Source organism: Podarcis filfolensis (genome assembly GCF_964270895.1).
Source record: "Podarcis filfolensis genome assembly, chromosome: 18".
Classification (NCBI taxonomy): domain Eukaryota; kingdom Metazoa; phylum Chordata; class Lepidosauria; order Squamata; family Lacertidae; genus Podarcis; species Podarcis filfolensis.
Window position 1 is genome coordinate 12504480 of NC_139622.1, and position 68945 is coordinate 12573424.

At 49.4% G+C, this 68945-nt stretch overlaps 4 protein-coding genes across 9 annotated transcripts in view; 3 read left to right on the forward strand and 1 right to left on the reverse strand.

The window, feature by feature from the left end:
* The window catches only part of MAST3 (microtubule associated serine/threonine kinase 3), a 51576-nt gene extending 51524 nt beyond the window's left edge, over positions 1-52 (reverse strand). For 3 of the 4 annotated variants that reach the window (XM_083594362.1, XM_083594360.1, XM_083594357.1), the window contains exon 1: positions 1-51. This exon is cut by the window's left edge and continues 50 nt beyond it. The gene's annotated coding sequence lies outside the window, so the exon portion shown is untranslated. The other variant, XM_083594356.1, reaches the window with a different exon arrangement.
* A 2781-nt stretch (positions 53-2833) lies between these two features.
* IL12RB1 (interleukin 12 receptor subunit beta 1) lies at positions 2834-26990 on the forward strand. The gene is made up of 16 exons (XM_083594485.1): positions 2834-3291; positions 5023-5157; positions 8779-8905; positions 9448-9632; positions 10723-10868; positions 14196-14244; positions 14871-14981; positions 15800-15882; positions 17301-17520; positions 19707-19856; positions 21353-21457; positions 22838-22993; positions 23904-24047; positions 24265-24361; positions 25462-25546; positions 25902-26990. The coding sequence occupies exons 1-16, from the start codon at positions 3066-3068 to the stop codon at positions 26172-26174; spliced, it is 2292 nt and encodes a 763-aa protein (XP_083450611.1). The 5' UTR covers positions 2834-3065; the 3' UTR covers positions 26175-26990.
* Positions 26991-32872: 5882 nt separating this feature from the next.
* Positions 32873-41188, forward strand: SAXO5 (stabilizer of axonemal microtubules 5). Its single transcript, XM_083594682.1, has 8 exons — positions 32873-33673; positions 34864-34970; positions 36501-36595; positions 37428-37540; positions 38208-38326; positions 38434-38620; positions 39809-39897; positions 40968-41188. The coding sequence occupies exons 1-8, from the start codon at positions 33073-33075 to the stop codon at positions 41169-41171; spliced, it is 1515 nt and encodes a 504-aa protein (XP_083450808.1). The 5' UTR covers positions 32873-33072; the 3' UTR covers positions 41172-41188.
* Positions 41189-43798: 2610 nt separating this feature from the next.
* ARRDC2 (arrestin domain containing 2) lies at positions 43799-58609 on the forward strand. Of its 3 annotated transcripts, XM_083594760.1 has the most exons (9): positions 43799-44084; positions 44592-44730; positions 51824-51890; positions 53004-53151; positions 53998-54100; positions 54759-55015; positions 55781-55943; positions 56822-56976; positions 57606-58609. In XM_083594760.1, the coding sequence occupies exons 1-9, from the start codon at positions 43956-43958 to the stop codon at positions 57660-57662; spliced, it is 1218 nt and encodes a 405-aa protein (XP_083450886.1). In that variant the 5' UTR covers positions 43799-43955; the 3' UTR covers positions 57663-58609. The 3 variants fall into 3 exon arrangements, 2 of the variants coding, with proteins under 2 accessions (XP_083450886.1, XP_083450885.1); XM_083594759.1 differs by lacking the exons at positions 43799-44084; positions 44592-44730 and adding an exon at positions 50013-50341; XR_014543353.1 differs by lacking the exons at positions 43799-44084; positions 44592-44730 and adding an exon at positions 50023-50341 and having other exon boundaries at positions 56822-57115; positions 57216-58609.
* The last annotated feature ends 10336 nt before the right edge of the window (positions 58610-68945 follow it).

Below are 68945 nucleotides of genomic sequence, written 5' to 3' on the forward strand. Positions count from 1 at the left end.
CTGTTGCGCGTCAAGGAGGGTGCAAAGAGGTTCCCGGCACTTGGAGGGGAGGGGAGAGGTTGGGGGGGGGAGAAGGAGGCGGAGGGTCCTCTTGGCTGGCATTGGTTGCCCGGGAATCAGCTGATCCCTCCTTGCAGAAAGTGGGGGGGGCAGAGAGAGAGAGAGAGAGAGAGATTTCCCCAGATTTTGCAATAGCTCCAAGGGAGGGAAATGGCAAGCGCTCTATTTTCACGCAGACGCGGGATTTTCTGCATGCACGCAAATGCCCCGGACACGCCTTCCGCGCGCATTCACACGGGCACCTTGCAGAAAGGGCGGAGGGCAGAGAGAGAGATATTCCCAGAGTCTGCAAAAGCTGCAAGGGGGTGGAAATGACATGCGCTCTTTTTCCACACAGACGCGGGATATTTTTTTTTTTTTTTGCATGCACGCAAATGCCCGGACACCCATTCACACGCATTCACAACCAGAACCGAAACAGGCACGTGCAAAAAGGAGAGGCTGAGGACTCGAAGCTTCTCCCGCGATTTGGCCGGCCTCTTAGGACGTGCCGTGGGAACCAAACTCCTGGGGCAGAGGTCCCTTCGCCACCCCATAATAATAATAATAAAAAAGAGGGAGCCCCCCCCAAGTTGATGGACACTGACATTCAAATAGTGCTCTGTGTCATGTGATTATGTGAGGCGGGGCTTCTCTGCCCATCCACGCACCCCACCCACCCAATATTTTACAGAATTGGAAGGGGAAACCCTGAGGGCATCCAGTCGGAGCCCCTGCAAATGGAGGGATCTTTTGCCCAACTGGAACTCGAACCCAGCACCCTGTGAGTCCAGTTAAAGAAGAATGACGTGGCTACAGGAGGAGGAAGGAACGGGAGTATGTTTGTAACAAGAGTGGGGAAAATCTGATTTTTAAAAAAGAAAATAAATTGCATTACATTTGGGCTGATCAAGTCTTTTGACTGACATTTGGGCTGAATTGTAATACCAATAAAAAAAACCCAAAGAGAGTCTTGAGTCCCTGCAAAAGGCTCCTATTAAATTTGTTTTTAATTATTATTATTTTAAAAATAAAAAGCTTAAAGGAAGCAGCTTGCTGGATCCGCAGGTGAGGGCTGAGGGCAAGGGGGGGTGACTGAAGGGGGATAGGCTGCCCCCCTCCCAGAAGGAGCAGAATGTGGCCCCCATCCCATAAATAGTAAATAAAGGTCCCAAGCGAGCCTCAAAGCAGGGATCCTGGTCAGGGAAGGGGTCTTTCATTCAGGGAGGCAAAGGGGACCCCCCCCCAGGCTTGAGGGGTGACATCAGGCCTGGTGAGAGGAGAAAAAGGCCTCTTTGATCCTGCTGGATGGGGGCCGGGGACAGGACAAACAGGCCCCCTTCTTGCCCTGCGGAGAGGAACAAAGAGCCCCAGTGATGCTTGAGGCCCCCCCTTCGCCGGGTGGGTGGGTGAGTCACCCGGGAGAGACATTGCCAGGCAGCACCCGGGGAAGAGGCCGGTGGCCGGGGGGGGGACAGCCCCCGGAAAGAAGGAAGGAAGGAAGGAAGGGGACAGGGTGTCCCAGCAGAGAGTCGCCACCCCCCCCCCACGCCTACCAGCACTGGACTCCAACAAGGGGGGAGGGAGGAGGCAGGGGTCCCGGGAAGGGATGGGTGCTGCCAAGCGGACGAGGGCACCTACCGGACTGGATTTTGCTTGCTTCTTCTTCTTCCTCTTCTTCCTCTTCCTCTTCTTCCTCTTCCTCTTCTTCTTCCTCCTCTTCTTCTTTTTCCTCTTCTTCTTCCTCCTCTTCTTCTTCTTGTGATCCCTCATATCTGAGTAAGATTGTCTTCCATAAACACAGTTTTAACAGTGAGTCCATGAATGTGGAGGCCAATTCTGGAGCCCCACGTCCTTCCACAGTGGGGACATTGGTCTCCAGGCGGTTTATACTCCATTTTTAAAGATTTGCCTTGAGAGAGTCTTTAAACCTCTCCTGTTGACCACCAGCATTACGCTTTCCATTTTTAAGTTGGGAATAGAGTAGTTGCTTTGGAAGACGATCATCAGGCATCCGCACAACATGACCGGTCTAACGAAGTTGATGTTGAAGAATCATCGCTTCGACACTGGTGATCTTTGCTTCTTCCAGTACACTGGTATTAGTTCGCCTGTCTTCCCAGGTGATGTATAAAAATTTTCAGAGACACCGTTTGTGGAATCTTTCGAGGAGTCGGAGGTGGCATTTATAAGTGGTCCATGTTTCACAAACGTACAGTAAGGTTGGTTTAAAACAGGGGTGCCCAAACCTTTTTCCAAGAGGACCAGATTTGATGAAGTGAACATGCGTGATGGCCGACCAAAGTTGTTGAACTTTCTTTAGAAATTTACCCCAGGACATATACGTACATAGACTGCCACGGGGGGCTGATTAAATCGGCCAGTGGGCCGGATTAGGCCCCCAAAATGGACTTTGGACATGCCTGCTTTAAAGCGTGAGTTGGCAAACTAAGGCCCAGGGGCTGGATCCGGCCCAAATGCCTTCTCAATCCGGCCCGTGCACAGTCCAGGAATCAGCATGTTTTTACATGAGTAGAATGTGTGCTTTTATTTAAAATGCATCTCTGGGTTATTTGTGGGGCATAGAAATTCGTTCTTTTTTTTTTTCAGTATACAGTCTGGCCCCCCACAAGGTCTGAGGGACGGTGGACCGGCCCCCTGCTGAAAAAGTTTGCTGACCACTGGTTTAATGACTCTCTCAAGGCAAATCTTTAAAAATGTAGTATCAACACCGACAACTGGGAAACACTGCAGTTGGAGAACAGCCTTGACCAAAGGTGTCGCGGGCTTTGAAAACACTCGAACTCAGGACACAAGGGAGAAACGGGCTAAGAGGAAGGCACGCTTGGCAAACCCTCACCAGGATCAACTCCTGCCTGGAAACCAATGTCTCCACTGTGGAAGGACGTGGGGATCCAGAATTGGCCTCCACAGTCCCTTACAGACTCACTGTTAAGACCATGTTTATGGAAGACAATCTTACTCGGCTACGAGGGATCGCCAAAGAAGAAGAAATTCAATAAATAATGATGATGATGACAGTGGGCGATTTGAACCCTGCTCTCCCAGATCCTTGTCTAACCGCTCTAACCACTGCACGGCACTGTCTCAGGGAGACAGGAGGAGCCGCCCGGAAGAAGCTGAGGCCTGGATGCGACGCAGATAACATTTCGAAGAGGGATGTGGTTTTCGCTCGGCGAGAGTTAGGGCGTCCGGCTCAGAGGAAGTCTCTCTCTTGCTTCGTACGAGAAGGTAGGAGTTGAGTCGATTCCTTTCCTGCGTTCTGTTCGTCGGCTTTCTCGAGAGGAGAGGCGCGCCAGGGGAGAACAGCCACCAGGTACCCTTCTTTCCCCCCTCCAAAGAGACACAATCTCTTTGCTTTTGTGGAAATACGCTGCCTTTTTTCCTTTTAAAAATAAATGCTTGGTGTAAGTGGCTGTAAGCCCTAGTGGCTCATTCAAGCCTCAAGCTTCAAGCAGAGTCTATCCAGTCTATCCACACCTGGGCTGGAGGAATCAGCCAGAGCCGATCTTCTGTTATTAGTATAATTTTATTTTTAAAATCAGGGCCAGGGGGAATACGGGAAGGTATATGACACACAAACTTGTATCTCTCCACCCACTATAAAAAGGCTTCCATTTTTTTCACAAAAGTATTTTTAAACATTTTCTTTAGCTCATTATCTATACCATTTCCCAGAAAGCCTTTACATCTTTGCAAGTCCACCACATGTGGTAGAATAAACCTTCCCTTTCTTTACATTCCCAATACTCCCTGCTTCTTGTCTTGTTCAATTTTGGCCAATTTAGCTGGTGCTAAATACTGTAAAATTTCAATCTGGAAAACCAAACGAATAAATTGATATATACCGTATTTTCCTGTGTATAACACGCACCTGGTGTATAAGACGGCCCCTATTTTTGGGGGGACTCAAAATTAAGAAAACGGGAAGGAAATCTGCCAAAGTTGTTGTGCATTTCTTGGGGATGATTGCCCCCCGAAATTGCTCACCTGCCACACCGACAATGCCACTCGCAAATGTCGCAAAAGCCTGCTCTCCTAACCCCCAATTTTTGACATGATGTTGTTGTTGTTGAGTCGTTTAGTCGTGTCCGCCTCTTCGTGACCCCCTGGACCAGAGCACGCCAGGCCCTCCTGTCTTCCACTGCCTCCCTCATGCTGGTAGCTTCGAGAACACTGTCCCACCATCTCGTCCTCTGTCGTCCCCTTCTCCTTGTGCCCTCCATCTTTCCCAGCATCAGGGTCTTCTCCAGGGAGTCTTCTCTTCTCATGAGGTGGCCAAAGTCTTGGAGCCTCAGCTTCAGGATCTGTCCTTCCAGTGAGCACTCAGGGCTGATTTCCTTCAGAATGGAGAGGTTTGATCTTCTTGCAGTCCATGGGACTCTCAAGAGTCTCCTCCAGCACCAGAATTCAAAAGCATCCATTCTTCGGCGATCAGCCTTCTTTATGGTCCAGCTCTCACTTCCATACATCACTACTGGGAAAACCATGGCTTTAACTATATGGACCTTTGTTGGCAAGGTGATGTCTCTACTTTGTGATGTACTCTACTTTGACATGATAGTTGAATACAAACACCTAGTCTTATAAACAGAAAAGTACGGTATATATATATATATATTTAAAGCCAGGTTCCCCCTCTCCCCTTGAGCTCTAAAATTATCTGTGCCGCCTCCTCAAACGAAAACCACAACGCAGAGCTTTCTTTCATTTTTCATTTTTCTTTTATTTCCCTTGCCCCGCTTGCGGGTTTCCCAGAAGCACCTGGGCCGGCCCTTGCGGGAAGCGCTCATTTCTCCACAAGCCTCAGGCGCCACTTTTGCAGCGTCAGCGCAATCTGGGTGCTGGGGGGGAAAGAGAGAGGGGTGAGATCTGGAAAGGAAAGCGAAACAGAGGAGGGGGACTCAAAAAAGCATGGCAAGGCCTCTCCATCCCTAAAGTGACTTTGGGTTCCTCTTGCAGGAGCGGCTGCCGATCAGAGTCCTGCATCCGGAGAGATGTCACACCCAAGGGCCCTTTGGAGAGGAAGGGGGCCCCCCAGGCACCTGTGGCTGGTGGCCGTGGCCCTGTGGTTTGCCGTGGCGTGGGGGTCAGGCGGTAAGTTATCATCCCTGCCCAGGAAGACATGATAAGGTGCTTCCTGCCGCAGTTTCTAAATCAGCAATGGCAAGAGAGGAGATTGGGATCGACCGGTAAATCTGTGGCTGATTTACTGGAGAGATGGAAATCAGGCTTGCGTCGAATGCGACTGCGAGGTTTCATCTTTCTGGACCTCTGGAAACGTTGGAGGGGATGGAATGGGACGTCCCTCTTTTCAGGGGAGAAATGTTGGAGGGGATGGAATAGGACGTCCCTAGTTTCAGGGGAGAAACGTTGGAAGGGATGGAAAAGGACGTCCCTGTTTTCAGGGGAGAAACATTGGAGGGGATACTAAGGGAAGCTAGACCAGGTTGGAAGACTGGGTCAGGTCCAGGGTGTTAGCCAAATTCCTGGGAATGCCCTCTGTCCGTTTCAGCACACTGTTAAACTGTGGAACTCCCTGCCACAGTAAGCAGCGATGGCCACCAGGTTGGATGGCCTTGAAAGAAGATTAGGCAAATTTGCTGAGGGCTATTGATCGCTCCTAGCCAGGACAGCTCTGCCTCTGCCACCACAGCCGGAGGCAGCGATGCTTCTGAATTCTGCTTGCTGGAAACCACATGGGTTCGAATCCTGCTTGCCGGTTTCCCATTGAGGCATCTGGCTGGCCTGATTCAGCTACGGGCCTCTTCCTGTGTTCTTACGGTTTTTGAGAAATTTGTGGGGGTTTTAGTGGGGTTTTTTTAAAAAAACAACCACTCAGTAAAATGACTTCCTCCGTGCTGGTATTTCACAAGCAATGGTGAAACTTGAAAGCCTCGTTATCGCCTCGTCTGCTTGCCTGGCATATGGAGGCTCTACCAATTGGTGCTCTGGAAGAGGCGATTCCTTACTAGGGTTATAACTTTTTTTCACTCCTGTTCCTGGAGCTTAATTAGATGAACTTTTACCTAAAAAACAAACAAATGATCTGTCACTTTCAAATTTTCAGAGAAAAGGTCAGCCCAAAATCAACAAATCGATTTTCCTCTAGGGAACTGTATAATGTATTATTGTCATATTCATAGCATGTACGGGAGAAATGGCGCCTGCGAATTTTATAATACTTGCGCCACGATTTGTACATTGTCCATCACTTCTTATCGCTTAGAATAAAATCAGAGTTGCAGTTTGACTTGCGCCATAAAGTTCCCACATCCTCTGAACTGCGTGTTTTTTCTGTAGACCGATATTTGGGTTCTTCTAATCTAGAATGTTCTCGGCCATTTTAGGAAGCTTTGGACAGCTTAAAAAGTTCCAAACTGTTCTATAAAGTTTTTAAAAGTGTGAATACTTATGAGTAGTAAAGTGAACCCAATTTTTCCTTTTGGGGTGACCTTTTCTTGTTGTTGCTACAGATAAGAAATAGTTCATCCCTTAAGGATACGGGAAAATGTGTTTCTTTTTTGGAAAAAAAAAGTCAAGAAGTTATAATCCTAATCCTCACACCTGGATTTGGGATAATTTGGTTATTCATTAGGAAGCTGGAAACTTGGGGGAAATGACATTATTGAAATAAATATGTGTATGTATATATGTGTGTATATATATATATGGGTCACGCAAACTCATCAACCTACGAAAGCAGGTTGCACGGTCGAGAATCAAAGGGAAATATGGCCTTTGAAGGAAAAGGCTACCCTTAGTCATTAATTTCGTCACCATAATTATATTTATGAATCACTTCCCATAAAAACATCTCAAATTACTCATTTCGCCCATAGACACGCCCACGATTCCACTTGTAAAAATCTGCCAAGACCAATCCCATTCTTGCAACCCATTCTGCTTATTATTATTTACCGAGCAAGAATTTAAATCCCGGCCGGTTGTTTAAGAAAAGGCGATGCAACCGCTAAGCCGTTTGCAAAAATCTTGAACTGGGCAGATAAACCATAAAAAACCCCAAATATAAATTGCCTTCCATCTGCTTCAGCCAGTGGCCGTTATTAGGACAGGGAGAGCCTAAGTTCTGTAATTGATGCTCTGGAAACCTCCAAGTTAGACTACTGCAACACATTATAGGTGGGGCTGCCCTGGGAGACGGTTCGGAAATTTCCTCTTTCTTTACCCCAGCATTTAATGCTTTATTGATTAGAATATGGTCAATCAACAGTATAACAAAACAATAATGCATGTTTCAAACAGAAAAAAAAATCCTACGCAATAAATTCCATTTTGCACCTCGTCTGCGTGCATTTTTGCAAGTAAATAGGTCAGGAGAACAACAGAGAGTCGAGGAAGTGGTGTTTCCCCCCCTGAAGTCAGAGCAAAGGAAATTGCGCACAGAAACAGGGAGGCGGCAGGTTCTGCGCTGCACAAACTCTCTCGTGAACCACACAGGATTATCTCAGAGGGCGAAGAGATTTATATCCCCAGCCTTTTTAAAATGTGGTTTTGTGGGGCGGGGGAAATTGGGTTGTTGTCTTTATTTTCATTAGGTACCGTATTTTTCACTCTATAAGATGCACCAGATCACAAGACGCACCTAGTTTTTGGAGGAGGAAAACAAGGAAAAAATATTCTGAATCTCAGAAGCCAGAACAGCAAGAGGGAGCGCTGTGCAGTGAAAGCAGCAATCCCTCTTGCTGTTCTGGCTTCTAGGATAGCTGCGCAGCCTGCATTCGCTCCATAAGACGCACACACATTTCCCCTTACTTTTCAGGAGGGGAAAATTGAGTCTTATACAGAAAAAAATACGGTATTTTGTGGTTTGTATATCTTGGTTTTATTCTGTGAAACGCCCTGGGACCCCCAGGTATGGGGGCAGTATATAAATTCAATGCAGAAGAGGAAGAAGAGGAAGAAGATTCGCCTTGTTGAATCGCAAACCTTCCGAATATCCTGATTTTCCAGTTCTGGATTTACAGAAGCCGTCCCAGTTTCTGATGTGATCCTGGAACATCCCACTTTTCCTTAGGACGTCCCTGTTTTGATGGGAGAAACGTTGGAGGGGATGGAATAGGACGTCCCTATTTTCAGGGGAGAAACGTTGGAGGGGATGGAATAGGACGTCCCTATTTTCATGGGAAAAACGTTGGAGGGGATGGAATAGGACGTCCCTCTTTTCATGGGAGAAACGTTGGAGGGGATAGAATAGGACGTCCCGATTTTCAGGGGAGAAACGTTGGAGGGGATGGAATAGGACGTCCCTCTTTTCAGGGGAGAAACGTTGGAGGGGATGGAATAGGACGTCCCTCTTTTCAGGGGAGAAACGTTGGAGGGGATGGAATAGGACGTCCCTATTTTCAGGGGAGAAACGTTGGAGGGGATGGAATAGGATGTCCCTCTTTTCAAGGGAAAAACGTTGGAGGGGATGGAATAGGACGTCCCTCTTTTCATGGGAGAAACGTTGGAGGGGATGGAATAGGACGTCCCGATTTTCAGGGGAGAAACGTTGGAGGGGATGGAATAGGACGTCCCTATTTTCAGGGGAGAAACGTTGGAGGGGATGGAATAGGACGTCCCTCTTTTCATGGGAGAAACGTTGGAGGGGATGGAATAGGACGTCCCTCTTTTCATGGGAGAAACGTTGGAGGGGATGGAAGAGGACATCCCTATTTTCACAGGAGAAACGTGGATCTCTTTTGCGCTGCCCAGGTGACGAGGGAGCCCTCCGAAATCTGAACTGCTTCAAGGCCTGCTGCTGTGGGACCCAAGACTGTCGCCCCAAGTGCAGCTGGGAGGCCGGGGGCCGGATGGGGGCCAGCTACACCCTCCATCTTTGGTGAGCAAAGGGGGCACAAGGGGCAAGAAATCCAGGGGGAATTTGGAAAGCGGAGCGTTGGAGCACTTTATTGGGAGGGGGGAAATAATCATTTCCTTAGTAACAATTGCAACAATTTATTTAACTAAAACAATAAGGTTATAACATATGTTTCCATGTTTGTTAACTGATGTGGTTAAACATTTTTTTTTAAAAAAACCTGAGTTTTAGCACACATGAGAAACTTAAAACAAATCCTTATTTTCTGATGAATAGCATTTGGACTACAATGTAACTTAAATAGAAAACCTTTAGAAAGATTTTCCCTCCGAAAGCATTTTATTTTAAAAATCAATTTAAATTTTAAAAATCAGATTTAAAATGTAAAAATTCAAGTTAAATTTAACAAAAATTATTTTTAAAAAATTCGTTGATTTTTATCCACCCTGAATTGGAATTATAGCTTCACCAGTTGGATTTCTGCCTTTCTCAGGCTGCCAACGCACACCCTTTTCCATTTCCTGTTTGCTGGCTGGTCAAAGATCCGCCCTCTTTCCCCGCAGGTACCCTGACCACCCACCTGGCGAAAGGCACGCCACTTTTGAGACCGGGAACGCCACCTCCCTGTTTTTGGAGCGGGACCGCGTCTACATGGAGGTGAAGGTCACCGTCTGGGTGGAGAGCCGGGTTGGCGAAGGTGTTCCTCCTCTGCGGTCGAACAACCTCACCCTGGTGATCAACCAAGCCGGTAGGCTGGAAACAGCAAGCGGGGTGGGATAGATGACTTTGGGGGTCCCTTCCCAATCGACATCCCTATGTTTCTATGAGCTGGGGATATACAGCATGCAAAAGAGGAGATATGAGCATAGCTGACAACCGTCCCTTATTTGGCGGGAAAGTCCCTTATTCCAGCGCCGTGTCCCGCTGCTGTCCCTTATTGATGATGTCCCTTAAATGATGTCCCTCAAATTTCAAAGGAAGCAGCTCCACTCCCTCCCTCCCTGCCGGCCAGGGAGGCTCCTCAACTGTGTTGCTTGGCTGCGTTGCTCACCCAATAAGGAGTCTAGAACGACTGGGGGGTGGAGCTTGCATGCCTTGTGCCGATCAAATCGGCTGCGTTGCCTGGGGACTCGCCTTTGCTCAGCGCTTCCCAGCAGAGAGGTGACAGTGGTTTTCCTTGCTGCGCCCCCTTTGCCGGGTTGCTGCGCTGTGGGAACCACCACTTGAGGCTTTGTTTGGCTGCTGGCTGGGCTTTCGGCCTTTGGCTCAGAGGGGCTCAGAAGTTGAACATATCTGTGCCCGAAAAATCCCTTATTTTGGCTGCTGTAAATCTGTAAGTTGACAGCTATGGATATGAGAGCCAAATACCGTATTTTTCGCTCTATAAGACGCACCAGACCACAAGACACACCTAGTTTTTGGAGGAGGAAAACAAGAAAAAAAATACTCTGAATCCCAGAAGCCACAACAGGAAGAGGGATCCCTGCGCAGTGAAAGCAGCAATCCCTCTTGCTGTTCTGGCTTCTGGGATAGCTGCACAGCCTGCATTCGCTCTATAAGATGCACACACATTTCCCCTTACTTTTTAGGAGGGAAAAAGTGAGTCTTATAGAGCAAAAAATACGGTATCTCACGGGAGAGGGAGCGAACTTGTTTCCTGCAGCTCCTCCGGAGGGCAGAACTGGAACCCGCGACTTCGACCACCGGAATTTGGATGGGCGACCACGGGTTGAGATTTGGGCATGGCAGAGGGTTGGACTAGATGACTTTAGGGGTCCCTTCCAACAATTCTGCGATTCTAGGTGCTTTTCCTCTCAGCCTCCACCCTCTCTTTGCAGTCAGGCTCGAAGCACCCACAGAAATCAGATTTTCAAGGTCAAGAGGCCACATGACCCTAAAGTGGAACGAAACCCACAACTGCTGCGCTTCCTCCCGGGAGAGTCAGGTCAGGTTGCGGACAGCAGCGCACGCCAACTGGACCGCGGTGAGTTGGCTGTCGAGACCAGAAGCCAAGGAGAGGGTGTCTTTAAATTTGGGTTCCGGGATAGAATAATAATAATAATATGATAATTATTTAAACCCTGCCCATCTGGATGGGTTTCCCCAGCCACTCTGGGCGGCTCCCAACAGAACTTTAAAAACACCAGTCATTTAAAACTTCCCTAAACAGAACTGCCTTCAGATGTCTTTTGAAGATAGGATAGCTACTTATTTCCTTCACATCTGAAGGGAGGGTGTTCCACAGGGCGGGCGCCACCACCGAAAAGGCCCTCTGCCTGCTTCCCTGTAACCTCACTTCTCACAATGAGGGAACCGCCAGAAGGCCCTCGGGAGAGGGACCCCGGTGTCCGGGGTGGAGACGCTCCTTCAGGTCTACTGGGCCATTTAGGGCTTTCAAGGTCAGCACCAACCCTTTGAATTGTGCTCGGAAACGTCCCGGGAGCCAATGTAGGTCTTTCAGGACCGGTGTTAAGTGGTCTCCACTCCTAGTCCCCAGTCTAGAAGCCGCATTCTGGATTAGTTGCAGTTTCCAGGTCACCTTCCAAGGCAGCCCCACGTAGAGCGCATGGCAGTAGTCCAAGCGGGAGATAACCAGAGCATGCACCACTCTGGAGAGACAGTCTGTGGGCAGGGAGGGTCTCATCCTGCGTCCCAGATGGAGCTGGGAGACAGCCACCCTGGACACAGAACTGACCTGCGCCTCCATGGACAGCGGTGAGTCCAAAATGACCCCCAGGCTGCGCACCTGGTCCTTCAGGGGCACAGTTGCCCCATTCAGGACCAGGGAATCCCCCACACCTGCCTGCCCCCTTGTCCCCCCAAAACAATACTGCCCAAGGGCCTCTCTCAGTCAGCAGAGCAGGAGGCTCTCAGACCCCGGGCCGGATTTATGTTTAAGCTAAACAAGCTCTAGCTTTGGGCCCCATTCTCTTGGGGGCCCCCAAAAATTCATGGGGAAAAAACCTGGATGTCCATTTCCAAAATGTAAGATAAAAAACAAACGAAATACAACCTACATTCAGCAACAGTGTTTTGTGTTGTGTCGGCTCCTCAGATGTAAGTCATGGGCCCCGCCTGCTCGCCTGCTCCGTCAAATATCCCTGCTTTGCTCCTTTCTATATATAGGGTGCCGACATTCTGCATGGACTGGTTGCAGGGCAACATGTGCAAATGGCTTGAGATACCTATGAGGTCCATAACTGACCATATAGCAGGCATGGCCAAATTTGGCCCTCCAGATGTTTTGGGACTACAACTCCCATCATCCCTAGCTAACAGGACCAGTGGTCAGGGATGATGGGAACTGTAGTCCCAAAACATCTGGAGGACCGAGTTTGCCTATGCCTGATATTGCATCTATTCAACACAAAAAACAGCGACCATTTGTTGTGGACAAAGGACAGCTGGAGATAGAAAGGGCCCCGTTACCTTCAGGAGCCGAGGGCCACATCAAACTTAAATCTAGGCCTGCTCTCTGGTCGTGGGTTTGTGCCCCTCATTGGGTGAAAGATTCCTGCCCCACAGCGGGTTGGGATGGATGACCTGGGGGTGGCCCTGCCCACCCAACAATTCTGCGATTCCACGACTGGCGGTGGAGCACTGAGGAATCCGGAATTGGCAGCTGCTTGAAATCTCCCTGTTATGTAAAGGGCACAGGGCACAAAGGGTGACGCAACCCTCCCCCGGCCAGCTGTTCTGCAGCTGTTGCAAAATAAACAGGGTGTGTGTGTGTGAGAGAGAAATAAATAACCCGGACTTGCAAGCGTCCGATGGCAGCCGGGGCTTCCGCAGAGCTGGGATTACGGCGTCAAATCTAACGGGATCAAGGGGTTCCTAGCGGGAATTTAAACGCAGACGCCCACATAAGTCTTACGTAAGCTTCCTGCATATGATGCGGATAATAGAATCGTAGAGATGGGGACACCGGGGGGTCATCCAGCCCAACCCGCTGCCGTGCAGGAAACTCAGATCTGGGTTGCCCCGGTCTTGGTGCGTATTTAGGGTGGCACTCATCCTGTCCTGTGACTCGGGGGCCACAGCTCAGGGGTAGAATCTACAGAGCCCTGAAAATAAGGAATTGGTGATGCTGGCATCATCATCATCATCATCATCATCATCATATTTTATTTATACCCCGCCCTTCCCAGTTTAAAAACCGGGCTCAGGGCGGCTAACAGCAAATATAAAACATTGATTAAAATGCGACTTAAAAACAGCATATAAACAGCATAAAGTACAACATAAATGCAGCACCAATGTCAATAAAATCCTAAAATTCAGGGGTCATCAAATGATCACCAGGGCTAACTGGCCAAGTTGGTCTTACTAGGGCCAGCAAGGAGACCAGGGAAGAGTTAAATGTGGGGTCGCAGAAGAGTTTCTTCATAGAAAAGGAAAGGGGAAAAGGAATAAAGGATCAGGCTGATTCAAACTGGAGGCCAGGCGGAATAGCTCTGTCTTACAGGCCCACCAGGTTGGAGCCATCACTGAAAAAGCCCTGGCCCTGGGGGAGGATAATCTGGCTTCTTTAGGGTCTGGGACCTTTAAACTATTATTATTAGTCATGGGCCTTAGCCCTTCCTATAATTTCGAAGGAAAAGGTCACCAATCTGGTTTAAATTCTTTCCTTGCCAGCCATTTCTTAGGAAACTGCAAGGGATGTCGGTTCCTTGGTTGTGAAAGGAGCCTGACACTGTCATTGTTTGAATGGGGGTTTTTTTATCCATTTCCGCAGTCGCACAATCCATCAATTCGTAGCTGAACTGGGTTCCACACAGTCCCAGAAACAAGTTACTGGTAACCGAAAAAGCCTCCAAAATGCAAAATAAAAAGCAATAGCAAAAGCGCCAAACTTATCCGATCTGGAAGTCCGTTTGACTTCTGAAATGTTCGGAAACCGAGGAACAGCTTCTGATTGGTGCAGACGCCCCCAAAATAATAGCCAACAACCGCCTTTCAGAAACTGTTCGGCTTCTGAAAAACGTTTGAAAACCAGAACACTCACTTCCAGGTTTTGGGCACTGGGGAACCAAACTGTACTCAATTTATTCTACTCCTGCGAATGTTTTAATTCGCAGCCATGATCGTATATCGAAGCAAACTTCCACCGTCCTTTTCGAACTATCCGTAAGTCCCAAAGCAGGAAAAGCGTTCTGGTTTCGGTGGAAAATGCGTCAACTTGAAATTCAGGAGAAACTTCCTGATGGGGAGAATAGGACGTCCGTATTTTCTTCGGAGAAATATTGGAGGGGGTGGACTGGGGGGCAGCGGGGACCTCACCTTTCCTGAACCTCGTCTGTCTCGCTTTTAGGGGAACTGCAAAACTCAGAAGCAGCACAAAGCCAGGGACACCATCGCAGGTAAGATTTCTCCGGTGGGCAATTTGGACTCGAGGATGTTTCTTCGTTTTATGTGTCTTTGTTTTTTTACGAAACCGTTTTTATTGGTTTTGCAAATGCAAAGTTACAAATCAACACCAACGCAAACAAATTTTACCAAATCAGCCCCAGATTCACTCAGATTTAACGTCATTTTTACAAAAACTGGTTCCCCGCACTCTGCTCTCAACGCGTCTAAGGTTTTTTTTAATTGGTTTTACAATTACAAAGTACCGTACAAATAAACACAAACTAGTGAAAACATATCTGTCTAAAGAGATTCTGCGAATCTTGAGATTTCCCCCCTTCCCCTCTGTGGGGTCCCATTTTAAATATCTACAATAGCACGTTCATCCGTATCAAACCATATTGTCCATAATAATTTTTACACTACCAGTGAGTCAAAATCCTGCCAATGTTTCCATCTGCTTACATTGGTCTCCTAGATAACTTATAATTTTTTCCCATTCTTTTGTAAAGTTGTTATCCTCTCGGTTTCTGATTTTTCTGGTCAGTTTTGCCATTTCGGCATTCGATCGCTGGGATCGAATAAACAGCAACGTGGTTTCCGTTTGTGGTTTGACTCCTATTTTTGCCGCTTTCCCCAGTCAGGTGCCTCGTGGAAGGGAACACGCCGTGCGAAGTCCAAGTCCGATATAGGACCTCCAGCCCCTACAGCGACTGGAGCGACTGGAGCCGGTCTGTCTTCGTTCCGGCCGGTGGGTTTGCTGCTTCACCCAGCTGTTATAAGGGAAAAAACTGCTCCTTTTCCCTTATGGCAGATCCAAGAGCCCCTATAGAGTCCTTAAGTTCCCTATCGGTAGGAGGAAACCAAAGACAACACAAAAGGAAAGAGGGATGAGGAGGGAAAAGGAAACCAAGCAAGCTCAGGCTCCAAAACTTTTCAACTTGTAGTTTCTGCAATCTCCAGATGTAATATGCAATGTGAGAAACGTGAGGCTGGACTAGGCAGGTTTTTCCGACGAGTTATTTAGGAAATAGAGGACATATTTGCATGCTCTTGTTATAAGAAAAAAAAACCGGCTCCTTTTCCCTTATGGGGTATCCAAGAGCCCATATAGCAGGGGTCAGCAAACTTTTTCAGCAGGGGGCCAGTCCACTGTCCCTTAGACCTTGTGGGGGGCCGGACTATATATTTTTTTGGGGGGGATGAACAAATTCCTATGCCCCACAAATAACCCAGAGACGCATTTTCAATAAAAGGACACATTCTACTCATGTAAAAACATGTATGTCACTGTTAAGAGACTTCTCTTCAACAATGACTTTGATAAAATGCATATTTCATGATGTGCAAATGGCTTGAGATATCTGTTAGGTCCATCAATGACCATATAGCATCTATTCAACACAAAAAAACCGTGGCAATTTGTTGCGGACAAAGGACAGCTGGACATAGAAAGGGCCCCATTACCTTCAGGAGCCAAGGGCCGCATCAAACCAAAATCCGGCCCTGGGTAGCAGGGAGCCCAGAAGCACGTGGCGATGCAAATGGGATGTGTTTTGCCCCTTCCAGAACTCCTCAAGAGCCCAGAACTCAGTTGCCGCGCAGAGCCTCTTGGGGAAAACGGCCGGAGGAAGGTGACCCTGGAATGGGAGGTAGGTAGAGGGGGCTGGTCACTTCTGACTGCTGGTTCCCTGACCCCTTCCTCTTTTCCGGGCTAAACATCCCCAGCTCCTTCAACCGTTCCTCATCTGGCTTGGATTCCAGACCCTTGAATCTCACATTCGCCCTCCTCTGCCCACCTTCCAGCTTCTCAGCACCCTTCTTAAATTGTGGTACCCAAAAATGGACACAGGATTCCAGGTGGGCTCTGACCAAGGCAGGATGGATGGCGGCTAACAGATGGAGGTTGAATCCTGACCAGACAGAAGTCCTGTTTTGGGGGGGACAGGGTGGGACTCCCTGGTCCTGAATGGGGCAACTGTACTCTTTGGGTTCAGTCAGTCAACCGGCTACAAATCCGTCGTTCAACGCACATTTTGCCAGCTTCTCTGCAAGAATTTAATGGGATTTCAAGATAATCTATGCCCATGGCGTTCCCCTGATCTGCCAAGCTTGCAACTCCATCAAAAAAGAGAGAAATTGTCTACATGGACTGGGAGCAAGAGCCAATCTCATGACAGCAGCAAGGATGAAAAACATCAAATATCCTTCATTAGGCATAGCAAACCACACATGATCAAACAGACACGGTATACAAATTGTGCAAAATACGAGCTCGGCATAACGAGGTTTGTCCCAGTCAGATCTTTAACTCCAGAGGAAATCAATTTGCATAAATAATACAACACAGTACTACCACATCACCGATCAATTAAGAACCACTAAATCTCTTTATAATGGCCCAGTCTTTCTACCCGGAGAGCACTCAAAAATCCAGCCGCTATTAAAGTAATTTGATCGTTCCTGTCCGAAAGCGGCTCCTGAACCGTTGGTAGCTTAGAATTCAGCCTACTGAGTGGAAAGGCCACTAATAATTGTCTTCTGGCATAAATGCCAAAATCGCAAGAAAAGAAAATACGCTCCAAAGTATCAGGTTCCTGTTTACTACGTTTGCAGAGATGCTCTGATTCTGGGAGAGCTAAATATCTTCCTCTCACTATCAGCGAGGGAAACATATTACCGTATTTTTCGCTCTATAAGACGCACCAGACCCCAAGACGCACCTAGTTTTTGGAGGAGGAAAACAAGGGAAAAAATATTCTGAATCCCAGAAGCCAGAACAGCAAGAGGGATCGCTGCGCAGTGAAAGCAGCAATCCCTCTTGCTGTTCTGGCTTCTGGGATAGCTGCGCAGCCTGCATTCGCTCCATAAGACACACACACATTTCCCCTTACTTTCTAGGAGGGAAAAAGTGAGTCTTATAGAGCAAAAAATACGGTAAATCTGGCTAACATAAGCAGCCTCAGCAAGGATGGAAACCTGCCTGTTTTTATCCTGTGTTTCTGGCCCGCCCCGCAGGGACGTTGTGGCAAAATATCTGGCCCATAACCCTGACTTTCCTCTGTTGCAGAAGCCCAGCCGGGAACAAGGGGAGGTGAGCTACAACTTGGCGTTTGCCCTGCTTCCCTGCCTCTGCCTGGACGAATCGGTGAACGTATCTGAGAAGATAAACGGGACTTCCTTCCAAACCTTTCTGTCGGGGGCCGAGCACAACATCTCCCTGCAAGCCGCCAACACGGCCAGCCAGTCCCCGGCCTCCTTTTGCAGGCTCCCGGCGGAGCAAGATGCAGGTTTGTCCCTGAAAACCAGAGGGCTACTGTCTGCAGCACGCGAGGAGAAAGGAATGGGGAGGGATGAGGAAGAAAGCAAACCCCACAGGGTATCCCTAGAGGCGACCTGGAGGTGCCAATGGCTCTTTGGAAAGCTGGTGCCACTGATTCGAGTCCATCAGTTTTGAATAAATGTGCAATTAATTAATCGCCCCTTATCTACACCATTGCCTTGCTTTTATTATTATTGATTTTTATTAGTAATAATAATAATCGTTTATTATTTATACCCCGCCCATTTGGCTGGGCTTCCCCAGCCACTCTGGGCGGCTTCCAACCAAATATTAAAATACAGTAACACATCAAACATTAAAAGCTTTCCTAAACAGGGCTGCCTTCAGATGTCTTCTAAAAGTTTCTATTAGGTTTTTAACAAGTTTACTTTACATGCAATATATCATTCACTTATATTTTTTTGGATTTCCCACCTCTCTCTCACTTATGTTTTTTGTCGTTTTCCTTAATTGCTGCATGTTCCTTGTTCCGTAACTCCATCCTAACATCATTTCTGTTTTTCCTCCAGTGCTCATATCTCAGCTTGTCATTATCTTCATTGCAAACAACAATTCTGAATAATGTTTTTTTTAATAGGGTAGTTTGGGCTGGAGGTGGGTTTATTGAACAGGCAGCGACCCCGGAAAAATTGGGAACTTCAGATTTTGTGTCTCCTGTTTTGTGCGGGTCGTTGTTGTCGCTTAACGATTCGTAATATAATTCTTATCCGGAATAAACCATTTCCCCCAGAGAACCTTTTCATTCCCCTTTAAGACAACGCCTGCTAAATTAAGGGATCGCTGCTAGATCTTGCACGGCGATTGAATCAGACAGCTGTCAGTCTTCGCTTCACGGCGGACGGAATTGCAGAGGCAAAAAGCTTCGCCCGGCAAAACGGGGATTGCCGGTGATTGGCAGCCGACTCTGCCCGTGTTCCCAAATGCCAGGGTTGCGGGAGGTCAGGATCTGACCCATGGCCACCGCCGTCATCCCTGACCATTGGCACGACTCAGGGGCATTCTGGCCAGCTGCAGCGAGAGCCGGTTCTTACAGAGCCTCCAGCTGCAGGAGCAGTCTACATCAATTCCTAGGTTTCTATCGGTTATTCGGCCCCTGTGAGGTTGCTGGTCTGACCCAGTTGCCTGACACCCTCTTCTTGATTTCTTACATCTTTACTGTTTTGCTTTCCTATTCTGGGAACCAGACCCAGAGGGGAGAACAGCCTCCCGTCGTCTGGTTCCTCTGCCCGTTTCTGACCCCGTCTCAAGGCTCCATCCTCTCCCCCATCTCTTTTAAATCAGAACCAGTGAAGGTCCGGTGTGAGTGTCTGGAGGCGATTGAAGGATGGATGGCAATTTAATGGATTGAGGTTGAATCCTGACAAGACAGAAGTACTGCTTATGGGGAACAGGGGGTGGGGGACTCCCTGGTCCTGAATGGGGCAACTGTGCCCCCAAAGGACCAGGTGCGCAGCCTGGGGGTCATTTTGGACCCACGTCCATGGAGGCGCAGGTCAGTTCTGTGTCCAGGGCAGCTCCATCTGGGATGCAGGATGAGACCCTCCCTGCCCACAGACTGTCTGGCCAGAGTGGTGCATGCTCTGGTTATCTCCCGCTTGGACTACTGCCATGCGCTCTCTGTGGGGCTGCCTTTGAAGGTGACCCGGAAACTGCAACTAATCCAGAATGTGGCAGCCAGACTGGGGACTGGGAGTGGAGACCATATAACACTGGTCCTGAAAGACCTACATTGGCTCCCAGGACGTTTCCAAGCACAATTCAAAGTGTTGGTGCTGACCTTGAAAGCCCTAAATGGCCCAGTATCCCTGAAGCAACGTCTCCACCCTGGACCCTCTCCCGAGGGCCTTCTCCGGTCCCTTCCTTGTGAGAAGGGAGGTTACAGGGAACCAGGCAGAGGGCCTTCTCGGTGGTGGTTCCCGCCCTGTGGAATGCCCTCCCATCAGATGCCAAGGAAGTATACAACTATCTGACTTTTAGAAGACATCTGAAGGTAGCCCTGTTTAGGGAAGCTTTTAATGTTATTGTATTTTAATATTCTGCTGGAAGCCGCTCAGAGTGGCTGGGGAAACCCAGTCAGATGGGCGGGGTATAAATAATTTTTTATTATTAATATTATTATTATTCTGTCCCCAGTAGGTCCCACCTTCCAGGAGGTCATCCAGTCCGACAAGAACTTCTCAGTGACGTGGGGGACGAAGCACGAGGTCATCTGCTTCGAAAAGGACCCGGGAAGGTCCTGCGAGGATGGCGACAACCAAGAGGTCAACGAGACCAGCTGGTCAGGCAGGTTCTCTTCCATGCGCCTCTGATTTGTGTTTCTTTTGAAAAATAAGAACAGATAAACCACCGCACAAACTCTCAAACCACAAATGGGTTTCATCCGATGTAAAAATCGATCTGAATGACGCTGCAGGGGGAGTTGGATGAATGAGAGAAGAAGGGGGAAAGAGGCTAGGTACGCCTTTCTTTTTCTTTAATGGAGTTCCTGCTCCATGATTAGCAGGCTAGTTGTTTAGCAGAATCAATATCCTTTTCAAAACCCTCTCAGCTGTTTATTTGAAATATAAAAGCAAATGTTGAAATGATCGCTGAAAAGGAGTTCAGAACAAGCAGAAATCTGAACTACTTCTTTTTATTTTTTTAAAGAATATATACATGCAACAAAAAACAATTCAAAATGCAAATATTGAGATTACTCTGAACCTTCCGACTTCACCCCATCCTTTCCAAGTGTCCTAAATGATAATTTACAACTGCATATCAATACTTTATCCAAATTTTTACCTTTCTAAATTATCCGTTACTTTACAAGTGTGGTTAAAATCCTGCTAACATTTAAACCTGTGGTCTCGTAGATAAATTAATAAACTTTTCCCGTTCCCTCTTAAAGTTCTTGTCTTCTTGATTTCTGAGCTTCCCGGTTAATTTTGCCACGGAAAGCTGAACTTCTGAGCAAAGAGCAAGCCGTTCATAGCCATGCTCAGATTAAAACGCATGTCCGTTTCGCATGTCTGGACAGGTGTGTCTAAATGAAAATTTTTAAAAAGGGGGGTTCAAGCCTAAAATAGGACAGTATAAAAGTCCAGCCAGCCCTGGTTTTTCTTTTGCAAAGCTGTTTCGCAAAGAGCCGGAATAAATGTGTTTCATAAGATGAGCCCGACTCCGTCAGAAGATGTCAGCGTCAGGGAGAAATTGAGGGGAACTGATTCCCGGGAAACTCTGCAAAGGGAGTGCAGTGACCCTGCTGAGTCTGCTAAATGGAGTATTATGGGATGCTGCTCATAGCTAGACCGGGCAGCTGTGGGGATTAACAGAGTGCCATCCTTGGGCTCTGATTCTGCAGGACTGGCTCCCCTAAAATGGGAGCATTTAGGGATATTATTATTATGATTATTATTCTTACCGTGGTGCCTTGGTTCTCAAACTTAATCCATTCCAAAACCAAAGCGTTCCAAAAGCAAGGCGCGCTGCTTTCCCATAGCAAGTCATGCAAAACGGATTAATCCCTTCCAGACTTTTAAAAACAGCCATCGGACGTGAATTTTACTGTCCAGCGAGACCATCGATCCACAAAACGAAAGCAACCACCAATGCGCTGTAGTATAAAATATATAAGGCAGCATTGTAGAGGATGAAAATTAAAATGAATGTTTTCTTCTTCGCTTCGCTGATGATGGTCGTTGTTTGGATGGGGGTGCTTTTATCCATTTCCGCAGTCGCACAAGGTTATTGGCTCTCCCGATATTCTCCGAATCTCTGACTGTGTCCTCCTTTTTCAGGGGTCCTGGAGTCCGACGTCTGCACCCGCTTGGCGGTCCACGGATGGGACCCGGACGAAAACACCTGGTCGACGCTGGGCCTCGTTCGCCTCTTCCACAAAAGCGGTGCGTCTATCTGTTTTGCCTCAAGCTCTCACAGTCCAGTCTAGGGGCGATCAAAGTCTGCGTTTAAAGGCAATTTGTTCCTTCCTCTCACCCTCCAAAATGCTTTAAGGGACCCCTGACCATTAGGTCCAGTCGTGGCCGACTCTGGGGTTGCAGCGCTCATCTCGCTTTACTGACCAAGGGAGCCGGCGTACAGCTTCCGGGTCATGTGGCCAGCATGACTAAGCCGCTTCTGGCGAACCAGAGCAGCGCATGGAAACGCCGTTTACCTTCCCGCCAGAGTGGTACCTATTTATCTACTTGCATTTGGACATGCTTTTGAACTGCTAGGTTGGCAGGAGCAGGGACTGAGCAATGGGAGCTCACCCCGTCACGGGGATTCGAACCGCCAACCTTCTGATCAGCAAGCCCTAGGCTCTGTGGTTTAGGCAACAGCTAGACTAAAAGTAAAGGTAAAGGGACCCCTGACCGTTAGGTCCAGTCACTGACGACTTTGGGTTTGCACCACTCATCTCGCTTTATTGGCCGAGGGAGCCGGCGTACAGCTTCTGGGTCAAGTGGCCAGCAGGACCAGAGCAGCGCATGGAAATGCCGTTTACCTTCCCGCCGGAGCGGTACCTATTGATCTACTTGCACTTTTGATGTGCTTTCGAACTGCTAGGTTGGCAGGAGCAGGGACCGAGCAACGGGAGCTCACCCCGTCATTGCGGGGATTTGAACCGCCGACCTTCTGATCGGCAAGTCCTAGGCTCTGTGGTTTAACCCACAGCGCCACCCGCGTCCCTGACCAAAATGCTTTACTGATGTTAAAAAGATATGACAGACCAATGTATATACAATCAAAACAGAAATACAGAAAGAAAACCACGTTCTCCGTTCTTCTTCAGTTCCCAGCGACTTCCCTCCACGCCACCCTGTATTTACTGCTTGTTTTATTTGGCGAATTTTCTTTGCAAACTCCTTTAATATCCCCTCTCATAATTACCCGTCGTATCACAGCAGTCATGCAAGTCCTGCCCACTGACTTTATGTCGGTACAATAACCTTTTAATCATTTTCTTATACATATCCCATTTTTGAAGTTTGTAGAAGTCTTCGACGCAATCGTAGAAGGCGAGCCCCATCAATATTTTCCCCGATTCATCAGAATTGGTCTTTTGGCCGTGGTCAGGGGGCAAAGAGCCCATGGGGAATTATTGTATTTTAATATTTTGTTGGAAGCTGCCTAGAGTGGCTGGGGAAACCCAGCCAGATGGGTGGGGTATAAATAATAATATATTATTATTATTATCCTTTTGTAAGAGGTTCCATGTGCTGGGATCCTGCCCTCTTTATCCCACCCTTCCCTGACTCCCTCTTCCCTCTTTCCCTCTCTTTTAGAGCCTTCCGAAGATCCCTTGCGCCTGGATGTGGCCATGCCAACGCCCACCTCCGCCGAAATCCGCTGGCACCCCCCTGCCCTCCTTGCTGGCTGCCCTGGCACCTTCCACAAATACGTCCTCTGCTGGCATGACGAGCGAGGCGAGGAGATAGCCAGTGAGTTTGGTTGCGGCGGGAGACCCGGGTGCGAAACACGTCCGGTGTGCGTGGAGCGCCGCCAAGCCGCAAGATGGGGCTGCCCCAAGGGGGTGGCAAAGGGGGCGGGTTAAGAGGCGAAGGGGTGGCATCTGTCATGGGTACATCGATTCCTGCATTGCAGCGGGTTGGGCTGGATGACCCCACGGGGTCCCTTCCGACTCTCCAGTGTGTAAACCAGACTTTGGATCAAGTTCACCTGTTTGGTCGCACCGATTACACCGAATCGTTTTAACTTGGGTTGTTTTTGTTGTTAAGTAATTTTTATTACTTCCCAATTACAAATATCCAATATGCGCCATATTATATTAGCACCACATAGCAATGCCGATTCAAATACACAGCCAATTCTAAATTTTGTGCCGCGCTTCCTTTTAATTCGGCCTCCAGGCTGTTGCAGAAACCCAAATTTATTCTTGATGGAATCCCTTATACCGCAGCTACAATAATTAACTTTAATTCGCATTGAGACATATAAACATTTGTAAATTTGCAAGTGAAGTTCTCCTTCTTCCTGGGTGAGGTTTCGATTTCCGTCAATTGTTCCTTTAATTCTTTATCAAATACAGTGGTCCCTTGGTTCTCAAACGCCTTGGGACTCAAACAACTTGGAACCCAAACACTGCAAAACCGGAAGGAAGTGTTCCGGTTTGCGAACTTATTTCGGAAGCCGAACGTGCTCCGTTTTGAGTGTCTGTTTTTGCTATTTATTTTGCATTTCTGTTTTTGCGGCTCCTTTTTCAAACCGATATTAGTATTTTTTGTACATTATAACCTTCGTTTTTGGTTCCTTCTCTTTTCAGTTTATTGTACTGTTGACTTCCTATTCCCACTTTCTATATAAACCATTATTTCCATTTTCTCCCCGTAGCTTACGAGGCCAGCGCCTCCGAGACCAGCTTCACCATCTCAGACCTGCAGCCCAACACCACTTACCGGGTCGGAGTCGAGGTTTTGACCGCCGGGAGCGACGGCCGCTGCCAAAACCTCGTCGCCTTTCAAACCCGCCCCGCAGGTACAGCGCGTCTCTGCAACCCCCCTGTGAAATGTCTCCTCTTTGGGTGCCGGCAATAGACTGCTCTCTATTTCTTCTTCCTCCTTCTCCTTCCTGCTCTTCCTCCCCTAACCCTAATCTCAAGGCCAAGGGTTCAAGCAAAAGAGGGTTGGGCTAGATGACCGCATGGGGTACCTTCCTAGGATTCTGTGTTTTTAAATAATTCTTCCTCTGCCAGATTCCAAGAAGACAACTCTGACGCTCAGCTTCCTCCTTCTGGGTCTCGTCGGAGGGGTCCTGGTTGCCGCCAGCGCCGTCCACATTTGCAAAAAGAGGTGGGGGTGCAGGAAAAGCTCGAAAAAACATCAGGGGGGCTTTGCCGGCAAGATAGGCACCGCATGCATTTTTTCCCAGTTTCCAAATCTCCCCAAATCAAGGGTGCTTAAAAGCTGCGCCGCGATTTCAAAAAATAGTATTTTAGTTCCGTGCATGAAATTTGGCTTTGCTTGGTAGTGCTTTTTTGCTTAAAAAAATAATGTTAAGTGGTCCTCTCATTTTGAAAAATCACCGTTTTATAGTTCAAATTTGGGGGGGGGAATAAATACAGCAAATGGACAAAAAGGCAAAGATTCGCAAAATTCGCAAAATGTTTAGGGGTATGCAGACCCACCAGGAAAAAAGGCACTGGTAAAATCTCAGCAAAATTGCTCCGAAATCAGGGAAAAAACCATTGCGGTAATGTTAATATTTGCCATTTTTCTTATTATTCAGCCTTTGCAGAAATTAAAATCCTGGGGTTTTTCCCTACGGCGATTTCTGTGCATCTTCGCCCAGCAATAGACATACTAAGCCCCCGAAATAAAAGCAGATTTGAATCCCTTACACACACCCCAAAACATATTTCTAAGATGCCTCGCTGAAGGGATTTGCAAAAAAATAATAATCTCGCCCCCTAGAATGACACACCCTGGCGCTGCTGTTCCTAAGCCCTGCGGGTGGCACCACCTCTGCATATAGGCAAACCGGCCTGTTTCAACTTTGCTGTTAACCTGCGGAACTCCCTGCCACAAGAGGCCACCAACCTTGGATGGCTTTGAAATAGGACCGGGCCAATTCATGGAGGAGGAAAGGGCTAAGGAGGACTATTATAGCCAGAATGACTGTGTGTTCTCCTCCTCCGTCGGAGGCAGTAAACGCTTCTGGATCCTAGTCGCCGGAAAACGGAGAGGGTCGCTCCTGTGTTCGAATCCTGAATGCCGGTCTCCCGAAACACTTTTTCCTAAAAACGGGTCCCCTTTGGTTATTCTTACGTCCTGATGGCGCCTCCAAATCCAGGCAAAGTCTATCTGAAACCCAGAACACAGAGCTCCGCTTTCCTGCAATAGGCAAAGCTCCAGAAAAATCTCTTTCCTCCTTCTTCCCTCTCCTGCCACAGGGTGAAGGAAGTTCTGTGCCCGCCCTTGCCAGACCCGGCCGACACAGAAGCCGTCAAGATCCTCGCCGGATCCTCGCCAGGGCAGGTGAGTCTCTGTGAAATGGGAGCAATTGGTGGTCGCTCCGGGTTCAAACTGAATGGGAATGGGCAGGCGAGCTCTTGATGGCTGAGGCTCTCTCTCTCTGCCCTCTGGGGTGAGTCGCCCGCCTGGGTCAGGAGAGTCTCGCCGGCTCCGGAGAGGATTTGCACGGATTTGCACGTATATTTTTCACGGCTGAAAAAGAAAATCTCAGTAACTCTGCTCAACGGTCTCAAAAATTGCAATGTGTGGGGGTGACAAAAATAAATTCGCACCCGGTACCCCCTGACCTTGCTACGCCTCTGGGCACCGGTGCAATTTACGGCCGGCTCACCCCAAACCCCACACTTCTTCTCCCCAGGTGCACCCACGGCGAGGCTTCGTGCAGCCCCTGGAGTTCAGCAGCCCCACGGAACCCCTCATTCTCGAACCCAGGTCTCCGTCCAAAGAGGACCCGGCCGTTGGCACCACGGCGGACTTTCCGGCCCTCACCAACCCCGCCAAAGAGACCCTCTTGCCCAAGGAGGACCAGCCGGGCTTGGGGGACCTCCTGCCCTCCGAGTACAAGAGCCAGGGGTTCCTGAGCCCCATGGAGGACGAGCGGCAAGGCAGGGGGGGTGGACGTCTGCAATGAGGTGGGCGCCGCCGGCCGCTCGCTGGCACCCCCGAAATGGGGCAAGATGGCGCTGGGGGGCACAGGGTGGGGGCGGTTCTCATGCCCCCCCCCCGATGTCCAGGGGGGCAGAAAACGAGGGAAGCGCTTTGGGGAAGGTATGTGCCCAGCAGGAAAGGAAGAGGCCGAGACAAAATGGTCGGAATCGAGGATTTTGAGTCAGTAATAAATGTTGGAAATGTCAAGAAAAAGAGGGAACATTTTATCACATGTGGCGGGAATGTAAAAAGGTGAAATGCTTCTGGGAGATGATATCTAATGAGATGAAAAAGATGTTGAAATATTCATTTAGAAAGAAACCAGAAGCATTTTTACTGGGCATTCTTGGGAGTGATATAAATAGAAAGCTCTTCTTATATGCAACAACAGCAGCAAGAATATTATTGGCCCAAAAATGGAAGCAAGAAGAATTACCGATGATTGAAGAATGGAGGATGAAGTTAATGGACTATGCAGAACTGGATAAACTAACAGGAAGGATTCGAAACCGGCGAGGCCAGAAATTCACGGAAGACTGGAGTAAATTTACGGACTATTTGAAAAGTATTTGTGAAGATCAGACGACGTTTGTAGGTTAGCAAGAAGTTTTGTGAGGAGTATTGCAAAAATGGAGAAGGGGGAGGATGATTTGTCAAGAGATGTAAAGGCAATATAAAGTTAAGAAATGCATAAGAAGTGGTTAAAACGGTGGATCATCAGAGGTGCTGATGGAAGCCTAAAAAGATTGTATAAGTGATAGGTTTTGTGGTACATTTTATCATTTAAAATCAATAAAAAAAAATTTTTTAAAAAAGGAATTGAGGATTTTGACCCGGTTTTGCTGTCACGAGAAAATGCCCTCCGGTCAGTTGCCAGAGGCAGCAGTGGCATAGTGGTTAGAGCGCCGTGACCTGGGTTCGAATCCTCGCTCGGGCACGGAACTCGGCCCTTTATGCAGAACCGTGAGGACTGGGACCTTGTCTTCTTTTTAAGGGCGGCAAGAGGGTGCAGCAAAGCAGCGCGGCGGAGCGGTTAGCGCGTCAGACTAGGGCCCGGGTTCAAATCTTGCAGTGTGAGCTCGGACAGGTCGCCGTCTCTCTTGGCATCACTTCGCAGGGTGGTTTTTCGGGGGGTCGAAGGAGGAAGGCGGGGAGAACCCTGCCTACCAACTTTTGGAGGAAAAGGCGGAATTGAGACGCGATAGGTTTTTACGGAATATATCTACCCTTTTCATAGCTCTGAGACCCCTCTGCCCTTTTCCTAGCTCTGTGGTCCCTCTGCCCCTTTCCTGCCTCTGAGACCCCTCTGCCCTTTTCCTAGCTCTGTGGCCACTCTACCCCTTTCCTACCTTTAAGACTTCTCTAACCTTTTCCTACCTCTGTGGCCCCTCTGCCCCTTTTCTACCTCTGAGACCCCTCTACCCTTTTCCTAGCTCTGTGGCCCCGCTACCCCTTTCCTACCACTGAGACCCCTCTACCCTTTTCCTAGCTCTGTGGCCCCTCTGCCCTTTTCCTACCTCTGAGACCCCTCTACCCTTTTCCTAGCTCTGTGGTCCCTCTGCCCCTTTCCTGCCTCTGAGACCCCTCTACCCTCAATTCCTAGCTCTGTGGCCCCGCTACCCCTTTCCTACCACTGAGACCCCTCTACCCTTTCCTAGCTCTGTGGCCCCGCTACCCCTTTCCTACCACTGAGACCCCTCTACCCTTTCCTACCTCTGTGGCCCCGCTACCCCTTTCCTACCACTGAGACCCATCTACCCTTTCCTAGCTCTGTGTCCCCTCTTCCCTCAATTCCTAGCTCTGTGGCCCCTCTACCCTTTTCCTAGCTCTGTGGCCACTCTACCCCTTTCCTACCTCTGAGACCCCTCTGCCCTTTTCATAGCTCTGTGGTCCCTCTACCCCTTTCCTACCTCTGAGACCCCTCTGCCCTTTTCCTAGCTCTATGGTCCCTCTTCCCCTTTCCTACCTCTGACACCCCTCTACCCTTTTCCTAGCTCTGTGGCCCCGCTACCCTTTCCTACCTCTGAGACCCCTCTGACCTTTTCCTAGCTCTGTGGCCACTCTGCCCCTTTTCTACCTCTGAGACCCCTCTACCCTTTCCTAGCTCTGTGGCCCCTCTGCCCCTTTTCTACCTCTGAGACCCCTCTACCCTTTCCTAGCTCTGTGGCCCCTCTGCCCCTTTTCTACCTCTGAGACCCCTCTACCCTTTCCTAGCTCTGTGGCCCCTCTGCCCCTTTTCTACCTCTGAGACCCCTCTACCCTTTCCTAGCTCTGTGGCCCCTCTGCCCCTTTTCTACCTCTGAGACCCCTCTACCCTTTTCCTAGCTCTGTGGCCCCGCTACCCTTTCCTACCTCTGAGACCCCTCTACCCTTTTCCTAGCTCTGTGGCCCCTCTGCCCCTTTCCTACCTCTGAGACCCCTCTACCCTTTCCTAGCTCTGTGGTCCCTCTACCACTTTCCTACCTCTGAGACCCCTCTACCCTTTCCTAGCTCTGTGGCCCCTCTGCCCCTTTTCTACCTCTGAGACCCCTCTACCCTTTCCATAGCTCTATGGCCCCTCTGCCCCTTTTCCTAGCTCTGTGGTCCCTCTACCCCTTTCCTACCTCTGAGACCCCTCTACCCTTTCCTAGCTCTGTGGCCCCGCTACCCCTTTTCTACCTCTGAGACCCCTCTACCCTTTCCTAGCTCTGTGGCCCCTCTGCCCCTTTTCTACCTCTGAGACCCCTCTACACTTTCCTAGCTCTGTGGCCCCTCTGCCCCTTTTCTACCTCTGAGACCCCTCTACACTTTCCTAGCTCTATGGTCCCTCTGCCCCTTTCCTACCTCTGACACCCCTCTACCCTTTCCATAGCTCTGTGGCCCCTCTGCCCCTTTTCTACCTCTGAGACCCCTCTACACTTTCCTAGCTCTGTGGCCCCTCTGCCCCTTTTCTACCTCTGAGACCCCTCTACACTTTCCTAGCTCTATGGTCCCTCTGCCCCTTTCCTACCTCTGACACCCCTCTACCCTTTCCATAGCTCTATGGCCCCTCTGCCCCTTTTCTACCTCTGACACCCCTCTACACTTTTCATAGCTCTGTGGCCCCTCTACCCTTTTCCTAGCTCTGTGGCCCCTCTGCCCCTTTCCTACCACTGAGACCCCTCTACCCTTTCCTAGCTCTGTGGCCCCGCTACCCCTTTCCTACCTCTGAGACCCCTCTATCCTTTTCATAGCTCTATAGTCCCCTCTTCCCCCAATTCAACCTCTGAGACCCCTCTATACTTTTCATTGCTCTATAGTCCCCTCTTCCCCCAATTCAACCTCTGAGACCCCTCTATGCTTTTCATAGCTCTATAGTCCCCTCTTCCCCCCATTCAACCTCTGAGACCCCTCTACCCTTTTCATAGCTCTATAGTCCCTCTTCCCCCAATTCAACCTCTGAGACCCCTCTACCCTTTTCATAGCTCTATAGTCCCCTCTTCTCCCAATTCAACCTCTGAGACCCCTCTATCCTTTTCATAGCTCTGAGGAGTAGAGGGGACTATAGAGCTATGAAAAGGATAGAGGGGTCTCAGAGGTTGAATTGGGAGAAGAGAGGACAGAGCTATGAAAAGGGTAGAGGGGTCTCAGAGGTTGAATTGGGAGAAGAGGGGACTATAGAGCTATGAAAAGGGTAGAGGGGTCTCAGAGGTTGAATTGGGGGAAGAGGGGACTATAGAGCTATGAAAAGGATAGAGGGGTCTCAGAGGTTGAATTGGGAGAAGAGAGGACAGAGCTATGAAAAGGGTAGAGGGGTCTCAGAGGTTGAATTGGGAGAAGAGGGGACTATAGAGCTATGAAAAGGGTAGAGGGGTCTCAGAGGTTGAATTGGGAGAAGAGGGGACTATAGAGCTATGAAAAGGATAGAGGGGTCTCAGAGGTTGAATTGGGGGAAGAGGGACCACAGAGCTATGAAAAGTGTAGAGGGGTCTCAGAGGTTGAATTGGGGGAAGAGGGGACTATAGAGCTATGAAAAGGATAGAGGGGTCTCAGAGGTTGAATTGGGGGAAGAGGGGACTATAGAGCTATGAAAAGGGTAGAGGGGTCTCAGAGGTTGAATTGGGGGAAGAGGGGACTATAGAGCTATGAAAAGGATAGAGGGGTCTCAGAGGTTGAATTGGGGGAGGAGGGACCACAGAGCTATGAAAAGGGTAGAGGGGTCTCAGAGGTTGAATTGGGAGAAGAGAGGACAGAGCTATGAAAAGGGTAGAGGGGTCTCAGAGGTTGAATTGGGAGAAGAGGGGACTATAGAGCTATGAAAAGGGTAGAGGGGTCTCAGAGGTTGAATTGGGGGAGGAGGGGACTATAGAGCTATGAAAAGCATAGAGGGGTCTCAGAGGTTGAATTGGGGGAGGAGGGGACTATAGAGCTATGAAAAGGGTAGAGGGGTCTCAGAGGTTGAATTGGGAGAAGAGAGGACAGAGCTATGAAAAGGGTAGAGGGGTCTCAGAGGTTGAATTGGGAGAAGAGGGGACTATAGAGCTATGAAAAGGGTAGAGGGGTCTCAGAGGTTGAATTGGGGGAAGAGGGGACTATAGAGCTATGAAAAGGATAGAGGGGTCTCAGAGGTTGAATTGGGGGAAGAGGGACCACAGAGCTATGAAAAGGGTAGAGGGGTCTCAGAGGTTGAATTGGGAGAAGAGGGGACTATAGAGCTATGAAAAGGATAGAGGGGTCTCAGAGGTTGAATTGGGGGAAGAGGGGACTATAGAGCTATGAAAAGGATAGAGGGGTCTCAGAGGTTGAATTGGGAGAAGAGGGGACTATAGAGCTATGAAAAGGGTAGAGGGGTCTCAGAGGTTGAATTGGGGGAAGAGGGGACTATAGAGCTATGAAAAGGGTAGAGGGGTCTCAGAGGTTGAATTGGGGGAAGAGGGGGCCATAGAGCTATGAAAAGGATAGAGGGGTCTCAGAGGTTGAATTGGGGGAGGAGGGACCACAGAGCTATGAAAAGGGTAGAGGGGTCTCAGAGGTTGAATTGGGAGAAGAGGGGACTATAGAGCTATGAAAAGGATAGAGGGGTCTCAGAGGTTGAATTGGGGGAAGAGGGGACCATAGAGCTATGAAAAGGATAGAGGGGTCTCAGAGGTTGAATTGGGAGAAGAGGGGACTATAGAGCTATGAAAAGGGCAGAGGGGTCTCAGAGGTAGGAAAGGGGTAGCGGGGCCACAGAGCTAGGAAAGGGTAGAGGGGTCTCAGTGGTAGGAAAGGGGCAGAGGGGCCACAGAGCTAGGAAAAGGGTAGAGGGGCCACAGAGCTAGGAAAGGGTAGCGGGGCCACAGAGCTAGGAAAGGGTAGAGGGGTCTCAGAGGTAGGAAAGGGGCAGAGGGACCAGAGAGCTAGGAAAAGGGCAGAGGGGTCTCAGAGGTAGGAAAGGGGCAGAGGGGCCACAGAGCTAGGAAAAGGGTAGAGGGGTCTCAGAGGTAGGAAAGGGGTAGCGGGGCCACAGAGCTAGGAAAAGCGTAGAGGGGTCTCAGAGGTAGAATAGGGGCAGAGGGGCCACAGAGCTAGGAAAAGGGTAGAGGGGTCTCAGAGGTAGAAAAGGGGCAGAGGGGCCACAGAGCTAGGAAAAGGGTAGAGGGGTCTCAGAGGTAGAAAAGGGGCAGAGGGGCCACAGAGCTATGAAAAGGGTAGAGGGGTGTCAGAGGTAGGAAAGGGGCAGAGGGGCCACAGAGCTAGGAAAAGGGTAGAGGGGTCTCAGAGGTAGAAAAGGGGCAGAGGGGCCACAGAGCTATGAAAAGGGTAGAGGGGTGTCAGAGGTAGGAAAGGGGCAGAGGGACCACAGACCTAGGAAAAGGGCAGAGGGACCACAGACCTAGGAAAAGGGCAGAGGGACCACAGACCTAGGAAAAGGGTAGAGGGGTCTCAGAGGTAGAAAAGGGGCAGAGGGGCCACAGAGCTATGAAGAGTGTAGAGGGGTCTCAGAGGTAGAAAAGGGGCAGAGGGACCACAGAGCTAGGAAAAGGGCAGAGGGGTCTCAGAGGTAGGAAAGGGGTAGAGTGGCCACAGAGCTAGGAAAGGGTAGAGGCGTCTCAGTGGTAGAAAAGGGGCAGAGGGACAACAGAGCTAGGAATTGAGGGAAGAGGGGCCACAGAGCTAGGAATTGAGGGTAGAGGGGCCACAGAGCTAGGAAAGGGTAGAGGGGTCTCAGTGGTAGGAAAGGGGTAGCGGGGCCACAGAGCTAGGAAAGGGTAGAGGGGTCTCAGTGGTAGGAAAGGGGTAGCGGGGCCACAGAGCTAGGAAAGGGTAGAGGCGTCTCAGTGGTAGGAAAGGGGTAGCGGGGCCACAGAGCTAGGAAAGGGTAGAGGGGTCTCAGTGGTAGAAAAGGGGCAGAGGGACCACAGAGCTAGGAATTGAGGGAAGAGGGGCCACAGAGCTAGGAAAAGGGTAGAGTGGTCTCAGAGGTAGCAAAGGGGCAGAGGGGCCATAGAGCTAGGAGAATTAAATTAAATCAATAGATTAAATCAATAGATTTAAATCAATAGATTAAATCAATAGATTAAATCAACCGATGGATTAAACCCTTCGCTCTGACAACCCCTTAAAGAAAGGCTCCGTCCGGGTGACCCCCCCTTACTTCCCTATGACCTCACCATTTTTCCCTATGACCTCACCACCCTTCCTATGACCTCACAATCCAGGAAGCCATATTCCGCCCCAAGTCCTTGCAAAACAGCACTACTTGCGTGCCCCAAAGAGCGCTTTAAAAGGGGATTCCGCACCCCACTTTTTATAAAGCAATGCATATAGGGAATGTGGAAGATTTGGGGGCGCACCAGAGCTTGTAAACCCAAATCGACGGTGCCCGGACGCCAGGTTCCGATTTCCCGCAGACCCCTGGCACATTTACGCTCTCCGAGAAGATGGTGCCCCTTTGCTGGTGCCCGGGGGACCCCCAAACGGCGCCCCCCAACCCAGGCCGGGTCACGGAGGTCCGCAAGGTGCCCAGGGCCCCCTCTCGCCTGGCCAGCACCCATTTCCTGCAAGCTTCGCACTTCCAGCTGGGCGGTGACCGTCGCCCAGAAGGTGCCACCCTGATCTCGCCTTACCGCATTGACTACCCACCGCGGTGGGGCAGCTTCCGCAGCCAGGCCATCCGGCCCCCCAAGTGCGCGGGGGTCCTGAACCAGGACATGGACCCCTCCGCATGGGACACCCGCTCGGAGACCTACCTCTCGTACCCTCCCCGGGGGCTGGAGGCGAAGGTGCCCGCCCGGCCGCCCTCGCCCCACCTGCAGATGCACCGAGACCCTCGCCAGGGCACCGGCGCCTCCGTCACCAGGGACAGCTACCCCTACCCGCCCCCCCTGCCCCGCGACGCCCCCCGGCGGGTGGACAAGTGGGACGACAGCGTGCCCAGCGGGGACAAGGAGAAGCAGCCGCTGCCCGCCTCGCTCTACCAGGAATCGTACCCCAGCCACGGGAGGACGGAGCCGGCCGAAAAGGCGCCCAGTCAACACCTGGGTGCGTTGGCACGGGGGGCACCCGGTGCTTTGGGGTGCCCGGGGGGGGGAGCCGGGGAGAAGCACCAACGGTGGGTGGGTTTGGGGACGAGGGGTTGGAAAGGCCTTCTTTCCGAGTTCGCCTGCGGAACTGCCTGCCACTGGACGCCAACTTGGATGCCTTTAGAATGGGGGGAAATTCAGGGAGGAGACAAGTCCCCCCCCATTGAAATGAAATCAACGGAAGCCACCCCAGAGTCTGATCCCCAAATGCGCAGAGTGTGGAACCCCCAAAATGGGCCTGTTGAGGACCGAAAAACAGAAGGAAAGGCTGAGGGCTCTTGGGTGCGAATCCTGCTCACCCCCGCTGGACTGGATGAGCCACTGGGCTGGTCTTCTGGAGAGCCAGGGCAGCGTCACAGTTGGAGACGCGGGTTCGAATCCCGACTCCCTCCCACGGGACGCAGGGATGGCTGCCAACCTGGATGCCATTAGAATCGGGGGAAATTCGGAGAGGAGACAGACTCCCCTTTAGAATCGGGGGAAATTTGGGAAGAGACAAACCCCCTTTAGAATTAGGAGACATTCAATGCTTCTCTCAGGAAGGGTGAGGGCTCTTGGGTGCGAATCTCGCTCACTCCTGAAAGGAAGACATGATCAATACAAAACCCTTAGGTTCTTCCAACGGCATTTTAAACACGTTAAACAGCTTTTAACTGAGGTCAGTTGTCTATTTTAAAGCCATTTTAAAAAGAAAATTCTTGCTTCTTTTAAAAGAAAATTTAAAAGAAACTTCTGGCTTCTTTTAAAAGAAAATTCTTTTAAAAGTAAAGTAAAGTAAAGTAAAGTAAAGTAAAGTAAAGAAAAGAAAAGAAAAGAAAAGAAAAGAAAAGAAAAGAAAAGAAAAGAAAAAAAATTATTTCTAAAAGAAATTCTTTTAAAAGAAAATTCTGGCATTTTAAACATGTTAAACAGCTTTTAACTGAGATCAGTTGTCTATTTTAAAGCCATCTTTAATAAGAATTCTGGCTTTTGAAAGCCACCCAAGGTAGACTGCATCTGTCCATGGAAGCTCTGCTTAGGAAGGGTTTTTAATTTTTATTTTTTAAATTTGGTATAATGACTTTAAACGTCTTTTAAAAGCTCCTGTCGTTTCCCCCAAACTCTCTCGCTTCCACGTATGAACAAAACCGCCTCCTTTTTCCTTGCCAGGAGGGAAGTCTCCCCTGAGAGGGCACGGGTGCCACGATTTTGGGACCACGTACCAGACTTACTACACGGGGCAATGGGCGCCACCTGCCGAAAAGCACTTCGACGAGGTAAAACCTACGGGACCCTGGAAAAACCGGCTGCCCCGGGCAGCGTGGGGTAGTGGTTAGGGTGCTGGGAGGCCTGGGTTCGAATCCCCACTTGGTGGCGATCCAATTTGGCGTCCCCGGAGGGGGGAAAATGGGGCTATAGCTCACATAATCGTAGAGTTCAAAGGGCTCCCAAAGGTCCTGTAGTCCAGCCCCTGCAAGGCCAGAAGCAGATACATGAATAGTAGGTCTGCCATACGGCAGAAAACGAGCCTTTTCGTCGCAGGGTTGCGGGTTCAAGTTCCGCGCCGCCGGGCAAAAGATTCCTACATTGCAGGAGGTTGGGATGGATGACCTCCCGGGGATCCCTTCCAACTGCGCAATTCTACAATTCAATTGCAGTTGTTCATTAACTGGCAATTAATTCTGATTTTTTAGATTATTATTATTCAATGATTCCTGCATTTCAGGTGCTTGGAGTTCAGTGAGATTTTACCAAAAAAAAAATGGTTTTCATACGTTGCGCATCCCTGTTCCTCAATTTGATCCTTTTACGCAATTTCGTGCTGTCATTTTCACCAGTTGTAGTTCAGCAATTGTAAACTATTTAATTATCGCGTGCTGCTATTTAGCTTTGCTGTTTAACGGATTACTGAATATTGCTTTGTTTGGTAAAAGTTGCTCGTTTTAAAATCAGCGTGACATTTTTGTATTGCTGTTTTGCGGTGTTTTTTATATGTATTCGAAGCCGTCCAGAGTAGAAGGGGCAACCCAGCCAGATGGGTAGGGTATAAATAAATATTAAAAATATTATTACGGATGATGCTTGTGGTCCCTTCTGTGATCCTGTCTACCAGCTCCATCTGGTACACAGGCTGAGACCCTCCCTGCCTGCGGACTGTCTCCCCAGAGTGGTGCATGCTCTAGTTATCTCCCGCTTGGACTACTGTCATGCGCTCTCCGTGGGGCTACCTTGGAAGGTGACCCGGAAACTACAACTAATCCAGAATGCGGCAGCCAGACTGGGGACTGGGGATGGCTGCCGAGACCACATAACACCGGTTCTGAGAGATCTGCATTGGCTCCCAGTACATTTCCGAGCACAATTCAAAATGTTGGTGTTGACCTCTAAAGCCCTAAACGGGCTCGGTCCAGTATACCTGAAGGAGCGTATCCATCCCCATCATACTGCCTGGACACTGAGGTCCAGCTCTGAGGGCCTTCTGGCGGTTCCCTCCCTGCGAGAAGTGAGGCTACAGGGAACCAGGCAGAGGGCCTTCTCGGTGGTGGCGCCCGCCCTGTGGAACGCCCTCCCTTCAGATGTGAAGGAAATAAGCAGCTATCCTATCTTTAAAAGACATCTGAAGGCAACTCTGTTTAGGGAAGTTTTTAACATTTAACGCTGTACTGTTTTTAATACTTGATTGGGAGCTGCCCAGAGTGGCAGGGGAAACTCAGCCAGATGGGCGGGGTATAAATAATAAATTATTATTATGATGATGATGCTATGAAAACACACTCTGAAGGCACTCTGCACGCTCTCCGTTGCAGAATCTGGTGTCAGTCGTCTTCGGAGACCCCCGATGCCACCAAATGCTGACCGAGCAAAAGCGAGCGTACACCCCCAAGGAATTTGGCAGCCAGCGGTAAGGACTGACCTCCAGACTGCAGATTTCCAGATTTCCGATTTGCCGCTGTGAAAACGGGCGGCGTAACCGTTGCCTTGGGAACCGTTCTGGTCGCCTCTCCTCAAAACGGAGTTGGAAAGGGACCAACTGGGGGGGGGGGGAAACCCAGAGTCCTTTCTGTTGGGCATAATTCAGACTGAAATTCCCAGGTGTCGAAAAAGGTCATTTTTAATGTATTTTTAATCTTTTGTTGGAAGCTGGCCAGAGTGGCTGGGGAAGCCCAGACAGATGGGCAGGGTGTAAATGTATTATTATTATTATTATTATTATTATTATTATTATTATTATGAACGGTATCGATATCGATAACTTACTAATACCCCGCCCATCTGGTCAGGCCTCCCCAGCCACTCTGGGCGGCTTCCAACAGGATAATAAAAGCACAATAAAACATCAAACGTTAGAAACCTCCCCTAAACAGGGCTGCCTTCTTATGTCTTCTAATGCCAAGGTTGTGGGTTCGATTTATGTATGAGTCGGCTTCATATTCAGGGTTGGACTAGATGCCCCGCAGGGTCCCTTTGAACTCTACAGCGGGAAGGATTTTAAAAATGTATTTATTCCCCCTACATTGGTTTTAATGTATATCTGGGGGGTGGTTTTGGGTCTGTCTGTCTGGTTGTAAGTTGCATTGCACTGCCCTGGGCAAGATAAAGCGGCAAACTAATAATAATTTAAAAAATTACTATTATTTTGATTTTTATTATACTGTTTAAAAACCAACACAATTCAGGAAAACGGGGTGCTGATCCGATATTCTCTTTCCTCTCTGCCGATCTCTCGCCAACAGCTATGACCCAGAGAGCGCAGCCGCCCAGGTCCGCCTGACGAATATCCGGCCCGGAGACGGGAGGCAAGACTTTACCACCGTCATGTCGGAAGCATATCCCTGGAGGGACCCAGGTCAGGAGAACCGGGTTCAAGTCCGGACACCCCCTTCGCTATTCCCTCCACAGCCCCAAGCTGTTTCTTCTGGCTGTTTGCTTTTTAACATATGTCAAAGAGGGGGGTGGAACTCTGTGCATGCTCAGGAACCGCTTAGCCGCACTCCCCACGAAAACAGGATGGTTTGCTCGCACTCAGACCCCTGAAATGAGATGCGCACGACTTAACTCAGGTGCAGCAGGGTCTACTCTTGAGTAGAGTGTCATTGGGTGAGGTTGCCCAGAGGTTGGAGACGGGTTTGGATCATTTCTCCATTTATTTCTCGCCTCCCATAAAACTCCGGGGAGCGATCCCGCAATCGAAAGCGGGTTTTTGGGGGGGCAATAATTTTTCCCAGAGCAGCTTAAAAATAAAACAGGCCCTGGCCATTGGAAAGCCATAATAATAATAATAATAATAATAATAATAATAATAATAATAATTTATATCCCACCCATTTATACCCTGGCCATTGGAAAGCCATAATAATAATAATGGGCGGCTTCCAGCAAAATATTAAAACACCACAATTCACCAAATATTAAAAGCTTCCCTAAACATGGCACGAAAGGAAAGGGGATCGGGGAGGGAGAAGGAAAAACAAAAACCCCACGCCTGATTGTTTCTTCCGTCGGGATGTCCCTAGGACCGTTGCAGATCATCACGGCGAGGAAGAATGAGTCCTCCATTCTCAGAGGGGATCGGGACCCCGAGAGAAACAGGCAAAACGCCACCACCACCATCCACCGTCATTACTACAGAGAGGTAGCAAAATCCCTGGGGTCCCTGGATTCGCTGCCCCCCTGTGATGCAGGGATCCTTTTGCCCGGCACGAGACTCGAACCCACGACTCTCGTGTCTTCTCTGCCCAGCCGAACCGGGAGGAGCCGGCGTCCCAGGCGAACCCCAAACCCCGGAAAGATTTGACTTTGGGCGACAACCGCTACGCCTACTTCTGCACCACGCAACACGAGGACTATCGCCCGCCCCCCGAGACCCACAAATTGGACGTGAACAAGTGGAAGATCATGAAGAGCAACATCCCTTTCAACTATCCCGGTAATAATGGGGTTTTCGGGGGCTGGAAAACGCGGTTTCCCAAACCCTGGGTGGGTGTCTCATTCGGACAGGCAGAGAGAAGCCTCAGCAATCAAGAGAGGCATTTTGCTTTTTATCTGTTTACTTATTATCTTTGTTGTTATTTAGTCGTTTAGTGGTGTCCGCCTCTTTGTGCCCCCCTGGACCAGAGCACGCCAGTCCCTCCTGCCTTCCACTGCCTCCCTCATGCTGGTCGCTTCGAGAACACTGTCCCACCATCTCGTCCTCCGTCGTCCCCTTCTCCTTGTGCCCTCCATCTTTCCCAGCATCAGGGTCTTTTCCAGGGAGTCTTTTCTTCTCATGAGGTGGCCAAAGTCTTGGAGCCTCAGCTTCAGGATCTGTCCTTCCAGTGAGCACTCAGGGCTGATTTCCTTAAGAATGGAGAGGTTTGTTCTTCTTGCAGTCCATGGGACTCTCCAGAGTCTCCTCCAGCACCAGAATTCAAAAGCATCCATTCTCCGGCGATCAGCCTTCTTGATAGTCCAGCTCTCACTTCCATACATCACTACTGGGAAAACCATAGCTTGAACTATACAGTGGTACCCCAGGTTACAGGCGCTTAAGGTTACACACTCCGCTAACCCAGAAATAGTACCTCGGGTTAATAACTTTGCTTCAGGATGAGAACAGAAATCGTGCAGCAGCAGCAGCAGGCCCCATTAGCTAAAGTGGTGCTTCAGGTTAAGAACAGTTTCAGGTTAAGAACGGACCTCCGGAACGAATTAAGTACTTAACCCGGGGTACCACTGTACAGACCTTTGTCGGCAAGGTGATGTCTCTGCTTTTTAAGATGCTGTCTAGGTTTGCAATCGCCTTTCTCCCAAGAAGCAGACGTCTTTTAATTTCGTGACTGCTGTCACCATCTGCAGTGATCATGGAGCCCAAGAAAGTCAAATCTCTCACTGCCTCCATTTCTTCCCCATCTGTTTGCCAAGAGGTGATGGGGAAATCCTAGCCCCTCTCTCTTCTGCCTTGGTCAGACCACACCTGGGATACTGGGTTATTTGTAGGGCATAGGAATTTGTTCATTTATTTTCCCCAAAATATAGTCCGGCCCTCCACAAGGTCTGAGGGACGGTGGACCGGCCCCCTGCTGAAAACGTCTGCTGACCCCTGTACTATCTCCTCTTTTTCCTCCCTCTCTCACAGCGCCAGAGGGCCTCACCACCAGCACCCAGGACATGCTGGTTCCTTACCACCAGGCGAAGTGCCAGGTCCCTGAGGAGGAGCTACAGAAGGTCAGGAAGCATCTTAGGCCAGGCCAGCCAGGGTGCCAACTCAAACCATGAGGCCTAGCACCCTAGATGGGCTGTTGGCCCTGTTAACGGAAAAATCCGAGGGCTCCCTTGGACAAAAACAAAGACACCAACCAGGATAACTTGGAGCAAAACAGCAGCCTGTAGGCTTGGCCTTTATTGATCTGTTGCAACAGGGTGCTCCCCTCACTTGCAAGAGAGAGGAAGGACCCAGAAAAAATGGTGTGCAAGGCCTTATAAAGACTTTTGAAATTGCCACCCTGTAGATCAAGCCCCCCACCCCCAGAAACATCATGCATACATCACAGAAAGGAGGGGTTGAGGGAGGAGTTGGGGTGGTAACCTGAGTGTCCTGTCACCTGGCTGGTTCCCCCTTTCCCCCCCCCCATGAGTACTTTCCAGGTGACAGAGGGGAGTTTGCAGTTTCCTGCCCCCAGAGGGAAGATCTGATTATTGTCCTTTGTTCCAGTCCATGCTGAATCCACTCCCATATGCAAGTTCTTTGTGATCTTGATGGTCTTCTCAGTGGTGTAGCGTGGGGGGTGCAGGGGGGGCCGGCCGCACCGGGCGCAACATCTGGGGTTAGGGCAAATCCACGGGTTAGGGGGTGCAAATCCATGGGTTAGGGGGCGCAAATCCACGGGTTAGGGGGCGCAAATTACTTGCCTTGCCCCGGGTGCTGACAACCCATGCTACGCCACTGGGTCTTCTGTCCGGGACCATCAGGGTTGGCATAGCAACTGGGCAGGGCTCCTGTGGATGTGCTGGTATGCTCAAGGGATTATGGCTGCCCTGTATCAAACCTTCCCCATTTTGTAGTCCTTCCTTCATGGAGTAAAATAAAAGTGGAACAGTGCAGATCCGAGGTATGGTTGATTTTCTATGAATTTATAACAGAAGTGTAGCGTATGTAGTGTGTGAGTGTGTGTGAAGTGTGTGAAGTTTGTACAAACTGAATGATTGGGGGGGGGGGGTTTCCTGTGACAGCCGGAACAAGCAAGCTCTCTCTATTCCTGCTTTAAGTTCCTGCTCTCTCTCTCTCTCCTTCCCAGATCAAGTATTCCCACCTGGTCCACCCCTGGAAGGACCGGCGCTGGTTCAGCACGGAGCAGAAAGACGCCTACACTAACAAGTACGGAGGCCCCATCACCCTGGTGTTGGGGGACAACCAGAAAAGCAGCCTCCCCCTGGGGACCTTGCCGAATTATTCCCTCCAGAAGAAAATCATCCCTGCAAACGTCTGCCTGACCGAATAAACCCCATATGTCTATTTCGCCTTTTGGCCACCTCAATTCATTTGTTTCCGGCCTCGCCGCTGCCGTTCAGAGCCGGCTCTACTGTTAGGCAAGGTGGGTGGGATATTTTGATTGCTCACATCCAGGGCCGGATTGAGGTTTGATGCGGCCCTCAGCTCCTGAAGGGAATGGGGCCCTTTCTATGTCCAGCGGTCCTTTGTCCACAACAAATTGCCGCTGTTTTTTGTGTTGAATATATGCTCTATGGTCATTTATGGACCTCATAGGTATCTAAAGCCATTTGCACATGTTGCCCTGCAACCAGTCCATGCAGAATATGTGTTGAATATATGCTGTATGGTCACTTATGGTTTTCCCAGTCGTGATGTATGGAAGTGAGAGCTGGACCGTAAAGAAGGCTGATCGCCGAAGAATGGATGCTTTTGAATTCTGGTGCTGGAGGAGACTCTTGTGAGTCCCATGGACTGCAAGAAGATCCAACCTCTCCATTCGGAAGGAAATCAGCCCTGAGTGCTCACTGGAAGGACAGATCCTGAAGCTGAGGCTCCAAGACTTTGGCCACCTCAGGAGAAGAGAAGACTCCCTGGAAAAGACCCTGGTGTTGGGAAAGATGGAGGGCACAAGGAGAAGGGGACGACAGAGGACGAGATGGTGGGACAGTGTTCTCGAAGCTACGAACATGAGTTTGACCAAACTGTGGGAGGCAGTGGAAGACAGGAGGGCCTGGCGTGCTCTGGTCCAGGGGGTCACCAAGAGGCGGACACGACTAAACGACTCAACAACAACAATGAACCAGAATATATATACACATAGCCCTCAATGGGTCTACTCTGAGCACAATGCGACTCGGAAGAGTCGGACACCACTAAACAACAACAACAACAAAAAATGACTTCCCTTGATCTGGACACTAATCTTCTGCAGATGCAGCCTAGAATAGCATTCGCTTTTTTTGCTGCGGCATCACACGGTGGGCTCACATTCAGCTTGTGGTCCACCCAGACCGCTCGATCCTTTTCACGTGTCCTACTCGTGAGCCAGGTATCCCCATCCAACATTTGCACATCTGCTTCTTCCTGCCTAAGCAAGGAACCTAACCTTTGTCCCTGCGGAAACTCGCTTGGTTAGCTTGTGCCCAGTTCTCCAATATGTTAAGGTCATTTCATGGAATAGCGTTCGCCTATTTTGCCACAGCGTCACACGGTTATTCACCAAGGTTATGACCAAAGAAGTCCTTTTACAATGGTACCTCGGGTTAAGTACTTAATTCGTTCCGGAGGTCCATTCTTAACCTGAAACTGTTCTTAACCTGAAGCACCACTTTAGCTAATGGGGCCTCCTGCTGCTGCCACACCGCCGGAGCATGATTTCTGTTCTCATCCTGAAGCAAAGTTCTTAACCTGAAGCACTATTTCTGGGTTAGCGGAGCCTGTAACCTGAAGCGTATGTAACCCGAGGTACCACTGTATAGTTCAAGCTCTGGTTTTCCCAGTCATGAGGTACCACTGTAATCTGTTTAGGTGTTTGGCATCAGTGAGACCCAGGGAAGTGTGTGAGACCCTGAGTGCGTAAGACCAAGACCCTGAGGTCCTGTTCCCACGTACTTCTAGGAAACTCCTATTCCCGAGCCCCCAAAACTCTCCACCGCATCCCTAGGTTTGAAACCCGACCCCTGGCTTCTGTTCCCCGCCAGCAGGGAGGGGGGCACCCCCTTGTCGTTTATCGCCTTCGTTTTCCCCCCTCCTTCGCACCCAAACCCCGGAGCCACAAATTCTCCTCCTGCGCAAAAACGCGCCTCCGCCGAACCCGGCCCCATGGCAAGGGCGGGCATGGCAGGGAAGGAATGTGAAAAACCGATGTTCCCTCTGCCTGTGTGCCCCCCCACCGCCTCCTTCCGCACGTCCCAGGGCTTATTTTCGCCCCGCCAGCCGCTCCTGCAACTGGGAGATAAGGGCGCTGCCAAACTTTTGGAGAAAGTTTCCGAAGTCTCTTCCTCTAAACCGCCTCTCCTCTGCCGCTGCCAACGTCGCAGCAGCTGAGCTGATGTCAGAGCGAGGCGCCCAGAGAAGAGTGCGTAAAGTTGAAGGAGACCCCGCGTGGTCATCCATCCCAACCCCTTGCAAGGCAGGAATTTTTTTTGCCCAGCGCGGAACTCGAACCCACAACCCCGAGATTCAGAGTCTCGTGCTCTACCGACTGTGGATGCCCACCCCACCCACAAGAGCGTTTTGCAGGAGGGATGTAAGAGGAAATTCAGTCCCGGATTCGAGTGGAAGAAACGAGCTTTTTTAATTTTAAAAAGCGCCTTTATTTTCTTGTTATATTTGCCGTGAATTGAGTTCCTTTCAATGCTTTGGCTCTGAGCGCCCGCCCCCTTTTGTAGATCCACAAAAAACCCACGGCTGTGCCAAAGGGAAACCCCACCCCAAAGGGACCAGGATTCGAACTCAGGGCCCCCTCCTGCCCTGCGCTTTGCGGCAGCTGGCACCCAGGAGCCGCCTCTCTGGCTCCTGTAGTTTGAAGACGCTCCCTTGAAGGAGGAGGAGGAGGGCTTTGGAAAGGGAAGGGGGGCAGAGGGAGGGGTCTTGGCAAAGGATTTCCCCTCTCCTTGCCTGTCGCTGTCAGTTCAGCCCGGGCGCTGTCCGAGGGCGCAGGAGTTGGAGCCCAGTTTGCCCCAAAGCAGCAGCAGCTGCTGCCCCAAAATTTGCCCCTTTCTGAGGGTTTCTGCCAGCTTCCAGCAAGGCACCGTTACCCACGGCAAGAGGGGCACCCCCTTTTTTTGCCATGCACCCCTTCACCGGGGTGAGGGGCTTCGCCGTGCAGCTGGATGGCCACCCCGGAGGTGGCACCGTCTACCGGGGCGGAGAGGTCCTCTCCGGGCAAGTAGTGCTGGACGTCGCCAGGAGGGTCAAGGTGAGAGAATGTTGGAAATGATTTTTATTTTTTAAACTCTGAAGTTATGCTATTGGGACGTACAGGATTTGATGGATTTATAGAGAGAGAAAAAGAAGACTGGCAAAATAAATTATGGAACGATGCAGGAGAAATGAGATAATTTGAACCCCAAGAAGAAAGAGGACTTTGAGTTGTGTTGTGTTGTTGTGTTGTGTTGTGCTGTTTTAAAAGGGCAAATGTTTAATGCGTATTTCTTAAGCTTTGCGCATAAATTTCTACATCAGTGTAACTTTCAAAAGAGGCTTGTAAGAAGGTGAAGGAGGTTTGGAAACTGGACAAGGTTTTATAGACCTGCAGGACCAGGCATAAAACAGTGGAACGGGAGAAGGGAGAGGTGCAAAAAAAACATGGTTTAAAAATTGCTTTATTTTTTGGTTCTGTGATGATTTTGTGTTGTTTTTTCTTTTCATTTCTGTTATTTTCGGGAAATTCATAAAATGTCAACCACAACAAAACAACGGAAAGGTGAGAGCGCTGGCCGTCTGCGCCCGTGGCCTGGCCACGGCCCACTGGCTGGAGGGCAAGAGCGTTGGCATGAACACCATCTACAGCGACTACACCGCCTTCCAGACTTACCTGAGAAGGAAGACACACCTGATCCCAGGTAAGAGGGCAGGAGAGCAGGCTTGGCACTGCCGTTGTGGGGGCCACGCGGGGTGCAGGGCCCTGGCACAGAAATCTGTGAGTGCCCGGCCTCTTCGTGGGGAATTTGGCGAGGGCTCGGGCACCTATGTAATTTGAGAGGGGTTCCCGCACTCGTAACCCGGCAGATCTCCATCTCCTTGCTCTTTTGGGGGATATTTTATTATTATTATTATTATTCGTTTTCAATTACAATCCAATCATCGCCTTGATATAACAATTCACACCGGTTCACAACACACTAAGACATCAGATAAAACAATCTGGACCCAAACTTTCCCGAAGAAAGTCGACTATAAAATGCACATTCAAAGCAACAAAATTAACAGGAAACTAAAACATTCCAAATAAAACATTGCAAAGGAAGTCGGCTGCACGATGTGCATTTGATGCGGCCAAGGGAACAAACATTGTAAAGATTTCAAAAGAAAACATTGGAAGTGAAATATGCAATATATATTGGCAGTTTTATTTCCAGTTCCCTTGCTCAGGATCTTGCGAGGGTGGAATTTGGCCTTTTCGCAGCTGCCAGGCCCATTTCCAGGCAGCGACAGCTCTTTCCCCCCCAGAAACCCTTCTGGGGATCTCAGAGATGCTGTTTACTCAGCGACACTCGAACGCAGAACCGGCTCGGTAAACGCCGAAGCTCCTGGCCGCTGCTTGGATCCGGCACGACTCGGCTGATAACTGCTTGGCGACGCTTCCTGGTGTGAAATCGCTCGGCATGTTTGCCCATTTAGGCAGGCCCATATGGCCCACCCTGACCGGCAGCAGCTGCCCAAGCTCAGGGAGAGACATAGAATCATAGAATTGGGAGGGACATCGAAATCTCCTTTCCTGAGGCTTGAAGCCACGGGTTCAAGCAGTGCCAGATTTACGTACAAGCTAAACTAGCTCTAGCTTAGGGCCCCACTCTCTTGGGGGGCCCCCAAAAAACTGAAGGAAAAAAACCTGCATGTACATTTCCAAAATATCTATCATCTATCCATCTATCTATCTATCTATCTATCTATCTATCTATCTATCCATCCATCCATCTACAGTATCTATCATCTATCTATCTATCTATCTATCTATCTATCTATCTATCTATCTATCTAATCTATCTAATCTATCTATGCCAGTGCCAGATTTTTAAAGGGGGGAAAAACTGGATGTACATTTCCAAAATATTATCTATCTATCTATCATCTATCCATCTATCTATCTATATCTATCTATCTATCTATCTATCTATCTATCTATCTATCATCTATCTATCTATCTAGGCCAGTGCTGGATTTACGTATCAGCTAAACAAGCTCTAGCTTCGGGCCCCACTCTCTTGCAGGCCCCCAAAAAAATTTAAAGGGGAAAAAAATGGATGTACATTTCCAAAATATAAGATGAAAAACAAATGGAATAAAACCTACATCCAGCAACAGTTTTTTGTGTTGCGTAGGCTCCTCTGATGTAAGTCATGGGCCCTGCCTGCTAGCCTGCTCCCTCAAATATCACTGCTTTGCTCCTTTCTAGATATAGGGGGTGTGTGTGTATATATATATATATATGTGGTGGGAGACACGGGTGGTGCTGTGGGTTAAACCACAGAGCCTAGGACTTGCCGATCAGAAGGTCGGCAGTTTGAATCCCCGCAATGACGAAGTGAGCTCCCGTTGCTCAGTTCCTGCTCCTGCCAACCTAGCAGTTCAAAAGCACCTCAAACTGCAAGTAGATAAATAGGTACCGCTCCGGCGGGAAGGGAAACGGTGTTTCTGTGCGCTGCTCTGGTTCGCCAGAAGTGGCTTAGTCCTGCTGGCCACATGACCCGGAAGCTGTACGCCGGCTCCCTCGGCCAATAAAGCGAGATGAGCGCCGCAACCTCAGAGTTGGTCACGACTGGACCTAATGGTCAGGGGTCCCTTTACCTTTATATATAGGGTGCCTAGATTCTGCTATTTATCATTCTTAGTAGTTTGCATCATATATTTACAGCTATTATTATGTCACGTTATAGCAAGTATCTAGAGACTAGATAAGGAGTCTTTGTTAATTGTGTTTCCAAAGGAACTTTTGTTCTTGCCAAATGTCCATGCGTTTGCATTATAAAGTTTGTTAGGAATCAAAAATCATTTTAAGTTAGAACCTCATCATTATTTCACTGTTAATATACTTCTTCTTAACTGTATTTCAGTTCAACAATGACTTTGATAAAATACATATTTTGTGATGTGCAAATGGCTTGAGATACCTATGAGGTCCATGAATTACCATATAGCATATATTCCACACAAAAAACAGCAACAATTTGTTGTGGACAAAGGACAGCTGGACATAGAAAGGGCCCCGTTACCTTCAGTTGCTTAGGGTCTTATTTATTTTTTTGCTTTCATTTTACGGATCAACGGTCTCGAGAGTAAAATCCATGTTCAACTGCTGTTTTAGGAGTTGTTTTTAAAAGACTGGAACGGATTAATCCGTTTTGCATGACATTCTATGGGAAAGCGCGCCTTGCTTTTGGAACGCTTTGGTTTTGGAACGGGATTTCCGGAACGGATCAAGTCTGAGAACCAAGGGACCGCTGTATTTGCTAAGCTCGGTTTAGCAAAAACAACTTCTGATTGTTGTTTTTTGTAACTCTGTTGAGCGACGCTGTTCCTTTTTGAGCCACTAAGCGTCGCCGTTGTCCTTTGCAGACAACACACCGGGATTCGAACTTAGTTCTCAGCTGAGGCCAGGAGCGGGCAGCAAAATCGGTGGAAGACGGTGCCAGGGGACAGATGGCTCCAGCTCCCTTTGCTCTGGTGCCAAGGGCCCCTTCTGCTCCAAACAAAACGTTTTCTGTGTTGCCGTTGTTGTTTTCTACCCCTCTTGGTCCTGTTTTCATCCTTTCCCTGGCAGTGCATGGAGCCTCCACAGATCGCCGCAGTCTACCTGATTTATTTATTCTGCCCTGGATGCTTTAGCTGAGTTCCCCGCCGAGAGAGAGCCTCAAGACCGCCCAGCGAAGCTTCAGGGGGGATTCAAACCCAGGTCTCGCTCCCAGGTCCTAACGGCTCAGCACTCTAACCACTGCACAATGCTGCCTGGGAGGGTCAGAGGTGCTTAAATGCCGCAGGGCGTGAGAGAGTCGCTGTCGACACCTTGCTAGGGATCTTCTCATGATCCAAAAAGGGGATTTCGGGGCTCGTATCCTGACCCCTACCCTCCTTGCCGTCTGCTTGCAGCCCCCCAGAGATTTTACATTTTCGCCCTGGGCTGGTTGGGCTTTGTAAGAAGAAGGAGAGAGAGGAATTAGACTAGGATGGCAGAGCTGTCGAGTTTGACAGGGCCCTCCAAAAGTCATCCAGCCCAACCCCGTGCAATGCAGGAATCCACCGAAAAGCCTCCGGCGAAACCAGTGTGCGATTAAGTCCATTCCGCCACCAAACAGCTCCTGCCATCGGGATCTCCTTTCTCGTAGGTTTTCTGGCCGACGCGATTCAGCCCCATGAGGCCAGGAGTTCCCCTGTCTCCCACGGAGTTTGGCATGTGCCCAGAGGCACGCCCCATATGCCCCAGATTAGGTGCCCTGCCCGCCGGCGGAGAAACACAGGCACGCCTTTCATCTCTTTCCAAAGCCCGTTGGCCCAGGACCAAATGACGGGGGGGGGGGGGAATCTAGGGCAGGCCCAGGTCAGGAGGTTGGGGGGCAGAAAGCGGGTTGGGGGCGAATTCAAATGTGCAGGCCGCTTGGCACATGTTGGTGGCGCAGCTCAATCCTACAACGGCGTCTGGGAATATCCCCTTGCCTGCTGCTGCCAGTCAGTGTAGGCCCCTCTGAGGTCCCCCTTGTCCGACGCAGTACAATGCCATCTTAATTTTCCAGGAAAGGGTTAGAAAGCCTGCTTTGAATGCAGAAGGGTTCAGTCTCGAGGCAGAGCTGGGAGAGACACTTGAATCTGCAACCCCAGGAAGCCGCTGCTGGCGGTCAGTGCAGGCAATATCAAGTCAGATGGGCCAGTTGTCCTATGTTCCAAGCGAGGAATCCAGCTGGGAATTACGCAAGAAGAGGAAATTCTTGAGACAGCCCTCTGGGGGAAAAATCAGATTTACCGTAATTGTCAGTTACGTCACAGCTGCAATTGAATGGTAGAATTGCAGAGTTGGGACCCCGGGGGGGTCATCCAGCCCAACCCCCGTGATGCGGGAACAAGCAGCGGTGAGTTGCAAAAGTTAACAACCCTCTGCCTTTTGCTTGCATTTCTTCACAATGGAAACTACCCGTCGCAAAGGCTTGTTTGTGGATTCAATCCTTGTGCCATTTCTGGTGGCCGTAAACCATGAGGACTAGATTCTTAGTGTCTTTTGAAGAAGCAGAGCTTGGTGTACAAAACGTCCCCCTTGGCGTCTCCGGGTAGGGCTTGGGGGGGGGGGACACCAAATCTGAAACCCTGAAGAACTGCTACCAGCCAGTGTTGGCAAAACTGGCCCGACTGAGTAACTTAATGTCAGGGCTGTGGGTTCGAGTCTCACATGGGGCCAAATATTCCTGCATTGCAGGGGGTTGGACTGGATGACCCCAAGGGGTCCCTGTCCAACTCTGGAATTCTATCCTTTCAGTTCATTAAACCCAAAATAAGGGGCCAACAGTAAATTATTCTCTCGAAGGTTTTAACCGGCACGGAAATAGTTCTTACTGTATATATTTTCATACTGACTGCTGTTACGTTGTTTAATCCCGATTAAATCTTGACAAAGGGCGGTTTATAAATGGAAGGAATGAAAGAATAAATACACTGACAGGCGTGCGTCGGAGGGTGAATTATAGCTTCGCCACCGGCTTTTCCGTTGGGCAATTCGCGTTTGCTTTTTGTAACTTTACGCGGCGATACAAAAACCCACAAATTCAATAGAAACGTTTCTAGGTTGCGATACAAATAGGACCAACAAATTGAAAAATAAATAAACGAAGGAGGGAGAGATGGATATCTGTCTGTTGGCTCAGGCTTTTCAGCTTTCTTGTTTGCTTTCCCTTCCCTGCCCAACTGGAGGAAAGTTTATCTCTCCAAAAGTGACCAGCCTGGGCGCGCATGCTCGCTGCCTTGTTTTTGCCAAAGCCAGCAGCTGCCGGCCAGACCTGGGGGCATTGGGGGTGGGGAAAGGGGGGTGGATGGGGGGTTCTGGGGGAGGGCTTTTTGCCTCGTCCCGCCCCCCCTGCGCCCATAGGGCGCTGGGATCCAGGGGGCGCGGTTTGGAGAGCCTTGAAAAAGCTTTACGCGCGGCCCAGTGCGCACAGAACAGCCGAAGAGGCTCACTGACACGCGAGTTTGCCAGGATGCTTTTCGACCGTGTGAAACGCCTTTCGGTGGAGCTGGATTGCCCCGAGGTGGCCTCGCCGCCGGTCTTCAGCTCCGGGGAGAGCGTGGCCGGCCGCGTCGTGCTGGAGTTGTCCGGCACTGCGCGCCTGGGTGCGCTCCATCTGCATGCGCAAGGCGCGGCCAAAGTCCACTGGACCGAGTCTCGCAGCGCCGGATCCAGCACCGCTTACACGCAGAGCTACAGCGACCAGGTGGAATTCCTCAGTCACCGGCAGACCCTCCTGGCCCCGCCAGGTAAGGCGGCCTCTGAGCGCGGGCAGAGCGCTCTCCTCCCTGCGCTCCGCGGGAGCCCGGCGCGCCTGCTTGCCCGGCGCGATCCGTCTCTCTCTTGCAAAGCCTCTCCGCCTCGGTGGAGTTTTTAATGCAACGTGAAAAACTCCTTTTTTCCAAAGGGAAGCTGCTTTTCCAGCCAGCTCTGTAGGGCCGACACGGGCTGGCAGCGCTCTCCTCTCCCCTCCTCGGGAGCGCCGCTCAAGCGCCCAGTCTGTCTCTCTGTCTCTCTCCACGTTGCTTGCGAAGCCTCTCTACCTCAGCAGTGCCGACACGGACGGGCAGCGGCTCTGCTACTTCCTAAAAAGGAGTTTTCGACAGGGAAGCTGCTTTTGGGCCCGGCTCTGTAGTGCCAGCACTGGCTTGCAGCAGCCCTCCGCCAGGGCTGCCGCTGCTTAGAGAACCCCAGAGCCTCACAAGTCAGGCTCTCGTGGTCCAGGCACCTCAACAGATCTCCTGCTTCCTGAGAGCAGGAGACTCTCGGGGTGGTGGGTTCGAGTTTCGCGCTGAGCAAAAGGCCCCTGCACGGTCGGTAGAGGGTTTGCCTGAGCTGGAGACCTTCTGCACCTGCTAACCGCTGAGCCGTGGGCCTTAAAAACAGAGCAAGATCCTGAATAAATAGGGAGCTGCCTTATATGAAGCCCACCTTTATTGCCCACACAGGCTGGCAGTCGCAGCTCTCTGAGATTTCCAAGCAAGGAGTCCCCCCCCCACCTGGAAATTGAATCTGGGGTGTTCTGCATGCAAGGCAGTTGCCCTACCGGCAGAAGACAAACTGTTTCACCATCCTTCCCCGTTGCATGGCGGGGGTTGGGCTGGATGACCTTTGAGGATCCCCTCCCAACAATTCTAGGATTCTTTTGCATGCTCTGGCCCAGCTTTCCCTTCAGAAAGGCCAGTTGGAAAACAGGATTTGCAGGTTTCTGGAATCGGGGTGGGATGTTTGTTTGCAACATTCCAGGGGGCGAATTTGCGGCTGCCGGCTTTTGGGACCCCCCCCCCCCCCGGCCTTGCTGACCTCGGCTCAACTTCCTAAGATTTTGCCCCAGCTGATTCTATTCCTGGGAGCCGGGCGCTTACATAATGCCAGGCTCTTGCAAGACCCCCTGGGATATCTTGGGGCATATTTGCAATTCTGGAGGGAGGCACCTTCTGTTAAAAACTCCCTTTTGCAGGGCACCTGGGCTGTAGGAACTGAGTATATTTTGGGGGAGAGAGAAATATTGTTGTGCAATACCTTTTGTGTCTTTTCGTCTGTGTGCCTGAACTTTCCCCGGTTGTTTATCGGTAGCCAAAAAAAGTCACATGTTTTTTGGCTGAGGGTGGATGTTGTGTTGAATTTCCCTCGTTTGACCGCTGCAGGAAAACAGCTCCAGAAAAACATCTTCTTTTTTTAAAAGGTCTGTTATTCATTTCAACTTCCTTTATTTCTTGTTTTCCCAACAGACAACGGAGACATCACCGTCCTTCAGGCCGGCCGACACGAATTCCCTTTTACTTTCCAGCTGCCAGAGTAAGTCAAACACTTCTTCAAAATACTATTCTTATTCTTATTTGATTTGTGGGCGATTGCACCTGGTGGCAAAAACCTATACGCCATTGCATGTCAGCGCCGCGGACACCATTGCATGTCCCCATTGCGTTTATTACGATTATTGTTTCATTATCAGCCTTTGCCCAAGCTGGTGCCCCCACAGGTATTTCTGGAGGGTACAGAATGAGCCTTTGAATCCCTTCCAACTGTATGAAACAAATTCGGGCAATTTCATACATAAAAAGAACTTCAAATTCCAGTACAAAATACCGACCCAGATTTTTTTTATATTAAAAAAAATAGTTTTCTAAGTTACTCGTCTTTGTTTCTCAATGTGATCCATTTACGTGGTTTTGTGTGTTATTTTATGCCTTGCGACTTTTGTTGGTTGTGGTTTAGTAATTTATTTATTGTCAGGAGCGAATTTCTGTCCAGCTATTATATTGTTTTGAGAGCTAATTTTTATTGGGTCCTATTACAGATTATGGAATGTTCCTTTATTATTTGAGACGAGTCGTTTCATTTTAAAGTTAACGTTTTATTGAGGCTTAACATCTGCCGATGTTTTGAGAGTCAATTTTACTGGGTCCTATTCTAATCAATTGCGGAATATTCCTTTATTCGGTGGGAACCGTTCCATCTTAAAGCGACGTCTTATTACGACGTCTGTTCTTGTACGTTTGGTTGCCTTAAACTGCCTTCTGTGTCGTCACATAAAAAGCGCACAGATTAAAAGTGAAATGGAAAGTGGTGTTCACCTTCTGTTGTCGGTTATATCTGTTTTTATGTCCCTGTGTTTTTATGTTTGTACATATTTTATGGGCTAATAGCCGTAAATAAATTGTAAATTGAATTAAATTATAAATTGTAAATTGAACGAAATGCAAGATATTTTGGGTTGGGTTCCAGACTCGCAGGAGGGAAATGTTTAGGGAAGCTTTTAATAGTGGGTGAATTATTGTATTTTCATATTTTGTTGGAAGCCGCCCAGAGTGGCTGGGAAACCCAGCCAGATGGGTGGAGTATAAATAATAAATTATTATTATTATTATTATGCCTCGTTTTTCATACTTCCTTTCCCTTCCTTGACAGATCCTTGGCCACTTCCTTCGAGGGAAAACACGGGAGCGTCCGCTATTGGGTGAAGGCCAAGCTCCACCGTCCCTGGTCCTCGGTCAAGAAAGCCAAAAAGGATTTCACCATTATTGAGCCCATCGATATCAACACGCCGGCGTTACTGGTGAGTCGGGGAGGCAAAGCGGTTTGGGGAGGGATTTGGGTCGGATTAGGAACCAGGGAAAGCACCCGGCCTTAAACCGAACCCCTTTAGCTCATTGCTACCCCTGCAACATCCGGGTCAGGCTGGATGACCCCCAGGGGTCCCTTGCGAGTCTCCAATTCTGCGACCGATTCCCCAATTTCAGGATAGCTCAGCCGGTAGGGCGTGAGGACCCTCGGGGTCGCGGGTTTGAGCCCCGCGCCGGGCAAATTATGGGGTCAGGCTAGATGAACCTTGGGGTTCCTTCAAGTTTTGAGATTCATTATACACACACACACATCTATATATATATGCACACACTTTATTGCATTTTCGGAATTCACAAAAAAGGAATAAAGAAAACAGTGGACCACATATTCAAAGGTGAAAATGAAAATTACAAAATGCAGGATAGAAATGTTTTAAGGTCTAAAATAATCAAAATAACATTGAAAAAAGATGGGGAAATGCCAGTTTTGCAGTTCTATGGCTGCCTGGCAATGTTGGGTCTCCCTTTTTTCCTGCTCAGAAGGGCTATTCCCAGCCCTTTTTGAACCCGGGACGTTTTGCCTTTAATAATAGTAATAATAATAATAATAATATCTTCAGGAATAACACTTGTAGTGTAACGATGACTATGGAGATAATGGAGATATTAAAATTTGGATGCAGAAGGAAAGGATTAACAGTAAGAGGAGGAGGGAAAGTCCAGGAGATTCTTGGCAACCTCGCTTTTATATATTATGTTGTGGTGCGAATTTTAATCTGGAAAATCGATTTAATAATAATAATAATAATTTGTCTTCCTTCTCTGCTTCTGCCCATCAGGCACCACAAGCCGGTGCCAAGGAGAAGCTGGCACGAGCCTGGTATTGCAACCGAGGGCTTGTCTCCGTCTCGGCCAAGATCGACCGGAAAGGCTACACCCCAGGTGAGTCTTGGGGGGCAGCGAAAATCGGGGTGCATGGGGCTTATGGCAAAGCTCAGCCCATCGGCCAGAGGACCCCGGCCACTTGACTCTGTGGCCTCCAGGGTTGGCATGCGGGGAATCTGCCGGTGGCCCTGCGGAAACGCAGTGGCTTTGAACGATTGGGCCCTCCAGCGGTCATCCAGCCTGACCCCTGAAAATGCAGGCATTGCGGCTCACGAATCCCCGGCTGAGAGAGCTGGCTGCCAGCCCTTCGCTCCCCACAAGAGATTTCCTCACTTCCCAAAAGTCCAGCTAAAACGTTTGCCCTGCCAATTGTGATTTTAATTATTATTATTATTAATAATAATAATACCCCGCCCATCTGGTTGGGTTTCCCCAGCCACTCTGGGTGGCTAAAGATGTCAAATCGCAGAATTGTAGAGTTGCAAAGGGACCTTGTGGGTCATCTAGTCCAACCCGCTGTGATGCAGCGGGTCTCGAACCCGCAATCTTTGCGTTACCGGCACTCACAATGTAATAAAAAGCCGGCTGACTGGCAGGAAAACTGTCAAGGGAGCCCGGCTAAGTTTTCCTGGCTTTAGGAACAGGGTGATCCCCCCCAAAAGGGGTGCGTTTTCCTGCTCCCACCAACGCAGCATTGCGCCCATTTCCTTGACAGGCGAGGTGATCCCCATCTTTGCCGAGATCGACAACTGCACGACCCGGACGGTGGTGCCCAAGGCGGCCATCATCCAGACGCAGACCTTCGTGGCGCGCGGCACCAAGAAGCAGAAGAAGTCGGTGGTGGCCTCCATGGTGGGCGACGCCATCGCGGCCGGCAAGAGGGAGGTGTGGCACGGCCGGGCGCTCAAGATCCCCCCCGTGGGACCCTCCATCCTCCAGTGCCGCATCATCCACGTCGAGTACGCCCTCAAGGTGAGCAGACGGGGCAGTATGGCCTAGTGGGTGGAGCGGGAGGGGAAACCCCGGAAACCTCTGCTGGGGGGGGACACTGCTGTTTCCAGGGCGTGTGCAGAGAGCCAATGGAGGCTGCTTGCTCCATCCAGTGTCGCCGACACAGGCCGGCAGCAAAGCCTAGTGGTCAGAGCGGAGAGCCATTGGAGGCCGCTTGCTCCATCCAGTGTTGCCGACACAGGCCGGCAGCAAAGCTCACTGGTTCGGGGCTTTTTGAGAGTTCGGACTTGGGATCTTCATAGAGTTGGAAGGGATCCCGAGGGTATAAGGCAGTGTTTAAATAATAATAATAATAATAATAATAATAATAATAATAATAATAATACAGTGGAACCTTGGGTTGCGAATGTGATCCATGCAGGTTGCAATTGGTGCTCCTGCGCATGTGCAAAGTGTGATTTAGTGCTTCTGCACATGCACGAGCGCCGAAACCCAGAAGTAACCCGTTCCAGTGCTATTATTATTGGGGGGAAATATAGTCTCATACCCGGAAAAATACAGTATTTGCTGAATTTAGATACCGCCCTATACCCGGGGGTTTCGGGGTTGGACTAGATGACCCTCGGGTCCCTTTCCAACTCTCTGATTTTATGTCTTCAGCATCGATTCTCTGCAATTCTCAGAGCGGGGAACTCGTTTTCCGCAGCGGATCCGCCGCGTGAGACGAAGGAGGCCATTATTTCATTTTTATATTTAAAATTTCCCTGTTTTTCGCCCACCCGGCAGGTCTGCATCGAGATCCCGGGGACGTCGAAGCTGTTCCTGGAGCTCCCATTGGTCATCGGCACGATCCCCCTGCACCCCTTTGGCAGCCGCACCTCCAGCGTCAGCAGCCAGTACAGCGTCAGTCTGGATTGGGTCCGGATGGGAATTCCCGAAGAGCCCGAAGGTAAGAACCCCGTAAAAAAACCTCGCAAGGCGATTTTATATATTGCCTCGTGTGCATGTGTTGCAGAGGGTTTTCGCCAGCTAAGTCCTACTCAAGAGTAGACCCATCGGCACCAATCGATAAAATTTGGAGTCTTTTAGAAAAGACCAGAAACCTCTTTCTCTCTATATATATATATACATATATATGAATAACGTTTCTTACAAAATAGCTTTATATAGTGAACTTTTTTTAAAAAAAATGAATTTATATAAAGAACTTTTAAAAAACGATTTTCATAAAGGGAACTTTATAATAAACAACTTTATGAAATAACTGCGTATAAAAAGAACCTGGGTAAAGTTGCTGGAAACCTATCTATCTATCTATAAAACTTTTCTTTTAAAATAGCTTTATATAAAGAACTTTTTTAAAAAATGATGTTATATAAAGAACTTTTGAAAAAACATTTTTTATAAAGGGAACTTTATAATAAACAACTTTATGAAATAACTGCGTATACAAAGAACCTGGGTAAGGTTGCTGGAAACCTATCTATCTATCTATCAAACTTTTCTTATAAAACAGCTTTATATAAAGAACTTTTTAAAAAAACAATTTTATATAAAGAACTTTTTAAAAAAACGACTACAACTCCCATTATCCATAGCCGGCGGGACCGTGGACGATGGGAATTGTAGTCCGACAGCATCCTGGTTGCTTTAGGCTTATCCCACCTGGCAGGGATGTTGTGAGGAGGAGGAGGAACCAGGTGTGCCAAGACGCCTTGGGGAGGTGAAAAAGTCGGGGTCCCTAAATAAAATAAAATAAAATAAAATAAAATAAAATAACCTGCTCAAAGCAACCCTGTAACTCTTCCCCTTGCTCTCTCTCTGCAGCTCCTCCCGAATACTCGTCCGTCGTGTCCAGCGAGGAACCCCTGGAGACCCTCTCACCGCCCGGCCAGGACACCAGCCCCCCCGGCGTCCTCGAAGGGCCGTTTTTCGCCTACATCCAGGAATTCCGCTTCCGGCCGCCTCCGCTCTATTCCGAGGTGAGCTTACTGAGGACTAGAAACCCTGGCGTTTGAAATGTGGTTGGCCGTGCTTGGCCGTCTCGCTGGTGGGGAGAAGGAGCAAGGCTGTTTTGGGTGTGGGACCCCCAGCGGTCATCCATCCCAACCCGCATATCACGCAGGGACCATGATTCGAACCCATGGCCCTGAGAAGGAGCAAGGCTGTTTTGGGTGTGGGACCCCCAGCGGTCATCCATCTCAACCCGCATATCACGCAGGGACCTTGATTCGAACCCACGGCCCTGAGTTTCGGGGCTCTTTGCACAGGCTGGGTGACCCCTCAGGTCCCTTCGATGGGGACACCCCTTAAAGCGAGTGCCGGGCTTTCCTTCCTCCATAGCTTTTCCCTTTTCTTGCAAGAAATCCTATTCGGAATAAGGGAAATTCCCTCTAGCCGCCCTGAGCCCGGTCTTGGCTGGGGAGGGCGGGGTATAAATAAAAATTTATTATTATTATTATTATTTTAAAAAGGGAACAGTTGACAGCTATGCCCTCCTCCGCTCTCGAACCCCATGCCTTGAAGCGGGTTGGGCTAGATGACCGCCGGGGTCCCATCCAGGATTCGACGAACCTTCACTAACACCTCTTTCTCCTCCTCTCCTCCCCAGGTGGATCCCAATCCCCAATCGGACGCTGCCATCCGCCCCCGTTGCATGACCTGCTGAGAGGCGCCTGCCATCGGATCTCTTGGAACGGATCTCTTTTGCTTTCCCGGGAACGGGATCAGGCGAGGAAGGAGGAGACCCCGCGATCTGCGTGCGGAGAGGGGCTGCGGCGGGGAGACGGCTCCTTGACCCCCCAGAGGCGACAGAGGCGAGGTTTGGGGTGTCCCAGACCGACGGCACCGATCCTGCGGGGTTTACGGAGGAGGAAATGGGGACGTTTGAACCCCCCAAGGGGAAATGCCTGCCTTGTGACTCAGACACTATCCGGCAGTCCCGGTTTCGACGACACCTACGGGCGAGAAAACAGGGCGGGGAGATTCCCCAGGCAGCGGGAGAAATTGCGGGGTTGAGCGAAAGTTTTGGGGTGACCCCCCCTGATTTTATCTCCTGCCCCACTAAGCTTTGCAGAGACGGGATTCGAACTCGCCGCTCTGGGAAGATCCACCCTGTGGGTTTTTAAGGTGGGGAAAAGAGGGTCGGAACAGCTTGGCAGACGAGAGAAAGGAAGATTTGCTCTGTCAAAGGCAGAGAAAATGAGTTTTTGGGGGGTCATGTGGGGTTTTCGGGGCGCAGATCAGACCCCAAATTCTGGGCATTTCGAAGAAGTTGTGGGGGGAATGGAAGAAAATAGTTTTCTTCTTCTCTCTGAAATTGCATTCCACTTTCCAAAGCTTGCTGGTCTCCAGGGGAGGGACATATTTTGATCCCCCCCCCCCCATGTTGGGACAGTGGCCTTACGTTGTAAATATGTGTAAATATGATTTTAACTGATATGCTGTGGCTCAATGCAGAACTTAACGCAAAAGAACCGGTTTCCCGGTTCATATTTTTATAGAATACCTGCGGCCTTTTCAGAAACACCCCCCCCCCAAAAAAAAACCCTGTGTTTGGAAATGAGGCTTTGTGGCTTTTTTGTACAAGTGTTGAAATTAAAATTGTGAAATTTACTCCGTGTCCTGAATTTCTTCCCCAAAATTGCAAGGAGGGGGGAGAGGGCTTGGGTCTTTAACCCGACTTGGGACTCCTGTGGTTTCCGGGGAACCTTTGTGTGGAGTTAAAATCTTCAAAAATCACCCTAAATATCAATATTGGAAGGTGATAAGAAGCTGAGTCCGAACATCCATCTAATACAATACTGTCTGCACGGGCTGGCAGCAGCGCTCTGGGATTTCAGGCCAGGATCGTAGGACTAATGTCAATAATGGAAATTGATAAGAAGCTGCTGTTTTCCCACTGAGTCAGAACATCCATCTAACTTAATATCGCCTGCACTGGCTGGCAGAAGCTCTTTTTTGGGAAAGGATCGTAGAATTGTAGAGCCATAAGGGACCCGAGGGTCATCTAGCCCAACCACGTGTAAGGCAGGAATCTCTGCTTTCTTTTGGCCCCTGCCGGCAAGACCGGGGGGGGGGATCTGGGCCGTCCAGGACCCCCAGACCCCCTGCCCAGGCTTGCACCCCAAGCAGACGTCCTCCTGCTTTTCCCCTTCACCCCCAGAAGCACACTCCATTGTCTCTCGAGGTGCCAACAGCAATGGGTCCCGTCTCGGAACGGACTGGCGAAAATGGCCCTCTGGGAGCAGGCGGGCTCTCGAACCCGGCACCTTCCGCATGCAGGCACCTGCCAGATTTAAGTATAAGCTCAACAAGGTCAAGGTCCAGTCGTGGCCGACTCTGGGGTTTTGGCGCTCATTTCGCTTTATTGGCTGAGGGAGCCGGCGTACAGCTTCCGGGTGATGTGGCCAGCAGGACTAAGCTGCTTCTGGCGAACCAGAGCAGCGCACGGAAACGCCGTTTACCTTCCCGCTGGAGCGGTACCTATTTATCTACTTGCACTTTGACGTGCTTTCGAACTGCTAGGTTGGCAGGAGCAGGGACCGAGCAACGGGAGCTCACCCCGTCATTGCGGGGATTCAAATCGCCGACCTTCTGATCGGCAAGTCCTAGGCACTGAGGTTTAACCCACAGTGCCACCCGCGTCCCTTAAAATATAAGATAAAAAGCAAATAAAATAAAACCTACATCCAGCAAGAGTGTTTTGTGTTGCGTCGGCTCTTCTAGTGTAAGTCATGGGCCCTGCCTGCTCCCTAAAATATCACTGCTTTGCTCCTTTCTATATATAGGGTGCCTACACTCTGCTATTTATAATTATTAGTAGTTTGCATCATATATTTACACCTCTTATTATTTCATGTTATGGCAAGTGGCTACGTTATGCATGGACTGGTTGCGCGGCAACATGTGGAAATGGCTTGAGATCAGTGACCCTATAGCATCTATTCAACACACAAAAAACACACCGTTAAGTTAGAGCTTAATCATTATTTCACTATTAATATACTTCTTCATTGTATTTTTATTGTTTTAAACATTTGATTGGGAGCCGCCCAGAGCGGCTGGGGAAACTCAGCCAGATGGGCAGGGTATAAATAATAAATTATTATTATTATTATTATTTCACTATTCATATGCTGCTTCTTAATTGTATTTCAGTTCAGCCATGACTTGGATAAAATACATAATTTTGTTCTGTGCAAATGGCTTGAGATGCCTATTCGGTCCATCAATGACCATATATATTCAACCCAAAAAACAGCAACCATTTGTTGTGGATAAAGGACAGCTGGACATAGAAAGGGCCCCATTACCTTCAGGAGCTGAGGGCCGCATCCAGCCTCAATCCGGCCCTGAACTCACGCCAGTCCCCATGTTTCGAACCGGCATCACTCTGGAGGGGTCCCCATCCCTGGGGTGGGGTGTGATAATAATAATGTATTATTTATACCCCGCCCACCTGGCTGGGTTTCCCCAGCCACTCTGGGCAGCTTCCAACAGAATATTAAAATACAATAACCTATTAAACATTAAAGGCTTCCCTAAACAGGGCTGCCTCTAGATGTCTTCTAAAAGTTTGGTAGTTATTTTTCCCTTTTACATCTGACGGGAGGGGGTCCCACAGGGCGGGCGCCACCACCGAGAAGGCCCTGTGTCTGGTTCCCTGTAACTTGGCTTCTCGCAAGGAGGGAACCGCCAGAAGGCCCCTGGGAGAGGGACCCCGGTGTCCGGGGTGGATGATGGGGGTGGAGACGCTCCTTTAGGGATACAGGGCCATTTAGGGCTTTCAAGGTCAGCACCAACACTTTGAATTGTGCTCGGAAACGTCCTGGGAGCCAATGGAGGTCTTTCAGGACTGGTGTTATATGGTCTCCACTCCCAGTCCCCAGTCTAGCTGCCACATTCTGGATTAATTGCAGTTTCCAGCTCACCTTCCAAGGCAGCCCCACAGAGAGCGCATGGCAGTAGTCCATGCAGGAGATAACCAGAGCATGCACCACTCTGGCCAGACAGTCTGCGGGCAGGGAGGGTCTCATCCTGCGTCCCAGATGGAGCTGCCCTGGACACAGAATTAACCTGCGCCTCCATGGATAGCTGTTAGTCCAGAATGACTCCCAGGCTGCGCACCTGGTCCTTCGGGGGCACAGTCACCCCATTCAGATCAAAGTCCCTGCGGATTCAAGTGCGCCTGGGACGGGGACACCTGCCTGGGTGTCCAGCTTTCCAAGGATTGAAAGCACTCGATGTCCCCTTTTCCGCTGCCCCCTTCCTCTGCCCCCAGAACATCTTGTATCCTGACGGTCACTTGGTCAGACGTCCAGCAGACACCTGGCTATGTGCCTGGCCTGGATATCTGGACGTGCGTCGAGACAGGCTGGGCGTCCCATCCCCCAGGGACGGATTGACGTCTAAGCTAAACAAGCCAAAACTTAGGGCCCCACTCTCTTGGGGGCCCCAAAAATGTTTAAGGGTATGGGTACCCCAGGAAAAAAAGCACTGGGTATAAATAATAACACCATTATTATTATTATTATTATTATTATTATTATTATTATTATTAACCTAAGGTTACCCTGGATTTACAAATCATCCCCTGACAAAATCCATCTATTTAGTTGAAAAGTGGCCCCAGAATCATTGGGGGGAAATCTGGTCACCTTATATTAACCATTTTTTAAACAAGGCACAAGGTGAGGAGCTCGAATTCCCAATAATGAACAAGGGGCTTTGTTTTCCTTCCCGCGAACGCAGGAATGCAGCAAATTGCAACATAAATCGTACGGAAGAATCGACAAAGGCGTGCAAATTGAACATGCGTCAGAAGAGCCGCTTCGCCGGTGGGATTTCCGGCTGAGCAACCCCCAAAAAACCCGGATTGTGCCGGACTTGGAACAAAAAAATCAAACATCTGATCAGCTTTTTGCTTTGCAAAATTTCCTTGGCCAATCCCGAAACCTGGGAGTGTCTCTAAAACTCCCTGCAGAAAGTAATTGTCCCCCGCTTGGCACATTTCCCCAGGGACACACGCCCAGTTGCGATCGACACTTTGCCCTTTGCAAAGATGGCGGGACACACCCTGCAAATTCACCCAATATCGGCACACCCTGTCCCTTGCGTTTCCGAAACGCCGTCTCCGCCTGCCTGCGAGAACTCAGATTTTGCAATGGGGCAGCATCTTGGGAACTCCCTGCCAATGGATGAAGCAAAGAGGCAGGTGCCATCGTTGCACCTGTTAAAAAAAAAAACATTTTAGTTTAAGCCAAGTCAACCCGGACGATCACCATTTTAACTTTTCCAAAACCTTAAATTTGTTGTTGTTGTTGTTTACTACAGTGGTACCTCGGGTTAAGTACTTAATTCGTTCCGCAGGTCCTTTCTTAACCTGAAACTGTTCTTAACCTGAAGCACCACTTTAGCTAATGGGGCCTCCTGCTGCCACTGCGCCTCCACTGCACAATTTCTGTTCTCATCCTGAAGCAAAGTTCTTAACCTGAAGCACTATTTCGTTGTTAGCGGAGTCTGTAACCTGAAGCGTATGCAACCTGAGGTACCACTGTATTCTTATTCTTCTTTTACCTTTTCCTGTTTGGCAGCCAGGCAGTGTGCACATTTTGTGAAACAAATAAAATATACAAATCACACAGAAATAATATACCGGTATGCTGTTTTTTCCCGTGTATAAGACTATCTTTCCGCACCATTGTTTTTAAGTTTAAAGTTGGGGGTCGTCTTATACATGGGGGCGTCTTATACACAGAAAAAACACCGTACATTTATTCCGGCTGGGAATAACATTGCCTGTCACCCGCTAGGCTTCTACTTGCGAGTAAATTGTCCGAGGAGAAGCCCCTCTGAAGATTTCTGAGCCCTTTTTATAAGAGGAGGGAGGTAGCCAAACTTTCCTGGCCCCCGTTCTCTTTATATATCTATATAATATTTTTTAGGTTTCCATTTTATCACATTTCACCAAATCCTTATTATACTCTTACATATTTGCTCTGTCGAGCGTTGACGTCCCTCCCTCCTGCCGCACAGTTTCCATAATTCTTATTACTTCATCGCGCTTATACATTTCCCCATTGATGCTTCCCTCCTTTCCGTTAATCCCAATTTTTAAAAAAGGCACAAATCATTAGTATTGCAACTTTCCTTAGAACGACCCCAGCTAATCGTTTGCGATCGCCCTTCGGATATTGCACAAATTCGCTCCGGTCTTTTGGGAAAAGCTTGACCCTGCCGGTTTTGAATTTTCCCGGTCAGCTTCGCCAATTCTGCATATTCCATCATATTTTTCCTGTTGCTTCTATTTTTGGATTAAAGGAGTCCTTGCTGCCGTTGTTGCATACATAAAGAAATTTGGGTCTCTGGGGGGGAATTTCCTGACCTACTGTACCTAACAGTAAAGGTTCCTGGCCTCTGTTCTCTCTCTCTCTGAGTGCTGGACCAGGCCTGAGTTCGAATTCCTGTTCAGCCAGGTCCCTGGGTCTCCGCCTGACCTCCCTCGCAGGGTCATAATGGAAATTAAACCGATGGCTGGGGGGACACCAGGTACCCCCTGGAAAAGGAAAAAGGCAACAGATTGAGGACTCGGTTACAGTAATGCAGCGCTGCTCGGGGGATGGAAAAACACTGGACTCTCTCGGCCCCGGCAGCGTCTGAAACCGGAGACCCCGGTCTGGGGGGCGTCCGAGGCATCTGAGAAGTCCTGCCTTTGGCCATCACAACAGGGGTGTCCTTGGCCCCCATCCCGTTGGCTATTTCTGTGCTCGTGGGGCGAGGACGGGACCGGGATGATGGAACATATTTGGGATTTCCCTGGAAAGTGGGTCAGGCCGGCGGGGAGGCAGAAGGAAAGCAGGGAAGAGAGAAGATGGATAGGTGGAAGAGTCTCCGTCCGGCTGGGGCAAGCTCCGGACGGGGTTCTGAGTGCGAATCTCTCCGTACAGGATGGAAAGAGGGAGGTCCATGCCAGGCATCCCCAAACTCAGCTCTCCAGATGATTTGGGACTACAACTCCCATCATCCCTAGCTAACAGGACCAGTGGTCATGGATGATGGGAGTTGTAGTCCCAAAACATCTGGAGGGCTGAGTTTGCCTCTGCCTGGTCCATGCCGTAATATTCATAATAACAATGGTTCTATGGTGTGCCCACTGGACTGGGTCGCCCCAGCCGCTGTGAGTGGCTTCTAAGATATATAAATATATATAAGGGGGGGGGGAATGTGGGTCAGCTTGTGGAACGGAGGCACAAAAACTCTGCGCATGGCTAGAGGTCCGTCACTCATTTGTAGGGAAACCGGCTAGAAGGAACGTCCCTAAATTCTGGAGCTTGCAGAGGAGTCCTGGTCTGTCTTTCGTTTCATGTTCGGTTGTCCTGCTGGACAGAGCCTCAGATATCGATCCATTGGCAGGTTTCGATTGACTTCTGTGTGCAAACAGGATAATTTTACAAAATTTAAATAACTAAAGCTAAGGGCTTAATCAAGGAACCCAATCTGGGAAGGCAATGGGAAGGTCGGAGGTCGTGTTAAATTTCATCACAAAATGATGTACAAAACAAGCATCAATTAAGAAATGAATAATGGTTTGTTTTTATCTTGTCTTTAACTGATTATTTCTGTTATACCGTTTTCAACCAATGAAGCATTTTAAAGAGTCCTGCCAATGGGTTTTTTTTTTTTTTTTGTCTGTTTGCAAGTGATCTGTAAATATTCAATATTCAAGGCGGCTTTTCTGACGTGTTTGCGGACAGAGAGGAAGAGGTGGGGTCCCACCTTACGGGGGAAATTCTCCCTCGTCTCGCGTCACATCGAACCCTGAACTTTTCGGCTAAAGTCCATCATTTGCAGTCAGTTCTCTTGAGTCAACTTTGCCGGTCGGCAGAGATTTGTGTCCCCCCCCCCTCCCCGGGTTTGCCAAGCGGAGATCATCCCTTGACCGCCTGAGCTTTCGGACATGCGAGGTGTCTCTGGTCCAGAGAGCAGGCTGGGGTCAGGGGTCAGTTGCCCCAAACCGCTGGAGGGCCGGTGATCAACTTCAGAGGCCGTTAAAAAAACCACACACAACAAAAGCATATTGGGAAACGATTTATAACGAGTTGAAAAAAATAATGCTAAAAATAACTTTTGTAAAATGAAGGTTTTTTATTAGGAATTTCAGGTCCAGAAATACCTATTGAAGTACAGTGGGACCTTGGTTCCCAAACCCCGAAAACCCAGGAGTGTTCTGGTTTTTGAATGTTTTTCGGAAGACGGACGTCCAACGCGGCTGTCGGCTCTTGTTTCCGGGGCGCCTGCGCCGATCAGAAGCTGCGCCTTGGTTTCCGAACATTTCAGAAGTCAAACGGACTCCCATAAAGTTTGGCGCTTTTGTTTCTGCGCTTTATTTTGCGGGTTTTTGAGGCTTTTTCACTTGTTTCTGTGACTGTGTGGAACCCAGTTCAGCTACTGATTGATTGGTTGTGTGACTACGTTAAAGTGGCAGAGGGAATAGGAATAAGGAAAATATACACATACATAGAGGTTTACATATACAGCATTGGCAGCGATAACCGCTGGGAATGGAGTGCTGAGAATGTTCAAATGTGTAACTGAATGTAATAATGTAAAGTAAGAATATCAGAGGCACCCTGGTCACTTCCGATGGCCCCGATCCCGGATCCCAGACCCAGCTCAGCACATCGAGTCCGGAGAGAGACATCTCTGGATCAGGTTTCGTCAACAACAGGGCGTTTTTCCGGGTATTTATAGCACCAGGGGAAATATTTCCGAGACCACCCGGTTAAAAATAAAACGGCGCTTGCTATCTATATGCCTCTGAGTTCTCGCCCTCCTTGCTCATCTAGGGCGGAACAGGCCCTCCCAGTATCCCCATTTCCCAGGAATCCCAGAAGCCGTCCCAGTTTCTGGTTTGATCCCGGCAAGTCCTGCTTTTCCTTAGGGTTTTCTTGGGGGGGGAATGTATTTTTCCCATTCCTTTTTTTAAAAACCATGGCTAAAAAAGCCACCTCTATTGGTCTGTCCCCCCCCCCCAACTGTATTACCTGGGTTATGAAGGCGCCCAAAAGATGTTAAAGCAAAGATTATGGGATAATGCACACAGTGACTTGCGATCTCAATCACACGCAGTCTGTAGTCCGCTGGCAGTAGGAGCTCAATATGGGTATGTCTTTAAGTTAACATCTTACATTAAAAACCTGACAGTACCAAACTACCGAAGGCTTTTCACCAAAGCCAGACTAAACGTCTTTCCTTCTGCAGTGTTGAGAGGAGGTCCCTACCAGGACAGACTTTGCTCGTGTGCTCAAGACATCGATTCCATAAAACATATTTTGTTGCACTGTGCAAAATACGAGCAAGCCAGGGCTGAACTGATACTACCCTTGCCGGTACCTTTTCCAGGAAAATCAGAGGCTCACTATGTCAGGTTCCTATTGGAAGACCGGACAAACGCTAGAACATTAGCAGTGGCAAAGTTTTTATCGGTGGTTGCAAGAACCAATGATCCCTATATTCTGAACAAAATGCTTGTTTAACCTGAAGGTAGGCTGTCTGAATTGTGTATTGCTTTGTAATGATTTGTTGGGTCTCTGGACCGTAATAAAGATTGATGATGATGATGATGAAACAAAAAGTTTTTGTCCTCTCGATTCTTGAGTTTCCCGGGCAGCCTTTGCCATGTCGGCGTAGTCCGTCAGCTTAGTTTGCCGTTCCTCTCTGGCGGGGATTTTTTCAGGGCAGGGTCAACAACAACAATAGCAACTTAGATTCACAACATGTTTAGGGGCTTGCTTACCCCTGCGACCCCCCCGGAAAAAAGCACTGGGTACAAATAATAACTTTATTATTATTATTAACCATTTTTGAAACCAAGGAATAAGGCGAGGAGCTCGAATCCTAATAATTAATAGGGGGCTTTATTTTCGCTCATGGCAGAGGGAAGCTCTTTTGCCGGGGCGACGGGAGAAGGGGTTTTTGGTGAGGCTCAGGGTGAATGAATGAAAGAATGAATCTTTATTTGCATCAGCCGTTGGCCATAGCAATAAAACACCAATACGATATACCAAGAATAGAAATAAAAAGTCAATTATATAAAATACATTTTGGGGTTTTAAATCAATAGTCAAAAAGTGGATCTTATTCTGATTGTCCCAGCTAAAAACCTTGCCACCTTTGCCGTCACCTGCTCATCTTGATCTGCCAAGAGAAAGGACACAGTGGCAGTGGCTGGGCGACCCAGAATGGACGATAAAAGAGGGGTGATAATCTCATTCCTCAAGTCTTTATCAAGAGGGCAAGCCAGAAGGGCATGTGCCGCCGATTCGGGACGGCCATCTCCGCAGGGACGTTTTTTGTGTGGCATCTGTTGGCATCGTCCCTCAAGTCCAGCTGAGGGCAAGACATTCAATCTCGCGAGAGTCAAAGCACATCTATATTTTAGAATTGCTCGGTTATGCAGAGAGGGTGCCGGAGAGTCAAAATGGGAAGGTGGAAAATAGTCGTGCCGTGGGCACAATTTCCTTATTGTGGCCAAGTTGTTCCAACGCTCGATATCATTTAAAAGGTAAAGGGACCCCTGACCATTAGGTCCAGTCGTGGCCGACTCTGGGGTTGCGGCGCTCATCTCGCTTTACTGGCCGAGGGAGCCGGCGTACAGCTTCCGGGTCATGTGGCCAGCAGGACTAAGCCGCTTCTGGCGAACCAGAGCAGCGCACGGAAACGCCGTTTACCTTCCCGCTGGAGCGGTACCTATTTATCTACTTGCACTTTGACGTGCTTTCGAACTGCTAGGTTGGCAGGAGCAGGGACCGAGCCACGGGAGCTCACCCCATCGCGGGGATTCGAACTGCCGACCTTCTGATCAGCAAGTCCTAGGCTCTGTGGTTTAACCCACAGCGGCGCCAACAAATTGGACTATTTGCTTTACTAAAACCCAAAGCGAGTAGCTGTTGTAGTGACAAACCACAAGAGTTTTTGATAGACAATTTTAGTCCAGGCGCGTCTATATTTTAGAATTGCTAGCTTGCACAGATAGGGAGCGAGAGAGTTGAGATGGGAAGGTGGAAAATAACCGTGCCACGGGCCAAATTTCCTGATTGTGGCCAAGTTGTTCATGAGGCTGAGGGTGCCCGGCTGGCAAACGGCGACTTGGCACGGCTGGGCGCTTTTGGGAACAGAATGTGCCTCTTGGCGAAGGCGCTGAGCTGAGTCAGGCTCCACTTCCCGGGGCGAATTTGCGGACCGACATCTTCTGCTGCCTGGCAGATTCCTGAACAGCCGGCCTGGAGGCCCTCCAGGTTCTTCCGTCCGGGGGGAAAAACAAGGTGCCCCACCCAGGGACCCGGCTTGTCAACACGCCTGGAGCCAGCTGCCCTCGGAGACCTTGTTTTGACACTCCAAAGTACAGTGGCAGGTGAAATTGTGAGAATACCTGGAGGACAAAAAGAGAAAATGTTTATGAAACAGGAAGATTTAGGTCTGAGATTGTCGCAGGGAAACCCCCCCCCCAATCATTCAGTTTGTACAAACTTCACACACTTCACACACACTCACACACTACATATGCTACACTTCTGTTATAAATTCATAGAAAATCAACCATACATCGGATTTGCACTATTCCACTTTTATTTTAATCCATGAAGGAAGGACTACAAAATGGGGAAGGTTTGATACAGCAGCCATAATCCCTTCAGCATACCAGCACATCCACAGGAGCCCTGCCCAGTTGCTATGCCAACCCTGATGGTCCCGGACAGAAGACCATCAAGGTCACAAAGAACTTGCATATGGGAGTGGATTTGGCACGGACTGGAACAAAGGACAATGATCAGCTCTTCCCTCTGGGGGCAGGAAACTGCAAAGTCCCCTCTGTCACCTGGAAAGTACTCAGGGGGAGGGGGAAAGGGGGAACCAGCCAGGTGACAGGACACTCAGGTTACCACCACAA

What these genes read in the sequence shown, in the direction of transcription:
- IL12RB1 (XM_083594485.1), top strand. Translation starts at nt 3,066, where the DNA reads ATGATGATGATGACAGTGGGCGATTTGAACCCTGCTCTCCCAGATCCT. An exon ending in CGTGGCGTGGGGGTCAGGCG is followed by an intron (nt 5,158 to 8,778) that starts GTAAGTTATCAT and finishes TGCGCTGCCCAG; the next exon opens with GTGACGAGGGAGCCCTCCGA. An exon ending in CGCACGCCAACTGGACCGCG is followed by an intron (nt 10,869 to 14,195) that starts GTGAGTTGGCTG and finishes TCTCGCTTTTAG; the next exon opens with GGGAACTGCAAAACTCAGAA.
- SAXO5 (XM_083594682.1), top strand. Translation starts at nt 33,073, where the DNA reads ATGGTGCCCCTTTGCTGGTGCCCGGGGGACCCCCAAACGGCGCCCCCC. An exon ending in GGCGCCCAGTCAACACCTGG is followed by an intron (nt 33,674 to 34,863) that starts GTGCGTTGGCAC and finishes TTTCCTTGCCAG; the next exon opens with GAGGGAAGTCTCCCCTGAGA. An exon ending in CCGAAAAGCACTTCGACGAG is followed by an intron (nt 34,971 to 36,500) that starts GTAAAACCTACG and finishes TCTCCGTTGCAG; the next exon opens with AATCTGGTGTCAGTCGTCTT.
- ARRDC2 (XM_083594759.1), top strand. Translation starts at nt 50,065, where the DNA reads ATGCTTTTCGACCGTGTGAAACGCCTTTCGGTGGAGCTGGATTGCCCC. An exon ending in AATTCCCGAAGAGCCCGAAG is followed by an intron (nt 55,944 to 56,821) that starts GTAAGAACCCCG and finishes CTCTCTCTGCAG; the next exon opens with CTCCTCCCGAATACTCGTCC. An exon ending in CGCCTCCGCTCTATTCCGAG is followed by an intron (nt 56,977 to 57,605) that starts GTGAGCTTACTG and finishes TCTCCTCCCCAG; the next exon opens with GTGGATCCCAATCCCCAATC.